The sequence below is a fragment of the Tyto alba genome, unplaced genomic scaffold (genome assembly GCF_018691265.1).
Source record: "Tyto alba isolate M040663 unplaced genomic scaffold, T.alba_DEE_v4.0 Super-Scaffold_6, whole genome shotgun sequence".
NCBI lineage: Eukaryota > Metazoa > Chordata > Aves > Strigiformes > Tytonidae > Tyto > Tyto alba.
The window spans coordinates 22,309,451-22,370,398 of NW_024881327.1; the positions used below are offsets into that span (position 1 = coordinate 22,309,451).

The 60,948-nt window shown below is 38.1% G+C and overlaps 1 long non-coding RNA gene across 1 annotated transcript; it reads right to left on the reverse strand.

The window, feature by feature from the left end:
- Positions 1–24,252: 24,252 nt before the first annotated feature.
- LOC116963221 lies at positions 24,253–60,555 on the reverse strand. The gene is made up of 4 exons (XR_004408038.1): positions 60,414–60,555; positions 59,225–59,329; positions 52,869–52,966; positions 24,253–24,351 (listed from the first exon to the last, which is right to left on the reverse strand). It is a non-coding gene; the product is annotated as an uncharacterized LOC116963221 (long non-coding RNA).
- Positions 60,556–60,948: the final 393 nt, after the last annotated feature.

Below are 60,948 nucleotides of genomic sequence, written 5' to 3' on the forward strand. Positions count from 1 at the left end.
AGGGCATGCCAGTGTCAGCAATGACTTTGAATATGTGGGCCAGCATGCTTTTAAAGAGTATTAGTGTGCTATCTGAATCTCATGTCTATTTTTTCCTAATTACTTGAAATCTGGTACATCATGGAGTATTATCTAATTCAGTCATTTTGCTCATTCAGCACTAAACTGATGAAAGGTCTGACATGGTCAAGCAAGGAAGGGGAGGAGAGGAGTTCCAAAGGAGGCAGCTGCTATTAACAGGGCAAGACCTATGTTCTTCCTGATCCAGCCACATTTCAAAACCCAGTGTTTGAGGAAGGAAAAAACTCTGAAAGTCTTTTTAAATAATCGAAGGCTCCAGAGATTTATATCAAATATAAATGTGGTACTCTTGATACATACCACTGCCCATCAAAGAAATTTATGGGTAAATCACAGCAGGGTTTTTAGAGGGTTATGGGTAAAGAGAAAGAACAGAGAAATGCTTGGGAGGATGTCAGGAAGTTAGTTTTTATGTCAGACGAGTGCCATAGAGACAATGTTCTGTAACCCAAGAGGGGAACTTGTAACATCTTTTTCAAAGGGTCTCCTAAGATTAATGTTATTATCATTATTGTTTATTTTATCATAATTTTCCTAAAATGTACTCAAGAGATGCTACTACCTTTCCTGTCACTGAAGTGTTTCAGCAGGGCTTTCCCTCCTCCTCCCCTTAGGAGTAAATCTCCTTAGGCATCTTACCATGTCCTCATAACAAATAGTGCTGCCCACATAGGTTTAGGGAATTTGATATTGTCTGACTTCTTTGAGAAGGATGTTAAAAGTGGAACACAATCCTTCTCTTTCCCCACCTCAGGGTATCCTTGCTTTGATATCATACAATCATATCAAATGAGCCAAGAAGTGGAATCCATCCCTCTCTCAGATGGTAAAAGAAAATGAAGCATCTGTTTTCAAGAAACTTTCTGCCTTCTATAGTCAGGTAGAATTTGCATGTAGCATTGGATATCATGCTAAAAGGAAATAAAGCAGAAACAGTAAAAAAATCTAGCTTCCAAGGAGTAGTTTTTCATGTGCTTGTTCTATTTTTAATCATTCAGAACCATTGCATGCTGCAACTTTCAGAAGTACAAATATTTTTACTCTTATTCTCCCATTTAGATGGGTTAAGAGACTTCTCAAACCCAGCCAAACAAGTAAAGAAAACACTACTAGAATACAAAGTAACAAGCTTTGTGTTACATGAATGAGTTTTGTATCAATATTAATTTACTGCCAAATTGCAAATTCAGGCTGATTCCCAATGCCAGTCTAAAATACACAAGCAGCATCAATCAGTCAGGCTTTATTGCATCTGCTTTTATGTGGCACTATTATATAACTTATTAAAATATGCAATAGGAATACACAGTGGAAGTATACAACACAAATACAAACTAAAATATCTAGTAAAATACAGCAAAAGATACATCAATTTATAGTACAAGGTACCGTTAACACAGCAAATGCTCTATAACAGCACTGCTGAGAATATGCTAGCATCATATTGCTATACACTCTATAGTCCCATATCACATGGTTACCTCTCAGGAATTTATGTCTATTTAACCTTTCAAGTTACCCTAACTGTACTAATACCAAAAAGGAGTCTTTTCTCCCCTCTCAGCAAATAACCAAGTAAAATATTTATTTCCTGGTTATCTATTTTAATGTTAGAACTGGGTTCAATTCTTGTTTCTTACAGAAAAGAACCTATATTTCTACTTCCCCTACCTTTACAGAGATGCTTCCTTCAACCAAGTCTGTGCTTTTATGTCACAGATGAATAACAAAAATGAGGGGGTGGATGAAGAGGATCTTTTTTCCTTTAAGCAGCCATTACTTTTTTTTTTTTTTTTTTTTTTTAATTTTAGTTCAGTTTCTGTCTTTGATCCTCCCTCCTCAGTTCTAAAGCTGAAGTATACTCCTGCCCCTGACTTCTTTTCCTTTGAATATGAGCATAGCAGGTCTGATCCACAAACTTTCTTGTGCTAAGCACCCCAAAATTCTTCCTGATATTCCTGTTCCTGGATTTTCCTTAGGAGTAAGACTTGGTAGCAAGGGTTAGCAGAAAGACTCATACTCTATTCAGGTTTTACTTCAACTCTGTTTTAAGGTATATTACCTAACAAAGGAAGGCAAGACCAGGACATTTTTAATCATCTTATATAGAAATTAATCATTTTATACCAGAGAATACACTAAGTACATATGGCTTTGGGCACTGGAAAGATTTAATCTGGAGACAAAGGTCTGGTCTTTCTGTTTTCTCACAAAATATAATTCAACTCAACCAAAATGAGAACAGAGCTAAGCTTGGGCAAGCTTTTCCAAAGAAGCCACATCTTTGTCTAACTATAGTGCATAGTGATGTATATCATTTCTGCACACAAAGTATTTAAGTTCTTACATACACCTTTTCAATCTGATTAATTCTAGTGGCTCCTATAGATTTACTGATATTTTACAGAAGCTCCAAACCCATATCAAAGATTCTTAACTGTCAGGATCCCCTTCGTTTTTCTTAAAACTAAAGTAAACATCTCAGCTAGGCCAGCTTCTTCCTGCATCAAATCACACTTCTCTGAGATGAGCCATGTCTCCCTTTTCTACCTGTGTGAGTTGCATTTTGACTGCCTGCCCTGTCAAGGTGTGCAAGCACATGTATGCACATTGATACACTTCTGCAATTTGTGCATTTTCTCTCACCTGCTATATTGATTGCAGCATTAGTTGTTCCAACAACTGATCTATATTACAGTTCCTAGTGATGTTAGACCAGTCACTATATATTACCAGCAACCTCAAGAGGAAAAAGTATCACAGGACAGTATTTCTTCTTAAATTTTTTGATTGCCAGAAGATAGAAAAATCAGTATGCAGCTGAAGAAATGAACAGCCTGCTGTATGTATTGCCTGTGAAATGTAATCAAACATTGATTTTCTTACATTCTAGAAGGCTTAGGTATTTTCAAGGTATTATTCACCCTTTTTATTTTTCATCCTTTTCTTCTCTATCTTGTAATAACCCAAAGGCATAATAGGCACTGGAATTTAGAAAAAGACTAGAAACATCCTAAGATTTTCCTATTGGATTATTGCATCAATGTATGCTTAGAACAAGGAGTGTAAACTGCAGCCCCCATAATAAACTTCAGTAATATGGAGTATTTGGGACTAAGAATCTGAATTTTGCCCACAGAGGAAATTAGATTAGGATTTAAATTAAGAGTCAAACCCACCTCCAGGATTTATCCTTTTAACTCTTACAGCCTTTCTTTCAGTGACATTTGACTATTTATTCAGGTGTAGCCAGTCCTGCACCCCTGCTGCTTGCACTCAACCCAAACAAGCCAATTCACACACAAAATCTGCAAGCCTGAGTGGCTTCATACTGCTTCCTGACAGCACCACAGACTCAGGCTCAATGATAGCCAAGACAACAAGGCTACACCTGTTCCAAGGAGAAGTTTCTCTCATCTGAGTCAGAGACTTGAACAGTCTACACCTTGCTGTATGGACATGTTCCATTGCTGAAGTAATTTTTTTTTTTTTTCAGGGACAACTCTAGAAAAATGTACCATATTAGCAGCTGTTTTAAGTAAATATCTTTGGACTAGCTTTTGTTAGAATTTACCAGCTGTAGTAGCTTACTTGAGGCCTTACAGTCTATAGGATGACTTTGAAGTAGTCTTAGGCTGCAGCTGTAGAAAATGAGGAATTGGAATTCAGGTGATGGATCCAGTTCTTGGCTGCATTACAAATTTTTCAACTGACTTTGGGAAATGGCTCAGTCATTCAAGCTGGGATTCAGCCCTGTTACACATCTCGGGTTGTGCTGACATCTAAGCTTTGTTTGCCTCTTCTTTCTCACATACTCCCATCAGTCATTTGGCATTTATATTATGTTGACATCTACATTTAGAGGTCTAAAGGTTCTTACACCTCTCGGGTGACCCTTCACACATGCTCAGCACACAAAACTCTGACAATCTTTGTCTTGATGTCTGACGTCCTGACATCTCAGATTTGCATCCAATCCCCATCATAGTGTTTCTGCTACTTCCAAGACATTTACATTCCTCCACTGCTGTCCTTAAAGTCCTTATTTTTGGTCAAACCTGAATTATAACTACTCTATTCTACCAGATTATATCTGACATTCCTGAAGAAGAAAGGAGGTTTAAACATCAGATGAAAGCACTAATTCCTTAAAGGCTTGTCTTGGCTGATAGTAAAGTGAGACACATGACATAACAAGTGCAGGATTTTTCCAGATGAGATTAGCATGAAGTGGTTGTTAGGATAGGGGTGGCTGGCAGAAGCTGTAGGTGACACCCTACATTATGACTAAGAGCAACACTATGGATAATTTTGAGAGTTAGAAAAGGATTTCTGAGTTCAGTGAGGGCAGGACTGGAACAAGAAATATGACAGTACTGTGGATTTCTATCCACTAGTGTAGCAAGAGAAGAGGGATAGGCCCCTGAGGCAAGCCAATACACTAGTGACATATGCCACCTAAAAAGTCCTTGGAAGAAATGCAGAGCCCTTCTACAAACTCCAGCTTCCTACACTTCACATATGAACACTGGCATCTTTTCTGTGATGCACTCCTGAATATATAAAAAGCCTCACATGCCTCAAGTTTTAGGTCAAAAAGGCTCTAAACATTCTTTTGGTCTCAGTTTAGGCTCAGTCTGTGACTCAGACTGGGTTATTTAGATGATATCTGGCATCTCTTCCTGGCCAATCCCTCTCACTACATGGCTATTCCATCCTGTTTATTCTAAGAGATAAGATGAATACCACTCTAGTGAGAAAGACATACCAAGACTGAGTGAAGTTCAAGGAAACAAAGGATTTATTACAAAAGAAATATACAATATGTAGAGAAGGGAGGAGTGTGCAGTTGAGATCAAATAATATCAAGATGCTGTTTGACTGTCTTGCTGTGGTGTGGAAGTGTGGTGGAAGTGAGAAGCAGGTGAGCATCGTCTCCAAGTGTAGAGTCAGTGTATCCTTCTTCCTAGAAATTTCTTGACATCCAGCAGTGTGACCAAAGAGAGAAGTAGCCCATTATGTATTGTGACTCCAGGATCCTCAATCATATGTTTTTTTTCCACCAACTTTTTCACATGAGGAGCTATACACTAGAAGGTCAGAGGACACACAGACACAGTCATGGCATCGGTGGGTTATTCCACAGTTATAGTTCTTATGACCACAATTATAGTCATCAGGTCCTGGATCAGAGTATGGGTTCTCTGGCTACAGGAAGAGCTTGTTCTCTGCCCCAGGCTCAATATAGGCTGTCTGGCAAAGCAACTGCAAAGAGCATGGGCAAAAGGCCCTCTCCTACTTAATTCTTGAGGAACAATTTCTGTTCCTTCTACTTTGTTCTTGAGGAACAATTTTATCATCTACCTATTGGGAGTGGATTCTGACACACGGAAGGCTTTTTGTTGGATTTTATTTTTCAGGCTCCTTGCTCTAACAAGGAACCAAACCATCTGGGTTAATACTTGATTTGTTGCACATGTAATGGGGATGGCCACCTTCTTCTGTATTTCCTCCACTCTCCTCTCCTGATGCATCGCTTAGCTGATGTCTCTGAGCCAGCTTCTGCTCACCCTGAACATCAGCTTGATTCCAGACTCAAGCACTGATCAGCTGCAGACTGCAAGGGATAGCAATGCCTGACAGAAGTGAGGAGGGGTGGAAAGGCTGTATTCATGTCACTAAGATTGTTTCTGTATTTAAATTTTAATTGTTTTCAGTTCTAACCTCTTCCTACTGGCTTGGACATGCTTCTGACTCTCATCATTGACTATCAGAGAGTGCAGAACTTACTGTCAAGGCAGAACAGAGATATATGACCTACCCATTTCCTCTACCGTCAGTTCTGAAACAACAAAAATGATCAGGCTTCATAGTTACTGTGACATGTTATGAATAGATAGCCCACATCCACACTGTGACATTCAGTGGGCCAGAAAGCAACGTCTCATTGCTGGTAGTGCCTGTTCTTTCCTTTCTGTACGGAGCCCTCCTATTGATCATTGGGTCTTGCAACATTTCTTTAGAAGTGGGGGTGGTGGGGTGACTCTGGGGTCTTTTTACAAAAGAGTTTTGACAGCTATGATGAAGGAGTGCATCTGTATGCAGATGCAAGTAACAGGTAGAGGGTGAGGGGAGGGTAATGATTTGTAGATGTTCTGTGAATACCCTGCAGGCACGATGACTAAATGACAGGTGAACCTAAAAGGATTGAAATATTTCCACAACAGTTAGGCTCTTTATCTCTGTTGTGCTGAAATTTCTCAGCCGTAAAATGGGGATAATTATATTTTCTTCCTTTTACTTGTTTTCTGTTTTCTTTATAAACAGAATTGTCCTTTTTCTTTGCTTACCCCTTCCTAAAATTTCCATAGCAACACACAACCCATATAAGTACCTGTAACTATTTCTTTCAAAAAACACATAGAGAAGAAAACCACTATTTCTATGAAAATGTTAAGATTTAGATTTATATATATTATAAATATATATATATATCTATCTCCTTATTTCCGGGACTGAATTTCTCCAGGTTTGAACAATTAATCTTTAAAAATAACTCAGCTTGAAAAACAAAATCCAACTGAACTGAGCTCTCCCCTTACTGTGAAGATCAGGTCCATGCCTCTGCTCAGCATCTCCATATTCAGCAAACTGCTAATATGTGATTTTACAACTACTGAATGTTTTCTGGTGCAAGTGTATTAAATAATATTAGGCATTTGTAAATAGCATAGTGCAAGTCCCATAAGCAGCACTACAAAGCAGAGATGATGTAATTAAAATCAGCAGAGTTCTCTTGGTACAGTACAAGTATGTGAAACCTGAATCAGCCCACTCTGTTTTTCACTAGTCACAGTGATGACTGATGAAATACTTTGGTTCAAAACCACATTTTCATTAATATGTGGCATAGTAATCACCAACCTGAATCTCGTTGCCATTTTTACCAAAACTATTGAAAACTTTCCCTTATTTAATCCCCACTCCCATACTCTCTACCTCACTTAGTGAATGGTAAATTATTTAGGCATTGTTCATGCTAGGAAATTTCAATGCAATCATAAAATAACTTTGTTACTGTTTAATTGTTACAGATGTAAGCAACACATCTACAAAGTAGCATAGGCCACAATATTCTATGTGCTATCATAGCAGATATCTGGGACCTTATTATTTCTTCATGAGGCCAATTGGTTAAAGTAGCTTGTCAGGAAGATGATATGAGATGACTATAGTGCTACACGTTCCTATAGAATACCCCAGGTGTCCATAGGAAATACCCCAGTTAAAAAGTTTGCCACTGCCTATCTATGTAATTGAGAGCTTTTCTGCCACTTAAAAGTGAATTGAGAGCATTTTTAGTTGTTTTAATTATCTTTTTCTTTGTATGTCAGTTCAAACAAACTTGTATTATGTGAAACTTGAGATCAAAGACTCTAGTTCCGGATATGATAAATAAAGGTGGGGTTTATTGTCCCAGAAAGGCCACCTAATAAAGCAAGTCCCAAGTAAGTTTGATGTACCTTAATTTACTAGGTTGGGTCTTATGACCTGACACAATGAACTTATTGCTTCGTACATAATTGCAGCTAGAAAATGGTTTCTAAAAGTTGACAGACGTTAGAGGGGGTTTATATCTACTTTTACTTACTTTGACAGCTTAGAATTGTGATGTGAGGAGGCTGCCAAGATTTTGTAGTGCAATTAAGTGACAAGCAAACTTTAAAGGGATTTAGAGTTAGGTTGTAAGTTGAAAACCAGGCTCATGTCTGGATTTAGATTTGATTTCAATGGAATTCTTTCCTGTTTTCCTGCCCTTGAGCCTTGGCTCCTCCAGCAACAGACATTGAAAATAAGTCACAAAATTGTGCAGCAAAGCACACTCACAAGGAAACACTTTTCACAAGTTTCTGGAATTTTCCTTGTTATCTTTCTTTATTCTGTGTGGACTTCCTCACTTTCTGCTATCTATTCCCTTTCCTCCACTTTAATAATAGTCTTACAGTTCCTTTCTGATAGCTTCAGTGATATTTAGTTCTGAGTTTTTATTTCTTGTATATGCAATTCTTCCTTTTAATATTTTGTTTCTTTTTCTTTTGTTTTCTTTTTTTTTTTTCCTTTTGACTCCTTTTGTAAGATTTCAGACATGTGCTACTTAAACCTTTTGTTTCCCCACTTCTTTCTCCTTTCTCAGCTGACGTGTTTTTTTCCTAGTCCCTTAAGTTAGCACACCCTGAGCTCTACAAGATTTCAGCCATGTTCTAGTTTGGTTTTTTTTTTTTTTCCCACTTCTTTCTATTTTCTATTTTCTCAGCTGACATATATTTTTTTCCTAGTCTTTTAAGTTAGACCACCCTGAGGTCTGCATATCATTCCAGAACTGTGTCCAGTACCCATGCTAACTTATATTAAGATGGTTTAGCTACATCCACACAACAGTGCAATCTGTTATATAGATGTTATCTGCCTTTAACTTGCTTAGTTCAGGTATCAATTACAGTGCATTGGCCCAAACAACAGATGAGTGGCCATGCATCAAGAGTTTTTGGCAGGCCCATATTTTCATTGTAATTGATACATGAGCTAGCTGTATCAATTTGAATAGAGTCCATAACTTTGATAAGCTACAGGCATATTCATGACTGCAGTATCACAAGTTTTCATTCCAAACATGCCTCAATGTGCTCATACTATGTTTGCCTTTTCCCTTGAGCCCATCTAGTCTCATGTTTCACTAGCAATGTGTGGGATCAAAGTAAGTACCCAGAATTAATCATTTTCCTGGGACATCTTTAAGGCAAGTAATAGCTTTTTCATTGAGAAGTACCTCCCCAGTACCTGTCCTTATGGTCTCGAGTCTTCCCACTTTTCAGTTCTTTCAACTGCATCAATTATATGAGTACATATTATTAAAGAATTTAACACTTTTAATGAATTGACAACCAAAAGCTTTTCACTCTAGTGAGCTTAAAATCTCCACAAAACTTTACATGAAAATATGGGGCATTAAAATCAGGCTATTAAGCAGCAGATATATAACTGTTACACTGAAGACAATGGCAAAACTGATTAACTCCATTGGAGTCCAAATTCTACCTAAGGAAACCTGAGGAGCCATTCTATGGCTAGTCAGGCTTCTCATATGATGAAGACAAAAGGAAACAAAAGGCTGTAAAGGAATCATTAGAACCCAGTAAGTTGAAAATTCAACACCTGCTCCCCTCAACTGCACAGTATTAAGTGTATGTATGCCCACTTACAGAAATGTCCCTGAAGCACAGGCCAACTGTTTTCTTATGATAGAGGTAACTGTGACTTTTACTCACAGATCAATTGCACCTTTTAGTCTTAGATACTCTCCTTCAACAAGGCATAGCTTAAAAAGATTTGGCTTTGAGTCAAGCAAGCTAATTCCTCATTTAAATGCAATGAGCAATAGACATATAAGTAAACAGGAAAAAGAGAACTTATTTATTACAAAAGAAAGTTTAGCCTCCACTGCTAAAAGTAAAGTATTTTGCATCTGGTGTTTTCAAAGTTGGAAAAAGCAGCCCCTCTGATAAGGAAAGGAACTGTATGATTTATATTATACCACAAGACTGAGTGAATGATGAAAAATACATCAAGCATTCTGAATGCCACAAATAAGCAAAGCAATGTAAAGTTCACATGGGATACAGTAGAAGGACTGGCACAGTGCCTATGAACTTTGGGTTAGAGCACTGTGGATCTGCTTCAAAGAAACTTTCATGCTCAGCACGTAACATGAATCTGTCCCTTTAGCTTTTTAACCTGCTTTGAGAGCTAAGCTTTGTCAGACTTACAACTATAATTGGGTCAGGGAACTCCAGTCCAACCTGCCTGTCCTCAGATGCAATTACAAGATTGTTTCAAACTTGTCTAGGGAATGAGGGTTAACTGCATTCCCATAATGTGTCCCGAATATGAGGACATGGCTCAGTCCTGCATAGTGTGTGGCTCTTAAGCTGTGCTGTAACTGCATCTTGCAGATGGGAACCTGGAATCCTTTACAGCTGCAGTGCAGGACTGACCAAAATCAACCTAAAAGAGCTGTATTCAAAGGGAAGGGTATTTCTTTTCCTTCCCATGAGAGTTCCAAGAAGCTCAAACTTTTTATCTACTCAGTGTTTATGTTCGCCTGCTTTGAACTGCTCTTTCATACCTTAAATGTCACTACGATAATTGCTTGTTTTCTACTTCCCCCTATATAGTAAACTAATCGGAGACTGAAGAAACTTCATCTTTATTTATTAGGCTCTTCTGATTTAAAGAGATTGTGAGTTCCATCACACATCTGGTGGCTGAAAGCCTACCAAGGAGACCAAGAGCACTAACAGCCTGACGCTGTTCCCTCCAGCACATCTGTCAGATAGCAGCCAGGGACGGAAGTGACCAATGTACAGCCACTGGCAGCCTCTGCCAAAAAAGCTTCTGCCAAACTTGGAATGCAGAGTCTTGCCATGAGTTTATAGGCTATTTGCTAGTGTTCCCTGAGGCTGCAATTAAGACTTTGCACTGGGAATGTGAGGGCAATCATTGTGTTGTGCAGAAACATCACAATTCCAAGAGGGAAGAAGATAATTTGATTTGTGTTTTTTAGGATCATGGCTGTTAGAGACTGAAAGACCTTCCTCATAGAACATCAGAGGACAGAAACATGTCTCATGATATACTTTAAGAATGCATTAAATGGAGCTCACACCCTTATGGACCATCAGCATAAAGACTCAGTCATGAATGGTAAGCTTCCCCCTCTGTGTCCTTTTTTTCTTGTTTTACAGTAAGTTGATGCTACATTTCCTGCAATGCAAAAAAAAAAGCTTCTCTAGCAAAGGGGATACTTTTATTTGCTTTCTGTTTTGTTATAAATCCTAATAAACTGCCAGTTAAAGAAGACAGAAACCAAACCAAAGAACATTTATTGCAAATTAAAGTGTCTTATGTCACACATGACTAAAGATTCAGGTGTATTTTAAGAAAATATTAGTCAGCTTTCCTGAGGGCAGCCTCTGGCTTCAGTTTCATGAGAAGGATAGGGTACAACAGCATCCTCTACTAAGGTCAACTCATTTTGAAATGTTGCAGTTTAAAAAGGCAGCCATCCATCTTGAGGCCACATATCTGTTCTATGCAAAGTACATTTCCTTCTTTCCCCAGAGGAGGGCTAGAAATACAGTGCTGAGCATGTGATTTCTACCTTCAGAATCTCAGAGACATGTCCTTCTCACAGTAATCATCAAGACAGCATGACTTGCAGCCAAACTGTTCCAAAGATAATTTAACAGCTCTTGTACAATGCAGTAAAAGCTTTTCTGGATGACTTTTACAATATTTTCTGGGGAGCAGCAAGATTTCAGACTTTAAATTCTTTTTCCTGACGTTGAGCAAACACTGCTTCCTCACATGAAGTATTTACTCACTATAAGCAATGGTCTGTCAATGTCAGAAAAGAGTAAAGGTACATACTGCACTTCCAACAGACTTTTTGCTGTACGAGAGGTTCAGCTTGATCTCTTGTATAGGATACTATTTTTATCAGTATACTGATTCTACCAAGAAAGCATGAGTTTTCAGTTGTTTTCACAGTTACAAGTGAGAAACTCAGTACTGCTAACCATGACAAAACAGGCCTATGAAAAAGTTCATTAAGAAAGCTGTCTTTGTAAAAGGAAACTTGCCAAGAACAGCAGTCCTTTGGGTGACATTAATTAAAACTGTATTGATCCCAGGAGAGAAATGATTTTAGGTGACAGACTGTATTGAAAATCATGCTGTTCTCAATTCCTTATGTGCTCAGTCTTTTCCTCTCCTTCTAGTGGGAAAGGCTGCAAGATCTTGAAATACAGAGAAAAGGGCAAGAAAATTAATCTTGTTGTTCTCAAGGCATCACAAGATCCTGGAATATTTGCACAGAAACTATGCTTGTCACACTCTGGACCAAATAATCTCTCTTTTTGGCATGTTGCTTTTCTCTGCTTCTACACCTGGAGAACAAATCAAGATTCTAACAGTTGTCATGACAATTGATATTAAATTTTGTGTGGCACATCCCACATATCTCCTCCACTTACAGTCTGGAGTTGAAATCTTGGCTCAAGTAAATGGCAATTTACCTGAAGACACTGACACCTGGTTTTCAATCCAAGTTATTACCACAGACTCAGAAAAAGTGTGGAACATGCTCAACTTCTGACAGAGTTTGCTCCATTACTGCATACTACATTGGTGCTTCCTATCCTAAAAGAAGCAGTGATGAGTGCTGCCACTGGCATCATGTGACACTATTGTAACTTAAAAAGAAAAGACTTTACAATCTGAGTAAAGCAAAAGAACAGTCAAACCAGTTACACTATGGGAAGTTCAAGTGCTGTCACATTTTCCCACTGTCCGTTCAATCATAAATTTATTCAGTTTTCTCTAAACCTGGTAGATGGGGGTTCACAGCTAATTGTGCCTGAAATTATTTTTTTCTACAATTGATTGAGAGTGCAAACCTGGGAACACAAATGTGAAAGCCAGACTGAAGGCCATTTAAAAACGTGGCCCCATGGTGTTAGCTGTTCTTTTGGCTGCCTTTCAGAGTAATTTGAAACCAATCCGCTCTTCAGCAGTACAATGGAGCAATTTTCTACTCAGTTATCATAAACAGAACAAGTAAACAACAGTGTCTAAGAGGAGTTACAAAGCCTTGCATACACAAGGTCACAGTTTGGGCGAATGGCTTAGCTCAGCTCAGATATATAAGAACCCATGGCACAAAAGCATGTAAGCTTTTGTGCACTGATGGCACAGGGGATGAGCTGCACAGATGAACAGGCTGAAGCCTCTACAGCATCATTCAAGTGCATATGTGTGTGGCACAGGGGATGTTTCACAGCCACCTTCCCTGAGCCTTCCTGAAAAATGTGCAATGGTGATAATAAGCCTCAGGATATTCCAAACCTTTACAGTGCTCAGATAGGCCCAAAACATTGAGAAGGTCCTTTATATCTGATTTCGGAAATTATCATTGTTTTCTTAATACTCAGTTCTTTTGAGGCATTTGTGAAATCAAAATGGAACAGTAAAAGATGGTCTCGTTCATATTGATCTGAGCCATCACAGCACCCACATATTATTGTGTGCATGGGGAGTGCGGAGCCGCGGATGAACGACACGCCGAGACAGGTTCAGTGTGGGTGATAGAGCATCAATCAACGTGTGTGTTTATTGGTCCAGGGTACATATATTTATACAGACAATGATAATTATTATGCCTACTAGTCACTAGCTGATTGGCTTAAGCTCTAAAGGTCGTATTCGCATGGTCCACCTACTTGCAGTTAGCTTACAGCACAAGCTTCTCATAACACTAAGTTTCTCATGCTACTATTTCTGATTCCTGTTGACTTGTTTTCGATACACGACAGTACCGTAACACAATGTTTCTCAGACCACCGTTATCATAACACTAGGTTTCTCAGACCACTATTCCTAATTCCCCTTAACCTGTTTTCGACACACCACGGTACACAAGGCCCAAGCATCCTTGACATTCCTCCTGTATCAGCAGCTGCGAGCAGCTGCAGGCAAACCCTAGTGAGGCTCAGCATCAGCAGCTAGAGCAGGCTCTGATCATACAGTTGCTCAGTGGGCTCAGGACCCTTGTCTCTGAGCCATTCTCCAACAGGGGAGCAGGCCTTAATTAGGTCCTAAAACATTGTCTACCAAAGCTGTGCATTGTTAAACATTTATTGTCTCCCTCCCCATCCCTGCCCTGAGAAAACTGCATTTAGTAGAGGGTAAAGCAAACTCAAAACCTGTACTGCAGTTTATAAAGCACTTTTAGATACCTCAGGGTGACAGGTGTTATATATGCATCACATTATCTTTTCCAACTCTGCTCCTCAAGTATTCAGAAGAATGAGGTATTTATGGTTCAGACACTAAAACTGCCTCTGGTGTTTGAGTCTAACGTAGGGAACCCATTACACCAAGGCATTGTTTTAGGCTATCACCTCCCAGTATGTAAAAGCAAACACAAACTTTACCAGCCAGCAGAATATTTAATATAAATGTATGGTAAGAGAAGCGTTTATTGGCAGAAAACATGTACAGAAATTGAATGAAGAAATCCCTCCAGTATCATAGTTATAGAAATGAAGAGATTTAGAAAAAATTCTTACTATACCTTTAAAAATTGAATGACATTTCTGAGGTACTCACTTTAAATAGAAATAATGGTCTCTCTCACGGTTAGGTTCATTTCTTTTTCCAAAGGAGTGAATTTTCTTTCAGTGACAGAGAAAAGCTCTAATACTGGAAGATGGAACAGAAATTTTATCTGAAGTTCTGAGGTTTTTTTTTCTTCATACAGACATCAAATATTAGCTTCACTCAAATAAGAAAATTAAGTGATTACGGGTTATTTTGACATTCAAAGTAGTTATTAAGCAGAAGATAGCAAATTTTACAAATTACTACCAGACGCATTCCACAATGGCTACATATAAATATATACATATAAAAAAAACACTTAGTGAAAAAATACATTGGCTTTACCTACCTGGTGTATTGCAAAGCAAAAAACACATTTTAAGCAAGGCCAGTGAACAAAAACAGTAAGTACATTACTGTCTTCCACTATATTTAGACTTCACAAAAAGTTCACAATATGCAAAAGACAGTTAAGTTCCAGCAATAACGTATAAGAATGTTTATCTAGCTGAAATCTATAGGGAAGGAAATAACTATACAAACAACACAAATTTTTACTTCTTAATATCAATTTCTATATAATGAAATGAAAATATTATCAAAACAATCAGACAAAGCTCTTCTATTAAATGCATGTGGCATATGAAGATGTTATTAGTTAATGTATTCCTTCGGATGCCCTGGGTAATTTAAAAAGCATTTTACCTACTTCTGTTTATCAGACAACTTACAGGAAAGCTAGGAACAATTTAGTCCTCAATTGCTGAAGTCATTAGCCTAGTTTGCAAAACATGTTTATCTGTTTTTAAGGCAGGTCTCTCTGCAGACATTCTGATGGCATTTTATTGCAGGCATCATGTAGTGGGGATCCAAGGAGAGAGCAAAGCTTACCATTGCTGAAAAACTATAGCAGCTCCAGGAGCTGAGTACATTGCCAGAACATGTGAATCATAAAGATGATGCATGAAATTACAGGCTGCTGGATTTGCTGAGCTATTTCATATGAGATCTCATCTAAAACCTGTGAAGATCCCTAAAGAAAAAACAAATTATCATAGCTAGAAATATTGTCCAACAATGTTGCAGTCATAATATTTCTTGTGGTAATTCTGCTACGCTCCTGCAGTGGAAGTTGTCTTTCCATTCTGTCAGAAGATGTTTTAAAGTCTAGGTGGATACTGAGATCCATGAAGGATCTCTGTAGGCCAGGCTGGGTCTCTCCTTACTCCCTGAAGCCAAGCTGTGATGTGCACTCCCATGATGTGTATCTCCTATACAGCTTTAAAGTCCCTAGAATATGTACTCAGACAAGGAAACATCAGGGGTCTTATGCTGGAAATAGTTTCCATATGAAGCTAAGTGGCTTTACTACCAATAGCAGCTCTTACACATATATTTGAATAAATCCGTTTGTACATATATTCACAGAATCTTTCTTTTAAATGATACTGTCTCCCAAGTTCCTTTTCAGAAACTGAAACATAAGTACATGTACTGAGTCCAGAACATGGGCTCTTGCATGAAAATGCAACAGATTTTAAGTAGTAGGAAAACTGCTGGTGCAAAATAGCCAATACGGAGTAAAGACTTCTACTATAAATCTTCCTGCATCCAGAGGCTGCCGGATTATTGGTTAGGATTATATCAATTTTTCCTTTCCAAGGAAGGTAACCAACTTAAACCAACAAGAAATTATAAACAGAAGGAAAATTAAGGCAATGTAAATAGTGAAAAACAAGCAAGCTTTTAAGTATCACCTTCTTGCAAATCAGCACCCTCTGAGCCTCAGAGTCCTATCAACTTACTGATAAAAACAAGATTTTTGCCTCAGTTAGCACTGCAAAGAGCTCCCAGAGTGGAATGAATTCTGCTGTGTCGAATTGCAGGTTCTTTATTACTGGTGGTAATGTAAAAGGCACAAAAAGCAGCTTGATTTCTAGATCCCAAGAGCAGTTGGGAGTGCAACCAACTACAAAAGTCATCTCAGGCTTGTAAACTGCACAAATTTGATAAGGAGGTCATTAACAGTGAATAAAGAGGGACCTTTACGATGACACTGTTATATAGGCACTTCAGAAGCAGACTTTAAGGTCAAAAAGTACTCCATGTCTTCCTGCAGTAGAGGCAAAATGCCACGTTTCAGGAAATCTGGGACAATTTCATTTACTCTGATGCTTCATGATTTCCAAGAGGTATTTCTTTTTTATGGGGCACTGACACTTTGTTCCTATGTGTGTGTCACTTGTGCTGCTGTTCCATTCTCCTGTTGTGGTCTGGGCTCTTGCTTTCTTGTACATACTTATAGATAATATGTGTACATATATATGTATATATATATGCACAATTTATTTCACTTAGTTTCTTTTCACTCTCATTTTCTTCAGTATCTTCGTACTTGACACCTTATTTTTGTGCTTCCTCTCCTACCTGATTGTACCTAAGGGTGCAATGTGCAGTGTCTTTAAAACTCAGGAATTTGGATACATTTATGAAGTATGAAATTCAGTAGAGGATAGAAAGAATGAGAGAGGATCAAGGTTTATCTCAACAGCAATGATTTGTCCTACAAGGAGCACTGAATGAGCCTGGGAAACAATATAGTCTCTTGTGCCATGGGCAGGTTCTTCACTAATTTGAAAATCTGCTGTGAAAAGTTTAGGAATAAGATGGAAAATTCAAAGTTTCAGATCAAGCTGAGAGTTAAACAAATTTACAGATGCATTCTGGCTTTAAACTCCATCACACAGGGAATAGCTGAACTCCATTGACACCTTTCTGGTATTTTAGGGAATTAGGACAGCCTTCCATTTCCTCTGCTGCCTCAAGACAGCTTCAGATTCTTTGGTCTTTTAAGGAAGAAAGGATTTTTGCCTTCAGTCAGGAAGGATGCCGTTCATTAACCATCCCACTTTGCTCTGTTGTAACAAACCAGTTTATACTATTTCTAAAAAATTCTGTAACTAGCTCAGCAAAGAAACCTTGTTACTAGCTAGCTAAATAACAAATGTTCTCATCATAACAGTTCTCTCCCAACATAAATGAATACTAATTAAATGTGAGCGCTCATATTTTATTTAGGCTGAATCATCTAAATCTGATTAACCTCCAAAAGAGGCAAAAAAAATACCTAGGAGTTCCCTTTCCAGTTAGAAGGGAAAATAATGCTAATATGAGTGAAAAACAACAGCAGCAGGAGGAATGGAAGGTGCAACAAATTCTTTGTGTTCCTGGAGCATACAATGTAGTCTGAGGGGAAAATGAACCTTAAAGAAATGGAGCCACAGCAAGGCAGTTCAGGTGCGGCTCCCATGAGAAAAGTATATTATGCAAGCAGCAAAGGAGAGGTAATGGTTCGTGGGTAAGTGGTCCAAGTCTGTTACACATGGCAAGAAGCAAAACAGCTCTGACTACAGAAGGTGGGTGCTGTAGAAACTAGCTCACATTCAGCCCACCACTGTCCCAAAATGGAGATGAGGTCACTGAGGTGACGTTGTCATTCCTTGCCTGTGCACCATTCCCAGAACTCCCTTCTCCTCAACTCATCAGAAGATATCATACTTGCCTTGGGACTCCCAGCCTCAAAAGTATTTGTGCGTGAGCCTCAGACGATCAGGATGGCTGGCCATTTCTGAGCTAGATGACAGTCACTAAACATGGCAGACTTTCCTAAGAGGGCAGTGTGATGCAAATCCATGCAGTCTGCTGAGAATAGAACTTATTTCAAGAGACTTCTGACAAAAATTTTTTTCCCCAGTATTTATATTTGATTTTTTTCCTTAATTTTTGGGCCATATATGCAAAATCAAGCACACAACTAAAGATACAGACAGCTATTGGGATTTCCAAAACTGTTTAACTAGACGTTGCACTCTCATACATGTGAAAAGAGGCACATAATTGGAATGTGGTGTTATATTTACCTACAACTTTGAATACCTTTTAAAAACTGCCTTATATCAAAACATGCTGCTAGAAGGCTGAAAAAAAGTTGCCGGTATCAAAGTTCTATCATTTATCAGTAAGTTTGTGTTGTGCTGAGAACATTAGTCAGAGGTACACTGAGCACTCCCAGGGATGTCTGACCAAGCACAAGTAGCCAGATTGGTCTGATAGCAGAATTGGGGCTTTTGCCACATCATCTGTCTGAAAAAGAAGAAACCACCAAATTAACTGTGATATGTTAAACAGACAAATGTTTCCAAACTCCCCATTGTTTCCTTTGATGCCCAACACAGATCTTCACAAAACTCAATGAACAGGATTAAGTTTACAAATATCTGTTGATTAGATTACTACTGGGCTCATTGAAAATATGTATTAAGTAATACACAGATTTTCACAGTAGGAATCATAGCTGTGGCTGATTCTACTGGAAATTAAAAATTGGCAGTACACTGCATCTCACGTGCCAATTGGGACATTTATACCCGATTAGAGCTATGTTATTTATACAGCTACAATTATCGATTTATCTGTATTTCAGTCTTAAATTCTGAAATAGATTAGCATATCTCAACTATATGGGTCTTAAAAAGAGTTTTCCATGTAGAAATTCCCAGCTGCACTTCCCCTGGAGGCATATCAATTACATACATAGAAAAATATTACACAAAATTCAACTTTAGTATCCTAAAGTCAGTATCTACTTTGTTCTCCTTCTGGCCCAGTAACACACTTTAAGATTAAGATTATGATTAGCCCTTTTGCAGGTGCAGAGTTGGAAGGAAGGAGAGAATGAAGATTGCTCCACCCCTATTTGACCAGACTGGATAGAAGCTGAACAGATGGGGCCACCATCAAGTTTCTTTCCCTCCTTACCAGAAGCTGGTCACCAGTGCAGAAGCTGGAGTAAACCCAGTCCTCTGCCTGCTCCCCAGCACAAGTCAGCAGAGATGACTGCCTGTGATGCTGTGGAACATTTTCCTTCTCTTTGTTCCACTGAAGTGTCAATGGGAACATGCTGGTGGTGCCTAAACACTCAATCTGTCCTTGGCTGATTTCTGCTGCCATTGTAAGTGGGTATCACAGCAACGGGCAAGTGAATGATCATTTGCTTCTACAGGGAAATGTTTCTGATGGTTGCGACAGCTGCACCAAAGTTAGAGCCAGACACAACATTTTTGGTGAATGCCAATGTACCCAAAAATGTGACTTCAGTTGATTTAAATAACAAAAATAATGATTTTCTGTTAACTGCATTGGATGTCTTGGCTCAGATTTTTTCCTCTGTGGTCAGATTCCCAAACTAGTGAGGAGAAGAGGTGAGTCTCTGCTGTCCCCCGAGCTGCAGGGGTTGGAGCACTGTGCCAGGGTGCATAACACACACTCCCAGTGTCTCCTCGGGGGAAGAGGGGGAGATGCTCAAAGAATGTTCTAACTATTTGGCTCTCTGTACAATGCTGGTAATTAAATGCTTCAAGAAAGCAAAGTTAAACTTTCTGTTTAATGTGAAAAATAATAATTTTTCTTCATTTGGAAAAAAAATGTACTTTGGTTCAGATATCCCCCCTCCCTTATTTACTTCCCTTTTTCTGGCTTGTAGGAGTGGCAAAGCAAAAAAGTCAAGAAGCTGCACACTTGCTTTGAAAATATCTTTGACAGGTAATTGGTATGTAACTCTGTCGATGCAATGAGCAATAGCAGCACACTATAGCTTATCAGCAATCAAAAAGAGATTTCTGGAAGTAGAATGGACTGCAACCCATCACTGGCACAACAATTTCCATTTAACTTGCTCCTGTACCTCCTTCTGAATTTTTAATATTCTGTAACTGAGGTTGTCATTCTCCAGGATCCCTCAGTCCCAAGAACTCCAAGATAATCCCTTGCTTATTACTTAGTCAGAGCAGCATGCTCTCATTTAAGATTTGAAACAGACCACAGGATAAATATTTATTATTATTATTATTTAATTTTTAAGCATCTTTGATATCAGAGAAGGCTTTTTTGATTAATTTAAGAATACACAAAACTAAAAAATTTGCACATCTGAAACCCTTTCTTTTGCTGCTATCATAAAAGAAAGAAATTGAAAGGAAGAAAGAAAACCATACATTGATTTTCAAAAAAGTCTTTCTTGAAAGTTGACCATAGGTCAACTAGACAGTATATCTGCCCCATGTTTACTTTTCACAGAAACCTTCTCTGTCTCATTAGTAGCCTTCAAATGTACAAAGAGTGAAAGCTAGCTGCAAGCCTGAGCTGCAAAATCACACTGGCACTAGTGCCTTCAACTTCAAAGTTTAGTTATTTTCAACAAACTTTTTGGCAAACCCCCTAAACTTGCTAGCAAGTGTGTGCTACTACTGCTTTCCATCTGCCTCCAGAAACCAAGCTTGGTTGGAGAAGGTGTTAAGTAAAAGCTGTACAACAAACCAAGGATTGAAACAGGGGGATTTAGAGATAATATTTCTTTCCTTATCTTAACAAATTTCAGTTTTCAATAAATGTGACTTTCTGTTCCTTTATCTTTGTCACATGTCTGTCTGTACTTAGAATTTAAGAAGAGAACAAAAATTGCAGAAAACACATGCTCTGACTGGTGAATTTAAACTTAATTCTTTACTTTCAGATTTTTCTCACCCACACTCCATATTTGTACTGCTGTCACCATGTATTTGTTGTCATTCAGAGGTCTAATGTGGGAGCCATCCAGATGTGCTTCTCTTACTCTGTACCTAGTCGATATATTTAATCATTCCAGTGTCCTCAGTGTTACAGACTCTGTGTGTGTGTGCTCTGCTGATGAAAGTCACAAATACACTTTTACAAATCTACAGAAGACACAGTCTAATGAAGTACCCCACCAAAAAAAATCAGTGTTTTCTGGCAGAGAACTCATAAGCAGCAATGCTGTATTTCATTCATCACTAGGTTATCAAAAAGCCTAAGCAACATCTATCTGGACTCCAAGCTCAGAAACAACACTTGCAGGTAGAACTATCTCAAAAACAAGGATCTAGAGAGTATTTAAATAAAAAGAAGGCTGATAACGTGTATGTATTACATTGCCTCATTAAAAAAAGATATATCTGAAGGTGGTTGATTACTAGAATCAAATTTCTCTTTTAAATGACTCTAGTGGATTTCTTTTCTTTCTATCAGATTTTATAAATATTGTGATTGTTTTATAAGATTGATTGTCAAATAGTGTCCTGGGTTTGAGTGAGTGATGGGTTTTTTTGTTAGCAGGGGAGGGGGCTATAGGGCTGGCGCCCTGTGAGAAACTTCTCGAAGCTCCCCCAGCCCCAAGTCAGCTCCACCTCTGTTTGGAAGCTGAGCCCATCAGCTGCGCCTCTGCGATAACTTATTTAAGAAGGGACGTGGTGAGGAGGAGTCAGACTTGGGAGGAAGAGTTGCTACAGCTGCATGAACACCAAGGTCAGTGGAGGAACGGAGGAGGAAAGGAAGGGGGAGGTGTGCCGGAGCAGAGACCCCACTGTATCCTGTGGTGAGACAGCAGGGCGGCCCCCCCTGCCACCCATGGAGATCTACGGTGGAGCAGACATTGATTTATGGCCTGTGAGGCATTTTGCATGGATGACCAAGGTGACTGTGCCCAAAGGAGGCCAGGATCTTGGGGGGAAAAGTAGCCCCACTCTTGTAGTTCAGTGCTGGGAGGATTGCAGCATGCGGGGGAGTCCCACACTGGAGCAGCTCAGGAAGGGCTGCAGCCGTGGGAGGGAATCCAGTTGGAGGAAGTTGGTGTCCCACACCAGAGCAGTGTGGGGAACGCTGCGGCCCATGGGAGGGACTCATGTCAGAGGAAGTTTGTGGAGGACTGTCTCCTGTGAGAGGGGGACCACGATGGAGCAAGGGGAACAAGTTCCAGAAGCTCCCCCCACTGAAGATGGAAAAAGAGGCAGCACTGACTGCACCCCCCCGTTCCCTGCCCCTGAGCCACTGGGGGAGGAGGTAGAGATATCGGGAGCTGAGATGAGCCCAGGAAGAAGGGAGGGGTGGGGGGAAGGTGTTCTCAAGATGTGGCAACACTTCTCACTGTCCTACTCTGTTAAGTGTTTTTGTTAGTGTCTGTAATAAATATACATTCTTTTTTTTCTTCCTCCAATGAGTCTGCTTTTTGCCCGTGACCATAATGGGTGATCTGCCCCTCCTGGTGCTATATCAAATCCCAAGCCTGGCTCATTTGTTCCTTCTCATTGCTGGAAGAGAAGGGAGAAGTGAGCGGCTGTGTGGTGCTCAGTTGCCCTCTGAGCTCAAACCATGACAAATATAAATAAATTTTTAACTATAAATATATAAATAAAACTTAGCAATAAGTCTGGTTTTATGAACAGTTTAAGATTCTATAATTTGTATTCACTGGGCAGACAGGTGATTAAAATTACACTATACAGAGGATCCATTGCACAACTGTCATTTGGACATGTTTGCAGAAGAAATGAGTACATCGAGGGCACAGTTAATACTTTCAATAGGATCAGAATCACCTTCTAAGTAATGCAGCTGCAGGAGCATGGTTTGTTTTGTGTAGTTACAGCATAACAAAATCTGTTTAATTCCCTACCTGACATTTTCATTTGCACATGGGAATCCACCAGTGGTATTCAGCAGGAGCCAAATAGTCAAGGAAACCGAATTGCCAAGAATTTGTATGATATTTTCTTTGCAGTCATGCATTTTTGGTTTTATCTTAGTGGTTTAAAAGTTGAATCATGGCTATCTTATTCATACGGAGTAATACTTCATTCTTCAAGCAGACCCCTAGAAGTCAGTAGAACTGCTCTGAAAGTAAGTCAGTCTACTACATTGATGTATGACATTCCTATCACATCTGGAATTTCAAAGCTGGTGCAATAATTTGGTAGATATTTTAGGAACATAATCCCGTGCAGGTATAAATTGGCAGAGCACTAATTCATCTGACTTCCAACAGAAGTATTTCAACTTACCTCGGCTGAGAAGCTAATCGAGAGTATTTACATAAGTGTGTAGAGCAATATAAGAAAAAGCCTTTCCCAAAGTCTTACAGAGAGAGTATGTGGTTTACATTTAGCCCATCACCCTACGGTATTAGGCATGCAAGCAGACCACTGCACCACTCCAAGTCCAAAGAAATGTTATGATTTTCCAATGACCAGTGTCAACTTGTGTCAGATAAAGATAAGCAGTGAAACTCTGAAGCTGACTTTGTAACATTCTTGTTTTCCAGTAGCACAGTGTTGTCAAAGGCATCCAGAAAAATATTGATTTTCACATTCAGAATAAAAGGAAAGATTAATGAATTTTCAAGAGGAGGACAAATGCACAGTATGTGTCCCTCACTTGAGGTTATGTCACAGAAAGATTTGTGTGACAGAAAGGAACGAAGAATTTTTTAATATTTATATTATCTTTAGAAGTCTCTTTGTCTCTTGAGGTCCATTTTATCACATTATTAAAAAAAAAAAAAACCAAAAAACAACTGACCAGAAGTTTGTGGTTCAATACAGACACTGAGAAACTGTTTTCCTTCACTCCACACACACACAGAGCAGATTAAAAAGGCATTTTCAATGCTGTGATGCATTTTTTAATTGTGAAATAGAAAAGTGTTTTTTTTTCCCAGTTAATAAGACCTTATTTACAAGATCTGCAGCTTTCTCCCACACACTGACAGTATATAGACAATGCCATATGCAGTGGTGAACAGTAGTCTGTTATTTTAAGTTTTGCTTCATTATCATAACAGAGTATTACGCTTTTATATGTCATCTTGCAGGCAATTAATATTTATATCAGCCATGCATGATGCTTATTTCTTTTTCTTAGCATTAAAATAGGACTTAATTAACTCATTTTTATTGAAATTTGACTTTACTGCACATTAGCCACAGTTATTGCTGTAAACATGTAAATCACTGCGAAAGCACTTATTTTTGTTATGGAGTATATTACTCACTTTATATTCCAGAATGCCTGCTGATTTACTCCTTGAGCTGAATATGAAAATTTAACTTAATAGTCCCAAATGTAGCTTAAGGGATCTGAATCCATAATAAAAACATAACTGGTGAACTCTCAGTTTTCCCATGATCTGCTTTTTTGAGTAACCTGTTATAAAAAAAAAAAAAAAAAAAAAAAAAAAAAGCTGAGTCTGGCTTACAGGAAAATTTTCCAAGCAAAGGGGTGTAACCGATTAGTACCACCTGTGCCACATGCCTCTGCACTGACTCCAGGGAGCCCAGAAGGGTGCAGGAGAATGTGGAGCTTGGGAACAGTTTTTGACTTATTTAGAGGAAAGGTGGGACAGGAATTTTGGGGGCCACATTGCCACATAGCAAAATTTTATGAAAGCCATTGCAAAACTCTCCTTCCATAAATTTTACATGCTATTCTACCTGTATTTCTGCAAAACCTATTTATTTCTTCTTTACAAGGGACTGTGAATTAAACAGCATAACAGTAACTCCAGCACTGAGCTAAAAAGTGATATAAACTTTCAGTTAGCAAAATCACATACTCACAACTGTCCTTTATAAAGGCCATGTCTATTATTGTTATCAGTTTATGAATTGAACCTGGTAACTGCATATAGATTGGTTGAAATAAAGTATGGCTTCAATAATGAGGAAAAGAGTAACTTCCTTATTTTCTAAGAGTTTGTCTTCACATTCCCTATAGGAATTTTTGTTTTGTCTCTCATATACACGAGTCTGGAATTGGTTGGCAAAGGAAACTCTGTTACCATTAATATTTTATTGAAAATTCACATTTTTATTTTTCTGCAGCAAGATCTACCTGTGTGTTCTCAATTTTGCCAGTTAGCCTTTTCTTTTTACTTGGCAGGCAAACTCTCTGCACATTGTTGTTCTACTGGGAATATAGCTTTTCAGTGGGTGTACTTATTTAATTACTTTAACTAAATTATTCCTTCCATTTCATCAGAAGTCTATGTAATTTATGTGTTCTGCAAATTATTAATAAAATGCTTATAATACATCTTAAATAGTAATGCCTATAGATTTTTTTCCCTTTGGAAAATAATTATCTTTTTCAAGATATCTATTGTATCAAAATCACAGACCCCTCTAGCTTTCCACATAAAAAACTGCAGACCAACCCATAGCATTCCTCATGGGTCATCTGTGTCCAAACCTGGGATGTACCTGAGTGCCAAAGCCCAGAATATCATTACTTCTGTCTCATTTTATAGTCAAAAAGGAGAATGACAGCCTTTTACAGAAAGGTGAAGGGTAGCCTGCATCCCCTGATGGGTTTGACCATATGTCTCCATTAACTATACAGACACTGGGGTCATAGGTTACACAATCACATGCTTGTAAAGGACTTCATAGATTATTTAACTCATCTAATTATGCTTTTAACTGAAATATTTTGGAGAAAAAAAATAATCTGTGGATCATCTTATATAATATTTTTTTAACTTGCAGGGAAAAAAACAAGTTTTGACTGATATTCAGATTTTAATTTTTTTTCAAAGTTTATCTGTGTATAATAGGATGGGTTTGTATGGGTCTTGTTTTTATGTTACAATCATTCCACTTAGCTTTTGATATTTTACAGACTACAGGCTGATTGATCAACACAGATTCTTGCTCTGATGCACAAATAACTGTACCCTTGTCAGTGCTGATAAATATTTATCTAATCTTTTCTAAAAGTCCTCCAGGCATGGAGATCCCTTATTGTCACCTGAGACTCTAATCCTTTGGTTTATTCTTCTAAATGTTGAGAGTTTTGTTCTAATATCTAACCTGAATCCTCCTTACTGAAATTCAAGCCAAATATCTTCTATTCATCTGTCAGTTTATTTATTTGTCACTTGGGATCTGCCTTAACAAATTTGTAACTCAAATTATCTAAGTACTTCTACTCCTTCCCTTCTCCATTCAAGGGGATGACATTTTCCCTGCCCTCACTTTTTACTACTGTCACAAGCCATTTGTCTATAATTGGTAGAACTATCTTTTTGGTATAAAATAGTGGGAAATCCTTTAAACCTTTAGTTTTTCAGCATCGTCTCACAAAAGGAACATAAGGAACAAAAAACCATTCAGGCCATCATGATTGTGTGACTGGAAGTGGCCAATAGCAACTGCTTAGGAAAAAGGATAAGGCAAGCAGAAATCATACTTCTCTTAATATCACACCTTCTGCCTTTGAAAAACTACTTGGAAACATACAGAGTCAAAAACTATATCCCTATCTTTTTGTTTAATGTCATTTTCTGGATTGTATTTCAAGCCATGGTCCTAGGACAGTGAGTCTTGAGATTTATATATGCAGTGTAAGGAAAATATTACTTTTCCATCTAATCATATTTGCGCCCCAGTTGGCATATTATAGCAAAAGTCATGTTATATTGACCTGCCCGGTACATTCACAGGTTCATATATTTCTACCACCCACTCCCCCCCATTCATCTTTCTGTGTCTCCCCCCAGAGAAGCAGAGGGGTGGCAGGTGAGCGGGGGTGAAGGGCTGCACCCCCCAGCAGGGGTGGGCAGAGCAGGGCCGGTGGCCATGGACCCCCCAGAGCTGAGCCCGCGGGGTGAGGGGAAGCCCCAGCGGGGTCTCTCACAGCCCTGTCTCGAGACATAGCTCTATTCACAAAGAGAAACACAGCAAATGCACTTGGCCTATTTATGGGTGTATGGGTTTTACTGAGTGAGTGGAGCATTAAAAAACAACTTATTTTTTTTACAGTATCATAACACTTTTCTGTAAATGTAAACTTTCACCACTTTCAAGACTTCTGTAAATACAAAAGCTTGTGATCTGCATTTCCCATTTCTACCTTCTGTTTGCAGAAATATGTATAGATTTCATGGAACTGGCAATGTAATTGCTTAAATAAAATTAACTAATTTTCAAGATTCCCATTGCAGCACGATGACCAAAATAACATGATTGCTTTTATGAGCTAGTAAGAAATAGCTAAATTTTCATCAGTGACGTATATTCTCAGTTAGTAGCTCCTTAGCAACTGAAATAATATTCCCTGTAGAGAAATACAAAAATTTGAAAATGGGATGTCTAGCTGATATTTGCCCAAGGTGTAAAACATAAATCAAATTTTCCAAGACTTTGACATTTTTATGTATCTATGCTATTTTGAGCCAACAGCTTAACCGAGGCTCAGTTTTGTTTCACAGTACATTTTATGCATAATGCAATATGTGCAAACTTGTTTGAAGAGGGAATACTGCCCAGTGTTAGCACAGGGAATTGACATCTTTTGGTAATTTACTGGGATAATGTACTGTTAGGTGCTACATTTTCAGTGACTGAACATATATATAATTATATAGCAATGTTTTAAACTCATCATAATTAGCAAATGATGAAGAATACTCATCATTTTGGAAAGTAAAAGCTTTTTAGTACAGCTGTAATTTGTTAGTATTTTTTGACATTTTTTTTAAAAAAATCATACCATATAAATATGGCACATGATACAATGTTACTTTCTTTTCCTTAATCAACTCCGCTCTCCAGGTGTAGCAGGACAGAGCTCTCTGCAAAAATTTCTGCCCAGTTTTAATTTCGAAAGTCTCTCACTCTCCAAAGAAGAATGAGCTAGTGGAATTAAAAACACATCAAGAGTGGGAAAAAAGTGTGATATGTTGCAGCATCAGTTCCTTAGGCTCCATACTGCCTGGTATTTCAAGGTATTCTCACTTGCACCAGGGCTTTATTGATCAGGCAACAAAATCAGAAAGCCATATTTTGCCTTCCTGATGGATCCAGATACAGTTGTCCCTCCTCAAAGAGATACAGGAGGGATAACTCACAGATACATCTCTGTGTATGCTGTGTGCAGTATGATTTTCACAATCTTTCTATAAAATTTGTACAAAATTTTATAAACTTATGACTAATAAAATGACAAAGATTTATAAACTCATTATGACTAATAAATAATTTCTACTAGCAAGAATTGTTTCAAAAGCAAAAATGGTCTAAATTCCATTTCCATCAAGTTTTTTAGGCTGTCTTACCTACCTTCATCTTTCTTTGACCTTTGCACACTGAAAATCATATTATATGGCCATTATTCTTTCAAAGTATCACTATGAGTCAGTGTCATTTCCTTCAAATTGAGTACATCTTTGGAGATATTTTCTCTTTAATCTTGAAACAGTCATAATATTTGCTCTTTTGTCAACAGTAAAAAACCCCCACCATTCAACTTTACTATAAAGGTGTATCGGAGCATCTGTTTGAACACTCTGGACTTGATAGCTAACGGGAAATGAGAGGGACTGAAACATTCCTTTACTTGCTCCGTTTGTACTACCAAAGCTTCTAGATGAACTGATAGCAGTTTTCCCATCATTGTGAAGAGGCTTTAATATGCTATGCTGTGATTTAATTGTCTGACAGTGTGACTCACTTGAAATGGGATCTCTTCTTGTAGCCCATTTATTAGTGTGAAGACATGCTTGGTGCTGAAAATGTTGCTAAGAGCTTGCTTGTCTTTAGGTGTTCCAGATTGGTGGTGAAATTTTCTTTTCACTGTGCATATTTAACTTCCATTAAAATTAATGAAAATTGAAAAGATATACAGTGAGCAAAAATATAAACATAAGAGCACATATTCAGAACAATGAAGCCAGTTAAATGAGAATATTAAGGAATAAGTTAGAACATCCCAAGAATTGGCAAGCAACTTCTGTAAAAATCCTGAAGTATTTTTCTTCTCTTCCCCAGGTCTGAAACTAATGGACAAGGTCTATAATGAGATACGTCATCCTCAACTTTGGCACACTGAAGACTTCAGTACAGTAGCTCACAAAGATCCTGTCCCAGGATCTGAAAGCTGGTGGTCACTAAAGGAGCCAGAAAGCAGCCTCCTACTTCAAATACACTAGAAGTATTTTAGATTAAAAGTTGCTCTTGATCTACTACTCTAAAATCAAAGAGAATGCTACAGTTTCAAACAGTAAATATTTTTCTATACTGAGTAGATCATCTATAGCTATGTTTAGATCAACACGGCATTCTTTTTTAGTATCAAGGATAAAAACAAGCAGTTTATCATGATGAACTACACACTAACTGGGGAGAAAGAGGGTAAATCCTGCAACTGAATATAACATACAGCTTTAGAGATTTGTTAGGACATGTGAGATAAGTCCATTAAGGGTCTGCACCATGTTCATTAGAAGTCTGAAGCTTGAGGGAGTGAGGGAGGAGAAGGGACAGTGTCCGAGTCCAGTGTGAGGCCAGCTGACAAGGCAGGTGAATCCATTCCAGTCCAGGTACAGTGAGCATGCTGCCAGCTTAATTACTTTTGGATCCATCATCTCATCATCTGCACCTGCTTTCTGGCTTATATCTCATGAGAAATTTTAAGACTGCATTCATCTTCATGTTATGAATCACACAATCATATAGATGAGACCTGAATAGCGTGCACAGAGCAAAATAACACAGACCAAAATTCACCCATGCTATAATTCCATTTCTTTAATTAAGGGATTTATTTAGCTCATAGGATAAGGTTCTGATCTACCACATGCACGTTTAGCCATCAACAGAAAGATTATCTGGGTATATTTCATTCTGAAGTTCAGTTTTAAAAAATTCCATGTTGACATATAAGAGCAGTTAAGATAGGTGTGTGCTTTCTTCCTTAATATGTATCAATTGGAGTGTGACAGGTATAAATTGAAAGGATTAAATTAGGGTTTGAAATCCCCACTGCTTCCTTTGCAGCCCTAACAGACCTTTCATTAGAAGGAAATATCTAAGAGTTTTAAACACAATTAAATCTACATGGTGTTACACCTAGTGGGGCCCTTTCACTTTGCAAAATATTTACTGATTCAGTTAGGAAAGGCAAGACTGACTTCCTAGAACAGGGATAACAATGTCTAGAGGACAAGTCCTGAAACAGTTTCTTGGTCAGAATGGAAAACTGAAATGCAGCTGTGAAAATGTTAACTGAGAAAGTATTTATGGTACACAGCACTCACACAGTAATAGCAGTGATCTTGAAAGGCCATTCCCCAAACTAGTGTGAGATTTCTTACTCTGACCAAGCAGGCAGGGAAGTTATTACTCCAGGTTTCTTCCCCAGAAAGGAGGAATTCAGCTTAGGGGTTATAACATCTTAGGTTTTTTCAATTTCTTACAGGTTAAGGCAACTCACTAAATTCAAATATTAGAAGTCAGCCCTTAACATCTACATGGAAGGAGTTCTTTTTAAAGAGTGTCATAGCTGGGAAAAGCATGTAACAGGCTTTGTATATCTTCAGTAGTCTGGCACTGAGTTTATTCGCCCACTGAGCCAACAGAATGTAAATTCAGTAGACTCATTTATATTATATTTTACATTATTATTAAATACTCCCTATGCATTTTTGCAGCAATACTTTGTATTACATGCAAAGTGTAATTTAAAAATGGTGGAAATAATATAATTTTCTAATTATCTACATTTACAATTTTCAGAGAATTATGCCACAATTCATTTTTTCATTACAGATCTGCCTACACTTAACATATCAGGATTCTCTGGCTTACCTGCATGGTTTCATAATGTTTCAAGGATACTGGATAATAACAATAATCCAAAAATACATTTGCAGGCCAAATAATTGCACATCTTTTGTTTTTTCTCATATATGTTAATTATTAATGGCCATACACAATATATCCATTTGGATTATAATAATTACCCTAACTCCTGCAATTACTACTCTTTGGGTATTAATATGGCCATTTCCTTTAATTTGAACCCAAATATCAGGCTTTTATAAAAAGTCTAAGAAATAAAAAACTATCGTAACTCTGTTTCACTAACTTTTTCTCTATCTAACTTGGCAGTAGTTGGACAGACACACCTAAAAGAACCGAAAAGATGTTGACTGCTTCCTGAGAAGCAGATGGTTTTGTGGCTAGAACTGCAAGTGAGCGCCTAGTTATCCATTTACTTGTACCTTATCACAGATGGTTTCTTGGGTGAGGCTTTTAGTGCCAGACAGGAAGGATCAATGCATGAAGGTGACAGTATATCCTATAGCATGCTCTAAGATTCTATATGAGACTGAAGAGCTCTTCTGTCAAATCTCAGATGCCAAAACCCTGTCTACAGATCTCAGGTAATACGGAATCAGGGAGTCTGGCAGTATATCCTACCAATTTCAACTATGATGGGAAAGAGGCACATAAAAACTTTGCAGGAGTTTAATCCTTTGGACAATAGTAAGTAGGCAGGAGAAGCAGCTTAGACAAATGTTTATATACATACATCTTTTAAATAACCAGGCCACTGAAACTCCAACATAGCTGTTCATTCCTAGTTCAGTTCTGCAAGTGGGCTCCTGAAAAATTCCATACAACAGTCTCATTGACAGCAAGAAGGCAAGTATATATATTTTTATGTGTATATATATATATATACACACTATTCACTCACTTTTCCCTACAATTACATAATATGAAGCCAAAAAGGAGGTTAAACTAGCACTTCAGCAAATAAATTTCATGAGGATTAGTTCTTTGCTAATTTAGACTTGTTCTGTATGTAAGTTTTGTCAACATAACAATTAGGAATGTGGAAAAACAAAACCAAACTGCCTTTATCAATGTATTTATGTCAGTGAAGACCTTAAAATAGATGTATACCAGTACTTCATTTGATTTATGTTATATTAGAATAGAAATTATTTTGTCAGAATAACTTGCTTCTTTGATCTTCCCTAAAGGTATTTAGCTCAATGACAAAGTTATACAAAAAGCAATTACTGAGGTGAAGACAACTGACTAGCTTGAATCACTGAGATTGAGAATACCTAATTCACTTCCTCCGCAGCAGCTGGCCTATCAAAGAAGCTTCTTCCTTCTTTTTTTACCTGTCTGAAACTTTAAAGCTACCATGGATGCCTTAAATATCATCTTCTCTGATTGCCCAAGCTATTAGACCACTGCCCTCATCAGAGTTTCAGGTCCCATAAGTAGTTCAGTGTAAGTTAGAGCAATCAGTGCATGTGAGTTTAAAACTTCCATACGACATGGTAGGATTCTTCTGCTGAAGGGTCTCTTCACATCTAGACTCATGAAGCTACAGCATGCATAAGCCAGAGTAGTATCATAACTACTATGTCATGACACAGACTGAAGGACAATGTATTTCATCATTACAGTTAAGTCTGAACCATTTTGCAGCCATCAACACTTCAGGCATTTGTTAAATGGACAGAAGGAGTCAGCCTAGGGTTAAATACTTATGTGGGCAGACATGAAAAACTAACACAAAATGTACACATATTCCAGAAAAACAGATATGAAACCCCATTTTTGCTCCCTGCCAATAGGTGTACTACAGTCACCCTCCTTCTGCTCCAGGCCTCAGCTACAGGGTTTAATATCCACCTTTGTCTATACATTTGGTCATTCAGGTGTCTATCTCATCTTACTAGTCACATCTGCATTTTACTCAGCCACTCTTTCTCACTCTTGCCACCCCCTTGATTATACCATGCTAATTCTGAATATTAATAGCATAGCAATTTGGTTATCCCAGTAATTCACATGTAATTAGATAGGAGTATCTAAGAGTTTTGGGGGGAGTCTGTCATCATCTACTCATGCCTTCTGTGAACTGTCATTCAGCACCTTTTTAAAAAAGTTTGATTTAGAGAAATGGATTGATGATGCCATTTCTTGTTCCCACTCCTTATGTTAAAAGATAATGCATTCCTATTCCCGTAATTAAAATTTTGTGTTCTATGGCACAACCTTTTCAATGTGCTTCTTTCTGATTTGATAACCACTCCATTAATCCTCATTCAAGCTGTAATTAATAGGTAGGTGACAGTAAAATATCTATCCAATAAAAAGCCATGATAGAAGCTAAAATGGCATACCAAGTTGGCACACTGCACATAACATATTGGATAGTTAAAATCTGGTCATTCATTCCTATCACAATTTGTAGTAGGGACACAAACTGACATGACATGAATCTGTTCTCCTGACAAATCTTTTTTTCATGGCAAAGAGCATAATGAAAATTGAAAAAGGTATTGCTGTAGCTTAAATCAAGCCCATGGCAGAATAATGTACTTAAACCTGTGGCCTTCTGAAATGCAGTAGGAAATGTAATTTAAGCTGCAATCAATTCCCCAGCTAAGACTTTTATATATATGGGAAATATATACATTTCTCATATACTAGGAACATGATTATGCAACCACAGAACCACATAATCATGTCAAATTCAGCTGTGAAAAGCCTTCTGTCAGATATTTTATCATGAAATTCCCTTCAGTTTAGTTCCTGGCATAAAACTGATGCTCTCCAAATGAATATACTGTTAGCATATTTTAAGAAACACCATATTTGCATAAACCATACATGGGGATTCAATAACTTTGTTTAGTTTGAGACAATCACTGCACTGACTGATTAGGTTCCAGAATTAGAAAAGATCACTAAGAACAAAGCAGATTGCTCTGTTGCATGTATTTCTTCTTGTTGTTAATATTCCTTAGGAGCAGATCAAGAAATATTTTCAGAAGAGTATTTTAGTGTTTATACATGAGAACCTCCTATTCAGTAAATATGGCCCACATCAGCAAGTTTTTACTCAGTGTTCATGAAATCTTCATAAAGAAGAAATTTTCATTATGTTCAATTCATATCAGCCAATCTAAAGTCCCATGAAAATAACCTGAAAATGTTTCATGACACATCAAAAGAGCATGTCAAAAAGTCCCAAAACTCCAGTGCTATTCCTGCTGTTCTACGAATTCATAGCATGAAATACAGCATAGTTAAGGCTTATGATGAAGTATAACTATTGTCTCATTATTGCATAGGATCTTCAAATAAAAATGTAATGAGACATTTTTCAACACCAAATTCCTAAGGACAAAATTTATTCTTCAAAGGTCTAATCTAATGGGACTTTATAGGAGAAATAAATGAAATAATTAGGTCAGAATTCACTCTTACAACTTATGGGCAGCTCAAAGCTGCAGTACAACTGTCACACACTTATGACAGAATGGCACCTGGTGACCCTTCTCATTCTGAGTTAAGGTGCTGAATTAAGGGCTTTACCAGAGAACACTGAATATCTTCAGCACATCAGAGTTTCCTCATACACAGTTGCTGTTGCATCTCTCTTTCCACTGCTCTGTAGTCTATTGCATGCATTTTAGCAACCCTGAAGTGTATAAAGTGAGTATCTAACTAGTGTTACCAAAGATGGGTGGAAATGCTTAGTGCTTTCTCCATCTGCTGTATGGTGTTTAATGATCCTAAACCTTGCTCAAGCAAGTACCCACCTGTCATTGGTCTAAGGGACAGCTCATCAAGCACTGTAAAATAAACAGAAAATCACAAAGCTGAGACGGATGCATGAAGGAGAATCTGTAGTTTGAGATTCTGTACAATGTAAAGTAATTTGCATTCATGAAGTGACACATGCACTGCATTCTGTTATTAATTTGAAACCTTTAATCATTGAAAAATGTATTCCAAAAGCATTTCTGGGAAGATCTGGAGAATCTCTTTCCCCCTTGAGGATTTCTGTTTGATTTTGTGAGCACTCTGTTTCTTTCTGCCTTAGAGTATTCTTCTGTTATATCCTAGGTTTTTCTGGGGTTTGGAGGTTTTTTTGTACTTATTAAACTGGAAGGAGATACCAGCATGGTTATCTGTTGGCACAAGTAGGCCAATTGCTAAAACATATCTGCATAGATATCTTAATAGACTGCTCTGTAAAACCTAGTCCTCTTTTTCTTCTACCTTACCCTCTCACCGGGCATTAGAAACTGACAGGATAACTTCTGCAAGAGCAAGACAACACTTAGTGGGGTGGTTTAAGGCCATCCAAGCCTTAAAAAAAAAAAAAAAAAAAAGAGAAAAGAAAAAAAAAAAAAAAGGAAAAGGAAAGGACAAAAAAATCAAACAGCTGTAGCCATACAGCTGAAGTGATGGCTAACTCACTGGTGTGACTGGTCAACAAGACTACTGAGCTGTCTGTAGTCCATAAAAGGACTAACAAACGTGTACAGATGACAGCTGTGGTACTGTACATTGAAGATAAGTAGACTCAGAAGTGTCCAAACACAGCCTGAAGTTGTATAGCAGGAAGTGCAGGAAGTGAACACATGGTGCTGCTAATGACAAGAATTTGAGAACATGCTTAACATATGGATAAAGTAATTAACTGAAAATGAATGATAGACACAGGATAATCAATTAAAAGATGGAGATGAAATCCAAACGATATTGCAGACTAACAGCTTTGGACCCTGATTATTGAACAGTTGGATTCCACCAAGTGTTGCCAGATCATGAATACGAAGCATCAGGTTTGCTACTTTTTATAATTAAATGTGTCTGATAAATACAGCTTCAGGTCAAGCTTTGTGAAAAGGCTGAGCAAGTCTGGTCCCTGCAAGAGGTGAGATTCAGAACAGATCCTCATGCAGTCAACTATGAGCAATGAGTAACTATATCTCAGTGCCAAATATGGGTCGAAGTGTTAAGAGAGCCAATATTCCCCAGATGGTGGCTAACACAGTAGCTAGTACAAGAGGCAGGTGCCAGAAGGAACAGGCAATAGTCAGAACTGTAAAAACTACACTTCACGGTTTGAATCATCTGCAGCCAGACCGGAGGTCATTAGAAATTAATTTATTAGCATGAACATAATCTTATTGCTTGATGTGATTAATGACATTTGGAGAATATGGCAGAAGACATTAAGGTGCATAATCAAGAAGATAAAAGCCATCTGGGATATAGCAACTAGGAAGAAAGAGTCTTAGTTGTGACTGAAAGGAAACTGAGAACATCTCAGTTAGCATTGCTTAAATCATACGTATGAGATCTTACAAAGAAGCGCCATAAACCATTCTTTTGAGATATGACAGCTATAAAAGTCTCTAAAAAAGACATTAACAGAAGCCACAGGTCAATGATCTATATACCCTATGGTTCCTTCACTAATCCATAATGACTGACAATGCCCTCTGTGAACTTTAATTGCTCAAATTATTTCAGTGACCATTAGTACTCTAGTGATATATTCAAGCACAATGACAACAGTTTGTTTCAGACTCTATAATCTAGGAGCCTTTAAATGTGGCTTGCAAATTGAAAAATACAGGGTGTAATGATCTGAACTGATGGAGACTGGGAAAAAAAAAAAAAAAAAAAAGGCAAGATTTCACATTAACAGCTACTAGCAGGTCATAACATCACCACCTCTATGGCTATAAATCTATCATGAAAATTAAATATGCCAAGATTTAGGAACCAAAGATCACACCTCCAAAACAACTCTTCACATGAAAAGACAGGATATTATGCAGACAGCTTAATGTTCATATTTCTTGGATTCAAGAGCCAAAAACACTGTTTAAATTCCAGACCCAGAAGTATAACTACATCTTGAAGGAAGGAATGGTAAATAGAAGAATGGCATAAAACATTTCTTCCTCCACTAAAAGCATGACAGCACAACAACAACTACTCAATCTTTGGAAACGTGCAAGGCTTTTATGAGATGTAGACCACACTGATTAATAAGTAAAATCTAGTTCTGTTAACCTGAAGCATATTAAATAAACAGGTTGTTTCATACAAAAAGAAATACAGCCAGATAGGATATAAGATTTTTAGAAAGACATCTAGGAACAAAATTAGGACCAAGAGAAAGTCATCAGAGTACAGTAGTGTGGTCCACTTCAAAAAGAGATCTCCTGAAATAGAGCAGCTGGGGATTTATCCCAGGACACCAGCATCTGATTGCAGTCAAGTCTAGATAGCTCTCCTGAAAAACTGACAAGTTATGCAGAGCTACAGTGGTGCAATGGAGATCAGAATCTAGCTCACAATAGTCATCCACATAGCTTGAGGGAAAACAGCTGAACTACTTTGATTCTGTTTCTGAAATGTCTTTAATGCAAGATTGGGCATAGCTGAGCCACTGATAAGAAACTCTGCTTTAACTGAAACTGTCTTATAACTTAAGAGAGCTTTTCCTTTAGGATTACACAGTAAGGAATCTGATTTGATTTTTTTTTCTTTCTTCTGATATTACAGGCTTCATCACAAAAATGAAATTGTGATTTCTACCTTGACACTTAAGCCTGCAGTGACAGCTAGGTACCAGGGCTAGGAGAAAGTTGGTCTGATACTACTATCTACATTTCTTTTCTGAACTCTTGAGTACAAAATATTTCCTTCTAGAATTATTGAGAATGAAAGAACTAGTGACCTGGACAACTAACTTTGGATTTGATGTCATTGTTAGTCTAGTGAAAATGTTAAGTAAACACAGGACTTTTAAATTATAGTGTTTTGAAGATTTTTTTTTTTTTTTCCTGGACAATTCCTATTACTGCCTGGCTGTCTGAACAAATTCCAGGGTCCTGTAAATGGACTGGGAATAAAAATATAGTCTCACTGTCTTTCCTCACAAAAAAAGACAGCAAAACAGCAGTGGTCACAATCTGAAACAAAGGGTAAATTGTGAGGTGGATCCCTAACTCAGGATGGGCTCAATCAACAGCACAGCATATGCAGTCTGACACAAATATATAGCCAGTGCGTTACAGCCCACTTCCCTCAGTTGAAGGCACACATACCTTGCATCTATACAGCCTGAGAAAGGATTTCAGCAGTGCTGAAGTACTAAGTATGTCATTTTCAGTGACAAATTTACAACAGTTCAACAGGTTTGGGATATATGGAACTTGGTGAAATATGAAAAAACTCTGTGAAAGCTCCACCTCATTCAGGCATGCAGAATCTCTCTTTTTCTGCACAGCACTTGGAAGCTCAGGTCATCCTGTGCATTTCGAACCAGATGTACTTACAGCCTAGTGCATGAGCCTCAGCAGTTCTGCTGAAATTATACCAGTTTTGATCTTCAGACCATTTATTTAGCTGGAATCAGACATTACACAATTATACTTTATTGTCAGTCATATTTGCCTAGCAAGTGGTACTGTAAAAGTAGACATGCAACAGCACTGGCAAGGTATTGACAAAGATGGGAATAGTCCAAGGCAGCAAACAACCAGCAAATGGAACAGCCAACCAACTTCATTTACTCATCTGAGTTATTTATTTTTGTGGACTACTGCATTATTTTCCAGAACACTTCTCTTTAGCAATACTTTCATCCATCATAGAGATAATGAAGAATGAAACTGAATAATCAAGGAAAATGCGTATCCAAATAAAAGCTTGGCTGTATAAATTCAATGGTAATTAGTCTGCTTTTTAAAAATTTTTTACTACTTGTAATTTTTCACATCAAAATTAGATCAAATTTGCACAGGTAAGGTTTGTTGAACATAAAATACATTTTATCAGCTTTCTAGGAAAGGAAGTCTTTCTGACACAAAATGAACTTCAGTATGTGTAGATGACTCATGAAAAGGATTGTCAGAGTCCTTGTTGGCCTGTTTCTTTTCCCCTTTATTTTTGTACTTAGTAAAGATAAACTATGGTGAAAACTTTTGAAAACTATATACCCTTTTAAAATAGAAATTGGCTTCTTTTTTTTTAAAGGATACAGTCTTGAGGAATTTTTTCTAGAGGCTCACCATATGGGTAAAGTGATAATGTAATAATTGTCTTTATTAATTAGAAGTTCCTATTCACTATGTTTGCAGAAAAATATTTTAAAACATCACTCAGAAAGTCTTCTACATTCAAAAGAAAATCAATGATTTATCTGTTTTGTTTATATTTAATGGTCTTAAGCCAATTATTAGTTGGGTTGCCTGGTTTCTACTAATAGATCCAATTTGTTTAATGCTCTGGAAACCCATGCAAAACAAAAATATTCTAATGAAAAGAATCATAGTTCTTGAAATCTGCTGCAGCTGTAAGGCTAGCATTGTAAAAGGAGGCCCCTTACCTCACTTAACACAAATTAAATGTTTTTCTATGTTATATTTCAGGAGAAAGTGACATATAGTATAAAAAGGTTTATATTGAAAAAATAATCTTTCTACGTAGCATTTTATATAATATTTAGGTAGGATTTATTTTATTGGAAAGGACATGAAAGGACATGTTTCTTTTTTTACAATTTTGTTTGCACAGATTACATTTTTCAGTCTATTGTGTATTTTGGTGTATTGTAAAATACTGAAAATAAGGACAAAAACAAAATCACCGTAAGTGAAATAAAATTTCAGATCCATCCAATGGGAGTCAAAATAAATCTGTATTTATAGATGTGATGGGATTACTTCTCTATTTATTTTGCATATAAAGTCAGTAATTGAATTGAAATCTGAGTTTTCATTTATTGCCCATTAAAATAATCAGAAAAAAACAAAATAAAAAAAAAAAAACAAGAAAAAAAATAAAATGAGTGAGAAAAGCAAAAGAGGAAATGTATTAGGACAATAATTAAACAACAGAATGGAGATCAAATCTAGTAGAAATCAGTGAAATCAAAGCAGACAACCACATGTGAAATGCAACTAGAAAAAAATATAATTTTGTAAATTATCCACAAACTAATGAGAGAAGGATTGTTAGAGACCATGCCCGGGTTCAATTCCTTTTTTAGATGATGTTATGGAAAACTCTTTGCTCAACTCTGGTCCCTTGAACAGACCATGTTAGAGAAACTACATGCAAAACTTAACATAATCATTCTTGACACGTTTGGTCAGAGCACACAGAAGAACTGTACTTATCCAAGCCCTGGAACAGAAACTAATTATTTATTGAGCTCTGATTTCAAGGAAATCTTCCAGAATGATAAAGTGGGAATTATCAGTGATTAATATATTCTGAAGAATATATATTTCTCTGTACTGCAGATTTCATTTTGCCTGTGATAAGTGTTTTTTCAAGCATCTGTAAATCAGGTCTGAATTTTTCCATTTCAAAGCCCACTATCTTTTTCAGATTTGTTTGAAAGATGCTTTGACAAGGAAAACTATTACTCTTTATGACCCATTGAAATGCCATACATGATTTAAAGTTAAGTCTAAAATGGCCTCAAGTAAAGTCACATCTTGAAGTTTGACATGTGGCTTCTAGAACTAAATCAATGCCAAGCGAAGACTAAACACCTACCTTTTCATCATTTCACTTTGTCCATTGATCACAAAACTTTGGGACCTATCAAATCATACCAGTTTGTGAACTAAAAAGTAGGAAAAAATAACTGCTATTTCTAAGCTGATGATAACTGGTTCAAAGTGATTGCTTGTACAGAAAATGAGGCGTATGATGTGTTCCATTTTTTCTGTAACATTTATTATTTTCATTAGATTAACTGTGTAAGAAGACAAGATTTTAAGGTCCCTTAAGACTTCAGCAGGAAAATTAGTAGCCGCTTTTATGTAGCCTCTTTGCAAAGTGAATGGGTAGAAATAATCTTCATATCCAGCAAAGTAGGTTTCACTTATCAATAGTCCCACCACACAACAGAAAGACGAGGAAATCTCATCTTCTGTATAAATACTTTTAGAAGAGAATACTAATTAATGAGACTTAGAGGAATAAATTAAAACATTTTCTTACATGTTGAGACATGCTGAAAGATAGTAATATAATGAGATAAGAGTTTCTCATACTAATAAAAGAATAGAAAAGGTGGAAGTAACTCAGATAATCTCAAGTCCTGTTTTAAATATAGTAGAAGAAGAACCTAAGGTAAACAGAGATTCAATACTGAATAAAGAAATGTTAGAGGTAAACAACAAGGGATAAAAAACATGCTAACACTAGACAAGAGAGATGAAACAAGGATTGTAACTAATCTGGCTCAGAAGTATGTCACAGTTTTGAGAGAAAAATGAAGTTTTTTTGTACTACACAAAGAGAACAACAAAATGAAAATGTTATTGATGCACAACAGAAAGCTAACTACGCAGAAACAACAAAAACACAATGGGGTTGGAATGGAAGTGTATTGTTTAGGAAGGAAAGGTCGTACAGGAAACACTGAATGGAGTGTTTCCACTGAAAAGAAATAGTAGAGCTAGCATACATCAAGCTGAATTGATTTGGTTAAAATGACTTTAAGAGAAATGGTAAGAGAGAGTCCAACCCAGCAGAGCTAGAAGTCTCCTACCGTCATCCAGCATCACACATTGTTGTAATAGTATTAGAGAGAGAAATACTCCTAGGAACTGTATTGTTGTGGAAGACATTAGCCATACAGATATATATCAGAGAAACATCTATATCCTGAGTTCATGCTTTCAGCTTGGGTCCAAAGCAGTATGATGAATTCATATGACACTGATCCCAGATCTGAGCTGTAAAACAAATCTGAGAGCCCCCATGATCTTCCCAGTTCAGCTGACCACTATGATGAGGATCTCTTCACATATTTCACAACAAAAGCCTGAAGGGGCATATGAATTGTCTCCTTAACTCTAATTGGGTAAACACCAGGCAGGAGGAAGAATTATTTCTCCTGAGGACACAAACAGGTATAATCTATCATTTAATAACCATGGGCTGGAAATTAACCATCAGAGAAGGTGGGGACAGGAGAGGCTCTAGAGCAGTTTTCTGCCAGTAGCTGATTTTTTTGCCCAACTACATACTTTTCAAAGGGGAACTGATCAGTTTATGATTGTCAGTGTAAGGAACTGAAGGAGTTAATTCCTCAAATATTTGTCAGTGTAGAAAATTTTGACAAGTTGTGGCCCTTGTGATTAGTCTAAGAAATGCTGCCCAAGGAAGCGCAGAGTGTATCGAAGGTTTCACAGCTTCACTCCCTTGCGGTTTTATTGACAAATTCTTTAGATAAGACTCAAGGGGAGGAGACTAGACTGAGTGAAACTATATGTTGGGCTTTAAAGGTTGATAAGAGAGATAAACAATTGACGTGAGATAGAGCTAAAAGGTCCAAGAAGCAATAAAGTAAATGTGGTAGTGGGGAGCATGACCACCGACTCATTTGGATGAGGGGGTTGGTGTACCTCATGCCCTCTCACTGCATGCGCAGAACCCACCTTTCCCTCATTTCTCACAGAAATGAGTTCATGGAATACCTGCCTCTCTTTGTCTAGCATTCAAATCAGCTGATAAGATGAACTTAAAAGGCAACAGAAAATTTTGCTGGGGGTGCACCCACCACCCGAGATTACTGGACCTGAGACAATGCTGGAACCTGGAGTGGCGATCTGGATACTTTGACTCTCTTTCTCTCCTTTCCTTTCCTTTCCTTTATTTTCATTCTTATAGATTTATCAATAAGAGACTACATTGCTTACTATCCTCTTCCAAGTTGTTTCTACCACAACTAAAACATATTAACTGGTCATTTGGTGTCATTTCACCTTAATTTAACCTGAGGGGATCACAGAACCTTTATGACTCCCTGGGCTCCCAGTCTGGGTCGTAACAGTCAGTTATGCAGTTTCATTGGATTAGACCCAGTAAGTCAGAAGATCTCTCTCTGTACTCTGTAGGAACCTTTCTAAACCTTGAAATAACTCTTGGACATATGAAGAGCAGCACCTGATCAAGAAGTAACAAAACATTGCCCACTTACACCCAACCAGTTTTCACCAGACAAGATTCCTGGACGCTCTGATGACTCACTGAGCATCATGGGAGGCTCTGGAGGACTTTCCTGTTCCTTATGTGGTTCAACAGTCATTTCTCAATCAAGAAAATACTGAGACATCACAGAAAAGAAGCTTGCTCAAACTCTTAGATATCTCTGGCTAATAACAGTCCTCAGAGGAGACTAATTTTAGTACCTAAAGATATCAAGTGAGTATCCAAAGTAAATCCAAATCCAAACCAGTAGCAAAAATGATTTCTTGTTTCTTTTAACATAATACAAGCCTAACAGTGACATTGTTCCCTAGATCTCCTAGAAAAAAAGATCTGCATAAATTCTCAGCAGTTTGTACAGCCTTTCTTTACACACTGGTCATAACAGGCTTCTTGGACAGTAACTGTATCTGAAACAAGTGTGTCTCCTTCAGGTCAGACAGCTCACTGTATTTAATTTTTTCACTAAGATAGAGAGCAATACATTTTAAAAGCTCCTTTACACTCAACAGTGCCTCTCTTTTTCTATGCTGCATGCTGCTTGCTTTGAATTCAATAGCTAGTAGTCTTTTATTGTCAACATATTAAATATCATTATAACTTAGCACATGAATAGTTTTATTAGCCTGTCACATCATGACAGATAGAAAAGTTTTGTCAAGGGGAGACAAAATTTTCTACCGCAAAGTCAATCTCAGGCATCTTATGTGCACCAAATACCTTCCAAAGGGAGTGTTAACTGAACACAACACAAACCTAAAGCAGACAAACAACCCAGTTTACTGCAGTGAAACGTTTGATACAGAGCAAAATGCTAACTGAAGATTAACAGCCTATTAAAAATGAAATCAAGCTATTAGAAGCCAACAAGCATGGGAAAGGTTCTTTTTGTCATTCAGCTACTATCACATTTGATGTCGCATTAAATTGCCCATTGGGCAAAGCACTGAAAAGCTAATATGGGAATGCCTTGTTTATAATGTTCACTTTCATCTGTGAATTACAAAAGCAATTCATCAATAACAAAACCAGTTTAAATGATGTATGAAGTGAACACAGCATTCTGCAGCAACTGCTTCTTCCAGATAAGACCCAAGGATAAACTGCATTCGCAGGGGGAAGAAAACAAGGCATCATTGGGTTCCACAGGCAAAAAGCATTTTACTTAGCATGAAGGACTCTTTATCAAGTGCAGTCATTTAGATAAATTATAATCAGGCCAAAAGAAGTCCTGATCTGTACTTTACAATTTTCCCATTAGTGCTAAGTAAGGCTTTAAAGTGCTATAATTTGATAACAAGTTCCTTAAATGCCATGCAACGTGTACAATTTTCTCCATGAACAATGACATGATTCCCCTAAGATAGGTTTAATAAAGCTAAATGAATCAGTGGTTTCTGTTATTTATTTATGAAACATTCAGGAACAGCTGCAAGAAATGTGCAACTTCCTAAATGGGTTCCGCCTCCAGCAGTTGTGTAGACCAGATGGGAGAGTGACAAGCTCCACATAATGTGTCACAGCATCAGCTCAATCATAAAATGGTACCAAACAAATCTCCTTGGAACAGGAGCCACCTGTTTACTATCAATACACCTTCTATTTCTCGAACAGCAACTCTAATTTGTGATGTGCAACCTAAAAGAAGCACCCCTTCAACCCCACAGAGCAGCCCTCAGCAAATTCGTTTCCTTTGAAAAAATAGCAATGCCTCACTCTTTATAGACAACCTCAGGCAGTTTTAAAGCCTTTCATTTATAAAGCTTGCTCACAGATTAGTCAGTGTACCATCTTCCCACTGAGAAATTCCTGGGTTAATTATTCCAGTTTGGGTTTGGTTTGTCTTCAGCTTTTATTCAGTAGTTATTAGAAACAGAAATCTGCAGTGCCTTCTGTTTTACCTCAGTGCCAGAGCACTGCTCTGAAAGCCTCAGATCTGCTTTCTGCTCATAGCCATTATTTTCCCTACCCTGAACAAGAATATATGATGTGGGGTCTGTTGCAATTCACTCAGGAAGAGGTGTGAGGGGTCTCCAGATGTATATAATGGCTTAGATATAATTGTGTTGGTCTGGGGAGAGAGAGACATAATAATTTACTTAGGAAACATAACCTACATACAAACTTTCCAAATGTTTATTTCCATAACATAATGTTTGCTTCATAACAAATATTTCTGTTTCTCAGGAATGCTTACTGCAGTGTCCTGTACAGGGGGGGCACTTCCACTTTCCCTCTGTTTTAACAAGAATGTGGTGGTATAAACACGTAGACCTGAGCCTATTCAAACTGCCTCCATGTAATTAGAGGTGTCTAGTCTGAGATTTCCACAGCATGTGTTTTGATGCCAGTTACCTAGATCTGTTGTTTTATGCCAAACTTCAGGGAGCTCACCTTGCCAAAAGTGTTTGGGAGCACATCCCTAATGCTAACACACAATTCCAAGGAGTTCTAGACCCAGAGTCATCGTGTGTGTGCCAAAGATCTCTGACCACTAACAAGCTTTTATTCCTAACGATTTGCAATCAAGTCACCTCTGCAGATGTTTAACTACCTAAACATATCCAATCCTGCTGATGTTTTGCTTGGATGGCATTAATTTATAAAGTGTCAGATGCTCCCCATGTCAGCATCTGCTCATTCATGTGATAACTACTCTATTAGGGGACCAGGATTTCAGACATTTGAAATTATAACTGGTATGACATTGACAACAGGAGTTGTTGTGACGGATGTCAGCTCACTCCAAAGGATGATGTTCTTAAAGAGAAATAGTGGGAAAACATCAGAGACTAAAAACCATAACCCCTGACAACACCAAAGGACAGGATTAATACTGTTTCACAGGATTTTTCCAGTATATAATGCAGATAAGATTTCTTTTTCAGAAAATTATGAGGTGAAGAACTCCATCTAGTCTATGTCTACTTATAGCCACTGCAACTAGAGACTGGCTTCATTTTGATCCACGTGTACATGGTATCTTCTCTGCTGCAGTGGTATCTCAGGTAAACATTAAACTGAATCTCCTGCAGGCTGCCACATCATACTTCTAGAGAGGGAGGTTTGTTTGCTCTCACCTACATGGATCTCTTCCTTCAGAAACATCTGTGACTGTGAATTCTAACTGATATGCACTGATGCTCTCCAGAAAAGTGCAGAGGTTTCCATGCATAGGGGTTTTTGTTAAAATAGCACTGAAAATAGCCCTTATGTCAGGGTTATTCTTTTTGCAGTAGTTATGCTTTTTCACAATATTTTATTTACAATATTAAGGTGGGATTTTTTTTCTGAAATTTTCATTTCTTATAGTCGTATTAGTATGTGGGAAATCCAGCTGTTCAAAAAAAAAAGCATTAATTTTGTTAGGACTAGTTAAAAACATGAAAGCAAACCTTTTTCAGTAAACCCTAGGGTGGCATTTATATTTTAAATGAGATGAAGAAAATTAAGAAAACTGAAACAAAATCTGTCATGTCAGCCAGAAATTTCAACCAAGCTTAAATTTAGATGTTTCACTTTGGAATACATCCCATGTTCTGCTAATGAAACAGTGACTCCTTGTGATTTTTTCCCAATTCTCACTTGGATTTAGCTCTTTAGTTCACTTTCCCATGATGTACAGACCTTCTTGGAGCTGAGCAATGTCCTGGTATCTCTAAATGATGAAACAAATGAAATCAGGCCTGACAGCAACAATTCCTGTGAGTCACTGTTATGGATCTGCTGCAGGGGGTGAACTGAGTACCTCCTAAGAGATGTTGTACATGTGCACTGTGGCCAAGGAAAGATCCCCAAACACTGAGTTCTATTTTTTGTGTTAAAAATATTCTCTTCTTAGTCAATACTTAATAAAAGTATTCATTCCTTTTATTTTAAAAATAAATAAAAATAAAAAAACAGAAACAAAAACAAAAACAAAAAAATAAACAACAAAAAAAAACAGTTAAATAATAACTGTACATCATGCAAAAATAATCCCGTATGAAAAAATCTGTATCATATGATTTCAAACTCAGGATTATGCTATATGCAAATCAGCAAATGCAAACTATACTTCTGAACATGTATACACAAATCAAGGGATGGATTTCTTTCACTTCAAACCCTAGCTGTGTCACGTCCAGGCCTGGGTCCTGCCCATTCTGGGTCCGGACTCTTCACCACAGCCTTGTCTTGCCATGGTGGCTGAGGCTGCCCTGGCTGCCCCGCTCTGCTCCCCAGCTGCCCTGCTCCTGTGCTGGGGACAGTGGGACGGGCACTGGTCCCCAGGGAGCCAGCAGCACTCGCAGCATCCTGGTGACATCCACTAAAAACCCTCATGACAAAAACAAGACCTGTCCCATAACACAAAAAGTGGGAAGATGTTAACGGTGGAAACTAGAAGGCAGGAAATATTACCAGAGGCTTTTTATTTAACATTCATACCAAGACTGACTTACAGAAATAATAGAGGTGAGAATCTTTGGTCAACAAATTTAGAAAAAAGATCAAATATGAAATAGCCAGCAGAGCCCCAGAGTTGCTGCTAGGATGCATCCTGTGACCAAAGAAATGTCAGACCAGTTTGGAGCCAAAAACCCCAGGTGGTTTGCTTAAAACAAATGTTAGCATCTATTGTCTAAATATTTAAATTTGATCTGGATGAGTCCTTTGTTAGAAGCCTTATTCGGCCTGGACTCAGTCAAGTACACAATCCTGTGACAGTGCTCCCTTCCATGAGAAGTGGGTAAATCTGGTAAAGCTATCAGGTTGTCCAAGCACAGAATACGATGGTGCATACTATTCACTGCTTGCTGAATGTTGTTAGCCCTGAGCCTTCAAGCTATGAAGAGTATTGGCCTAATATCTGGGGAAACCATCCCACAGATGCATGCAAATGCTTAGAAATTTTCTAGTCAGCACAGCAGTGAGATAGCTACGGACTGGTTTTCCTGTGCCTCAAATGCTGAAGTCTGTTACACATCCTGGAAATAATGAACGAATCCTGAGCGGCGCCAACTGCAACTTCCCCTGATATTCAGTTGTCCCTTTCTTTTACCCCTCCTCAGTACTTCATCAAGCCTAATGTATAATTAACCCCCTAGCTCCACAGGAGTATAAGTTACAAGCATGCTTTAGAAAACTTTTATGTCCCCGCAATGAACTTGCTGTACAAAAAACCTCAAAAAACCTATCAGCTAGATCTAGCTCCCTGACAGCAGACTCTTCTGCTGTCTGTTACCAAATTTATTTTAAACAGCACTGCAGCTGAGAGACATAATGCTAGCTTAAAAATCTCTGTCCGTGCCAAACTTGACTGTGGTGCCAATCACTTGTTGTGACTGATCTCATATAAATGACAGAATATGGACAAGCAGGCTTTTAAAGACAGGAATAAAAGAACTGAAAAAAGGCACATGGGAAATTCTTTCAAGGACAAGGGATAGCATAAAGGCAGCAACGTAGAGGAGTAGAAAAACAGAGGTAGGAAAAGTTAGGGAATGCATAGCAGGAATTCAAGTTGCTGACAGGCACTCCAATCCATTGCACTGAAAAAAGACAGATTTGATGTGAAAATGGTAATCATTACACTTGCAAATCTGAAAACACTTAAAACATTAAAAGCAAGTATCATTAAAGATTTCCTCTTATCTAATATTTGTGTAACACCTTGACAATCTCACCTCAGAATCTTGAACACAAAGATGTGTCTGGCATGATCTTCTAACTGTTAGTACTTTATTAAGTATTAATTTACTGTTTGGTACTGTATTGTTTTAATTATGTCATTATTAATAATATGCATCCTCTTTGACAAGCAGTCTGACAATGCTGCAGATAAATCAAGTTGGTTGCTACATCGCACCCTCATAACCTTTGTCATTAAAAACTGTACATTAATCAAATTAATCTGTTGTTTTAATATAATAGAATTGACACTATTTTTTGTAATTAATTTTGTTTTTTCACACTGCTGACATGAGTTACCTAAGAATCAGAAAAGATGATTCTCTCGATGCTTTTTAACTAAATAGCACTGTAAGTCTCTGCAGCTTCACAAAGATCATTTTTAATAAAACACAGATAGAGCTCCTTGCAGGTTTCCCTTGTGAAAGAGATATCTATGTTCCTATGTTTTATCTTTCACATAAATTATTAAGCAAACCCAAACCCAACATTTGTTTGTTCCTCACAAGAGAAATTTATTAAAAAATTCTCTTTTGCCTATAACATCACTAGCACATTCTTTACTTGCACTGACTCAGTACATTACAGAAGTTGTAGTCTAGATACCTCAAATATCATTCTCCACTAGAACAACTATGTTTCCAATGATAACTTGTAAGGATTCAAAGTTGCTGATAGATCATACATACAAAGATGTATACCACTAGTATGGGCAGGATTATTTTAAGTGGTAACTTCCTGGTTTTATTATTAACTATTTAATATGCATACTAAATTTCACCAAGAAGATCTCAAATCATCCTAAACTATATTCTGACTCACCAACTGCTGAAAAATACCTCTGAATTATTTTCAGACAGAAGTATAATCAGAATAGTTACCACTAAATTTAGAGAAGATAAAGAGCTAATATAAATATTATTGACTAGCATTGTGGGACTGTTAACAAAGCCAATCACTCCTAAGTGTATAGTTTTTCATCTACAACAGAAACTGTATAAAAGTGAAAAGGGCAGCTAAACTTGTCCCACACATCCTTGATAAATGACTTAAAATTCAGTCTTCATTACCAGGACAAAATATTTCTTTTACTTTATTTGCTATAGAATATCTCCATACAGAAGCTAAGTATATTTCTGTATTAGCTTTGGAAACCTTATTTATCAGTCAGACTTATGTTTTGTTAGGCATCATCTGACAAGATTTGGGCACCATTGTACTGTCCAGTGAAAGAAAATTTAAGAAGATACAGTCAGTGCTGTGAATTTCTCTCTAACGCTCTTCCAGCTGATGATGAGTAACTCATCCACCATTTTATGAGCTAAATGTTTGCATCAGTTCATCTCAATAACCTCAGTAATTACCCATTTGTTGACTAGGTTGTTATTGGGCTTGTCAGCACACAGAGCCTTGTTCATATCTCATGTTTCCAATTCTCTAACAAGACTTTCTAAACTATTGACACATAATCAATACACTCCTCAAGTCCTACCCTTCCAAATCAAAGATACTGCACAAACATTATTATGCTCTACTTTCTTTCTTATCCTCCATTCTGCTAAGACCTGTCAGTCTTCACTATATAAAGTGGCCTATAGCATCCTACATTTATAATGTTCTGTTTAGTGTTCTTGCAGTTTCCATAGAGATGTCAAAGCCATAACGGTTTACTTAGGCCACAGCTCTAAAACATGTCTATTGGGACAGCTCATTCAAAAGACTGCATTGGTCCATCATATAAAATAGACTTTTTTCTTCACTGGATTACAATCCCCAAGCTCCACCTATTGCAATAATCAGGCAACCGTAATTCCTCCCTGCATGACTGTGCTCCTGCTCCCTGTGTACAGGAATGGAAGAGGTCCTCTTTCTTTACTGTAAATGTCTCAGTCCAGACAAATGAGCAGTGGGTGCTCAGGGGAGCACATGCACATCATGAACCAGAATAGCTTCAATTATAATGCTGGACTGAAACTTGTATGTTTTGTTGTTTGCTGTATGTTTTGATATCATGGATTGGCTTCCCATCTGATTAATGTTGGTGTAGAACTGGAGCCGGCCAGTGGAAGCTCCACCAGACTTCCAGTAGAACGACTGACATATATGAGATCCAAAACTCGAACTATGATAATTTTAAAATTAATTCATTTAATGTAATGCTTAATTCTGTAAGGTATTTTCTCTACTCCCTTGTAGAAAATAGTGAAATGATACCATTTTTATAGCTGCAAAGACTTAGGCCTTTGTCAGCCTCTGTCACAGTCCTCACACACAGCAGGCATGAAAAGAGTAAGCATGAGCTTCCTGACAGAGCACAGAGATTAATTTATCTATGCCACCTCCTTAATTTGAGAGAACAATGCTGAAAACCTACTTTATTTACGCCTACACTATGTCAGGCGCACGAACAGAACTTTAGTCTTTTTAAAACTAGAATAACAGATCATTTCATTACTCCTTCAGACACTTAGACACCACTCATAAAGCACATTGTACTACTGAAAGTTTCTGCATATGCTTACAGTATGAATATAAATGTATCTTAATGCATGGCTTTTTTCCATTTGGAACTACTAGCTTTTCTGCAAATAGGACACTGCCAATGAATCCACTACAGAATTAACTAAAAACACTTTCTGAAAGTCCAAGTATGGGAGTCATGCCAGGTTATGCTCAATCCCATCAAGCAACAATTCTGAATGACTGGCTTGTGTTAACCCAGAGGGGGAAGTAGTGCTGGCAAGACCAAGGTTTTATAAGTATTCATAAAAGATTATGCAAGTGATAGTTTTGCCTTTAGGTCAACATTAGGCAGGAACCTGAAATGCATCCAAAAGCAGACACCTGCATCTCTTATGCCTATTACAGTATTATTTTAGGAGCATAATCCTGAGAAAACCATTAGAATTCATGTACTGCAAATGAGCAGTTCTCTCTTCCCTTTCAACAAATCAGAAATCTGGCCCCTTGGACAGCTTCTCATATATCTTCAGAATTTCCTTTCTCTCAGCTTTTTACTGGGTCTCCAACCTTATTTGTCCTAAACTAATAACAGTATTTCATATACCTGTTATTGCACTAGAAACAAATGTGGAATAGCTTAAAGCTCTTTGTTATTACAGGGTCATTTCCTTTCCTTCAGCATTATGACCACTTGCAATCACGTCATGTGAGGATGCATCTATGTCCTCAGATGAGGACATATTCTTATTCATGTCAGCCACCTCTGTTGTTGAACAAGAATCTCTAAGTCAGTTAATAAAACTAGAAAACAGTATCTAAAATATTCTTTCCATATTAATGCTAGGCTTCACACATTAACATTCTGACCATAACTATTTTCAAGGACTGATCAAGCTCCATCGCAGATTTCTTGGTTGCCCCACTACCTCTGCTCTACTCAGACTGCTACCTGCAGTATAGATATCCTCCCTTTAAATTTTCCTAAGGCAGTGATCCCCATTTCATAGCTCACCAATAACATATAGTCTGCAAGACATATATTGTGAGTTTAAATGTTAAAAATGAGGATGGTAGGAAGAGCAAAGTATGAAGTTATCTGAAATATGTTAGTTGCAGACATTCACTGTTTATGGACTGCAATAATTAGAGATCAATGCCTTAAATGTCTTGAATTTTTTTTTGTATATGACTAAGGCTCATGTATTTTTTTCTATCGCACTTCTCTAGCTGTCAGGCTGAACTGTCCAATTTTACCCCCGAGACAGACTACTAAGTTCATTAGCAGGGAGAACAGTGGCAAGCTGCTCTGTAAGAACACCAAGGTTGCCTGCACTCCTGACTTTGCAGCTGCTTCTGTGAATACATCTTTTGAAAGCTGCTGAATGTTCCTCCTCATTCTGCAGAGTCGGTATAGATTATCTTTTTCATCTCTCTCTGCATTAAGTCACCAGAGGTCAACTCTCATTTACTGCTCATTACTCAAATACTCTCTCAAAAGGGAGCTTAGTGGATTTAAACTACACCAACTGAAGCACACTGCTCAGCAATGGTGTCTTCCAGTAACTCAGAAAAAGATAGGTCCTACTGTAAATCAGTTGTTTAGAGAGAGCATTGTTATACTTGCTTTATCTCTCCTGCATGCACATATCTCCATCCAGTGCTCAACAGTGTATTCCTTGTTCAGTCTGTTTTTTTTCTCCTGACATTTTAGCAGATATTTTGAGATTCATGATGGAGCACTATCGTTTCAAGTACTGTTTCTCCAATTCTTGAAATATGCTAAAAATTTTTTTCACATATCATTTTTACTGGAGCTTCTTTTGTCCCTTTTCAAGTCCGTCCAGTCAATGGCTTTCTCAAACTAGAAGCCAGCACAAACATTTAAGTTGTTCTTCACAATATACACCATGGACAAACTGGGACAACTGCAGAGCATATATGAAAGGTACCCACCTGAGTGTAACATGACCAGTATGTTTTCTGTGTCCTTTTCACTATATTCTGGTACCTTCTGATACAGATTTCTTACATTGTTTATAAAGGAGAGGGAACTGAAAGACAAATACACAGCTAGCATAATAAAAGAGAGTGTGCATGTAAAAATTGAAGTCGTATCATAGACCACAGTACAGCTTTTCACTATAGATACATATTGGTGATTTACAAATGAAATATTTAGTATCTCCAAAGAGACTAGAAATAACTGTTTAACACTGACAAATACTGTTTCTTTGTTTTACCACACTTAAGAGTATTTTGGCCTTTAAAACCTGCAGAATGAACAGAAATTCCCTCAATATGCTCCATTTATTAGGAAACAGAGAAGAATCCAGAAAAGAAAGGAAGAAATTGATAGTCCAGTTCCAACTCACACTGGCCTACAACAATTATAGCTGCAATGCAAACAGCAACTGCCAACTTTGGCCCACATATTTTTTCACTGATCAGAGCAGGATACAGCATCAACTATATTATATAAGTCTAAACACCAATACTTCAGTAGTTTAGAATCTACTTTGTTCACTGTCTTTGTTTATATGGTCACATCATAACTGTTGCAGTACCTGCAACATCATACACTTCATGTCACAGTAGCAAACCTTATATTTTTGTCCTTTACCTGCCTTATTAAAGTCGCAGAAGTACATAACCAGAAAAATCAACATATTGTGTTGGATTCTGCACTCAGTTGTATGGGCTTAGGAACAGGCAGTGTTATCCTGTAAGTTATCAGGGTAGTATTGTTATCCTCCTAATAGCTAAACAAATTCCCTGTGTAGTATAACATTCAATATTTCAGAGTGCTAGTAACTACCTAAAGTCTTCACTAGAATAGTGACTTTGGAATATAGGCTACTTTTAAAAAGCCTAGCATTTAATTCTGTAGCCAGAGAACTAAAAGCTCAATGATACATTAGACAACATATTCACTGTGCATTGTTCTGTTGACAGGACTGTACATTATCTGAAAACAATGAACATATCAGTACCATAAAATTGAATAAAAGAGCTGAAGGAGGAAAAATGCCGAAATGTGGGTTTGACCTCTCCTAGGATCACATGGCTATAGTTGTAATAGATGGAACCAGAAATAATTGCATTTTGAGGCCAGGAAATAAAAATGCTACCCACGAAATGGATGGCAAGTCACAAGACGATAACCAAATAATTTACATTGTTCTCAAAGTTCATCTACAAATGGAAATAGCAGACAACAAAGAAATATCAATAAGACCAACCTAGAAAATGTATGAAAGAAATCTTCAGTGCTTTTTCTGCAGCTCTGGATACAGCATCCATTTGTAGTATATTCCTAGTATTCAGGCGTATGATTAAGATTTGCATTTATAGGCTCAACCTAAGGCTTATTTAAGTCAATAAGAACTTTTTCTTCAGTTATAGTACTTTAGGGATTTTGCCCTAGGTTATGGAAGATATTTTCTGGATAGCTAAAAGCCTTCTACAACAAGACTTATTACTGTGCAGAGAGTGTGAAAGTGTGTGTATTTGTGTGTTAAACAAGATGAGGTGCTATTTTCCCTGCCCTGCAAGCCATGAAGCAGCACAGGATCTTTATATATCAGGTACTGTCAACAAATGCAAATAAAATCTGCCAATCTGTATTGTGGTTCATCTCATCTGTATGGAATACCTTCTCTTTAGTAAACATATTACCTTGTCATAAACTAGACTGAAATCTTACTATCTTTCTCTCTATATTTGTACACCTACATAGAGAAATGAGATGGAGTTAAGAAAGAAATAATCACTTAAGAATATTTGGCAATAATACTCTTAAAAGCAGCATGATTCAGGAACTGTATAAGTCAAGACAAAAAAATCCAATTGGCATGAAAAGGTCAAACGCCATTGGACTTGCTCTGAACCGTCAGAAAATAGCATATTGAATTGGAGCCACAGGAGAGCACTGACAGGCAAAACTTAGCACTCTCAGATCTAATTTGCTAGGACATCAAGATTATCATTCCATCACTTAAAAAATTGGCATGGCTCAGTTAAAAGTTAAAGTATGCTGCATTTGGGTTTTTTATTTGTATGGGAATTACAGCCTCACCAGAATTTTACAATATGCGGAAACTGTGTCCTTTCACTTCTGAAAATTCCTATATTTTTTCTAGACAAAGGAATATAAAAGTTACAAAATATAACACTATAAACTATGGCAATTTCAATGAGCTTAATTTCAAACCTAGGTTTATTCATAAAAATCTGAAGACTATTTCTCATGTCATAATTAGCAGAGCTTAAAAAATCCCTAAATAAATCTGTATATCTACCACAGATGTGAAAGGTAACAGTGAGAAAAAGGTGATAAAAACAGAAATAAAATCTGCAACTTTTCCAATTTGTGTATCATTCAGACAGCCTCCATTTCACACAATTTGTGCTGAATCAGTTTCACAAAATTCTCTTTTGAATTAAAAATGCTTCTCTTTACTTTACCTTTGTTACTTTTGGAAGAAAAGTCACAAAATAGACCAGACTGCCTCCCAAGGAGTAAAGAATATGACGAATGAAAGTGCTTTGTAATTATATCAAAGTGAGGATGTATAAACAGCAGTCCCTTGCCTGGTTAGGAACACAAATTTTCACTGAGAGCAATAAGCAGTGGCAGGAGTGGTGGTGCAGTTGACTATTCCAGGGTAGCAACACAGAATGAAAAGCACCCTTACGATCTGCTTCTAGCTAGAAGAGAAAATGCTAGAAAAGCACCCTAATCCATCATTTCATAGAAACATAGAATGCTTTGGGTTAGAAGGGACCTTAAAGATTATCTGGTTCCAACCACCGCTCCCATGGGCAGGGACACTTACCACTAGACCAGGTTGCTCAAAGCCCCGTCCAACCTGGCCTTGAACCCTGCCAGGGAGGGGGCAGCCACAGCTGCTCTGGGCAACCTGGGCCAGTGTCTCACCATCCTCAGAGTAATGAATTCCTTCCTTATATCTAATCTAAATCTACCCTCTTTCAATATAGAACCATTACCCCTTACCCTATCACTACACACCCTGATAGAGTCCATCTCTATCTTTGCTGTGGGACCCCGTCAAGTACTGGAAGGCTGCTATAAGGTCTCACCAGAGCCTTCTCTTCTCCAGGATGATCAACTCCAACTCTCTCATCCTGTCCTCATAAGGGAGGTGCTGCAGCCCCCAGATCATCTGCATGGCCTCCCCTAGACCTGCTCGAGCAGGTTCATGTCCTTCTAATGTTGGGGGCCCCAGAGCTGAACGCAGCTCTGCAGGTGGGGTCTCACAAGAGCAGAGGGGGAGAATCACCTTCCTCAGCTCGCTAGCCACACTTCTTTTGATGCAGCCCAGGATACGGCTGGCTTTCTGGACTGTGGGTGCACATTGCTGGTTCAGTTTTCCAGCCACTAATACCCCCGTGTCCTTCTCTGCAGGGCTGCTCTCAATCCACTCATCACCCAGCCTGTATTTGTGCTTGGGATTGCCCCAACCCATGTGCAGGACCTTGGATTTGGCCTTGTTGAACTTTGTGAGGTTTCCATGGGCCCACCTCTCAAGCCTGTCAAGGTCCCTCTGGATGGTATCCCTTAAGCCTGTCCAGGTCCCTCTGGATGGCATCCCTTCCCTCCAGTGTGTTGACCGCAGCACACAGCTTGGTGTCATCGGCAAACTTGCTGAGGGTGCACTCAATCCCAGTGTCCGTGTCACCAACAAAGATGTTAAACAGCACTGGTCCCAATACCAATCCCTGCGGAACACCACTCGTCACTGCTCTCCACACAGACATCAAGTTGTTGACCGCAATTCTTTGAGTGTGACCATCCAGTCCATGCCTTATCCACCAAGTGGTCCATCTGTCAAATCCATGTCTCACCAATTCAGAGACAAGGAATTCATGTAGGGCAGCATCAAATGCTTTGCACAAGTCCAGGTAGATGACATCAGTTGCTCTTCCCTTATCCATCAATGATGTAACCCTGTTGTAGAAGGCCACTAAATTTGTCCAGCATGATTTGCCCTTAGAGAAGACATTTTGGTTGTCACCAATCACCTCCTTCTATTCCATGTGCCCTAGCATAGTTTCCCTGGGGATCTGCTCTATGATTTTGCAAGGCACAGAGGTGAGACTGACTGTCCTGTACTTCCCCAGGGTCTTCATTTTTCCCCTTTTTAAGAATGGAGGTTTTGTTTTCCCTTTTCCAGTCAGTGGGAACTTTGCCAGACTGCCACGACTTCTCAAATATGATGGATTGTGGCTTAGCCACTTCATCTGCCAGTTCCTTCAGGACCCTCAGATACATCTCATCAGGTCCCATGGTCACCTGGTTTCTGGTCATTGGTTTTCTGGACACCCAATGCAGCAGGCTGCCCATAATAGTCACAACTTCCACGAGATGTGAGAGATTTACTTTACGCATAAGATAGAGTCAGTAGAGCAAGAAATATGTCAGACATGAGGAGTGTGGAAGATGAATAGACAGCAGAAACACAATCCTCAAAGAGAGAATACTATAACAATTATAGTAAATCAGTGAGTTTTGAAAATAAATTATAATCTACCTTTAATATATATAAATATACATATAAACATATATACAATTACACTCATGTACATGAGTGCTAGACTCCATCACAAAATATAGCTCTATGATAATACATGTTGTGTTTAATAGACCTGTATTTAGAATATTAACATAGACATATAAGCGTTTCTGGTCTTGGGAAAAAGCTACTATAACATTAGTAGGAATCACAGCAAGGAGACATGATTTATTTGAATACAAGGCTTTCAGCTAGAAATTATTCTAGGTGAAATTACATAGAACACCAAACTGTATACATTCCAAAATAAAAAAGTCTCCATATGCATATACCAGCAGGGCGACAAGAATACAGAATTCTTAAAATAAAGTTTTGTATATGTGCTGGGTTTGTGTATGTGGTGGGGATTTTTGTAGCAGGGGAGGGGGCTACAGTGCTGGCCCCCTGTGAGAAGCTTTTCAAAGCTCCCCCAGCTCCAAGTTGGACCCACCTCTGGCCAAGGCCAAGTCAATTAGCGATGGTGGCCACACTTCTGTGATAACATATTTAAGAAGGGGAACCTAGGGGGAGGAGTGGGAGTTTGAGAAGAAGTTGTGAGGGTGACACCTACGCACACACAAAGGTCAGTGGAAGAAAGAAGGAGGAAGGGGGAGAGAAGCACGTAAAGCAGAGTAGAGACCCCACCCTGCAGCCCATGGTGAGAGGGCAGGCTATCCCTCTGCAGCCCATGGAGGTCCACAGTGGAGCAGATGCCCACCTGCACCCTGTGGAGGACTCCACACCAGAGCAGGCAGCTGCACGTGAAGAAGGCTGGGACTCTGTGGGAAGCCCATGTTGTTGTAGTTCAGTGCTGGGACGACTACAGCACCTGGGAGGGACCCACACTAGAGCAGTTTGGGAAGGGCTGCAGCCCATGGGGGGGACACATGTCAGAGAAAGTTGGTTGAGGACTGTCTCCCATGAGAGGGACACCATGCTGGAGCAGAGGAAGAGTGAGAGGAGTTCTGACCTAGAGGAGGAAAGACCAGCAAGACTGACCACAACTTCATTCCTTGCCCCTTGCGCCACTGGAGGGGAGGAGGCAGAGAAATCGGGAGAAAAGCTGAGCCTGTGAAGAAGGGAGGGGTGGGAGAAGCTGTTTCTAAGATGTGGTTATACTTCTTACTGTTCTACTCTGTTTGTTAAGGGGTGGTTGTTGGTGGTGTTCGAATTAAATTTATGTTCTTTTCCTTCCCCTAACATGTCTGTCTTTTGCCCATGACTGTAATGGGTGAGTCATGCCTCCCTGTCCTCAGTTCCCAAGCCTTTTTCTTTATTTCCTCCTTCCTCCATGGCCTAAAGAGTCATGGGCCCAGCAAGCCATAAATTTCTCCCAGTAGGTAACATCACTCAGCAGAACCAATCACCTCTCTTACCTTTGGTGTCATACTCGCACTGCTTCCATCAAAGAAAGGATGGGTTGTGTTTCAAAGGAGGAGCTGGTTCTGCCACCCAACTAGATGACAGCTAAGACACTCAGGGCATGATAAAATTCTGTATGCTGTGGTCCCTTGACGCCTCTTCCCCCCACCCCCGTCCAAGAGTTTTGGAAATAATTGCAGTTGAGAGAAAATTTCCCAGTGAATTCCCTTTCATGGTGAACTCCCTGAACTGTCTTTCTATTTTATGTTCACAAAGTCCTGAGAAAGTGAAGACTTCAAGACTACTGTCTCCTTAAATTGTCTTTAAAGTGGGCTGCATACACAAAGAACAATTGTACCTCTTAATTTTACTAACCTTCAAATGCATTGCTTCATTTTGAAATAAAGGTTGCAGTCCATATGAAAATAACAGAAACTTCATGATTCAGAAAATCTGTCTCTTCATTGTATATGCAGCTTCCTAAAAAGAGAAACATCACTGTAATCCAATGAGACATTTATAAGGCCTTTATGATTTACATTAGTTGCTTCTCCTGTGAGCTATTCTTTAGTTACTGTAATTATATGTCAATAAATATTAATGTTATCACCTAAAAACACACTCAAGTCCATTTTAAAGGTAATGTTTGGATTTTTCCCATGACACCTGACAATGTTTGTGCAGATAAGTTTGAGCTAATGTCACAGTGGAAAGGATATTACTATTATCATTACTGTTTCAAAATTCTCAACAGTCACCTACAAAATTGATCAGGAAATATCATCCAAAGAAGAAAATAATAATGGCTGAGAATTCTTCAGACAGTCCCTACAACAGAGCAATATACACTTTTTCAGTGATGCACTGGCCATCTGGACCTCTTCTACAGTGTTATGAAGGGCTCTGCTTCTCAAAATTTTATCAGTATTTTATAGAATGTCTAGAGCAACTCAGAACATTCAGTTCATCATTTATTTTTCAAGACATTTCCAAAATGTATTTAATATATCTTAGATTATAAGGATAAAATGCTTCAAGAAAAGGCTCCTAGATATCTAGAACTTGAGTTCCCAGCTAAGGAAAATACTACTCTGTGGATAGCTTCTGTAGCATGGTCTAGGAGTCCAATTTGTGGGGGTTTTTTCTGAGTGGAGAGTAGCAACAAGTAGATGTGGAAATGCTTGCTTGAGGATGATTTAGTGAAACAGAGTCATTTAACAGCATCTTTCTCCTGCCAGTCTTTAACATCACTGAGCAGGGAACTCCCTTCCATATAGGACTATGCCTGCCTCAATTTTCACTTACTTTGCAATCCCTTTTCTCCTGGAATTCTTTGGCTGCTTAACCTTGTCCTTAGAATCAGAGGACACTCAAAATCACCTTCCCACCTCCTAATTAGTTCCTGAATCTCACTCTTGTCCCACCCTCCACCTCCATTCCCCTACTCAATTTAAAATTATGCATTCATTCAAAAGAAAAAAAACAAAACAAAACAAAACAAAAAATCCTCTAACATTGTTCTGAACCTGCTTTTATGCCAGGAACATCACCATAATTTACTTACTCCACTTAAATAGTAAACAGAAACTAAGACTTTATCTTTTCACGATCTTATATTTGGCTTTTAAATTTCCATTTTTCTTCTTTATTTTCTCACTGGATTTTGTTTCTATCACATACCCAAGTGCAATAAGACATAGTGAAGATTTAAGAGCCACTCAGACCTGCAAAGAAAGAAATGTATTTAGTAGACAGTACCAACTCCATATGCCAGAGACTCAGCAGTCTACAGACTAGCCAAAGCTTTGCCACTGATTTACTGTGTGAGCTTAGTCAAGCCACTCAATCTCTCAGTTTCCCAGCTGTCTTTTGGAAAGTATTATTTAACCGTAAAATAAAAACTGCTGCACATTCATGATAATTTGAAGGCTTTATTTTAACACATATCTCTCTTAAAAGCTTACATAAATGCATAACAGCAGAGACTCCCAGTCACCAGGGAGAATAAAGAGTGCTCTACTGCGGAAATGTTGAGTTTTGTTTCTGATCATCCTACCTGCATGTTAGAAACACCATCACTTAACATTCAAAAAAAAGGG